Raw genomic sequence first — 72089 nt, 5'->3', positions numbered from 1 at the left:
GACTCCAGCTATCGGCCTCTGGCCGAGAGAAACCCTGCCTCCTTTTGCAGCTGGATTTATCTAGGTTCTTTTGGGACTCCTGTGCTGTAAGCTGGGGATCCCAGCTTAGGGTTTAGACCCCACACTTTTCAGTGGGAATCACTCAGCCACTGAAATATTCCCTCAGCCCTTCAACTGCCATATGTGAGAGCCCAGCTAGCCCTCCCACATCTCCTTTGCACTCTGTACCAGTCACATTGTGGTGAAGTTCTTTCTTCTGTCCATCCATGGTTATAAGGCTTCTTTCCTGCTATTGTTCAGTTGTTTATTCCAGATGCTTTCTCTGCAATTTAATTATAATTCCAGATGATCCTGGGAGGAGGTTGGTGTAGCTTCTACTTACTACTCTACCATCTTGAATCCTGATGTTTCATGTATGTGTACACAACAGTACCCAGGATTAAGGTTGCTACACTGCACAACTCCAGGAGGCAACTATTTACAGTTTTCTATTATTTGTGCCCCAAGGACTCCCATTTCCAAAAAGATACAGCATTATTGTTGCCCTTTGGGACTGTCCTTGATGTCCCATTTATTAATTGGATTATTTAGAAAGGTCATATACAAAAATCCTATAGCCAACATTATACTGAATGTACAAAAACTAAAAGCATTTCCCTTAAGATCAGGAAAAAGACAATGATGTTCACTTTCACTACATTTATTGAATATAGTATTGGAGGTCCTAGCCACAGTGAGGAGACAAAAGGAAGGAATAAAAGCCATTCAAACTTGAAAAGAAGAAGTAAAAGTATCATTATTCTCAACAGATGTGATTGTACAGAAAAAACCTTATAGGTTCCACTAAAAAACAACTAGATCTAATAGATGTTTTCGCAAAGTAGTGGGATATGAAGTTAATACTCAGAAATTGATGGCATTTTTAAAATTAATTTCTTTCTTTTTTTTTAATTGTTCAAATATATTTGTCTCCATTTACCCTCCACCATTTTTCCCTGCTCCACTCACCCTCACCTCCCCCCTTCAATCCTTCCTCAACTTGGCTTCGTCCATGTGTCCTTCACACCTGTTTCTTTTCTAACCCTTCCTCTTCCCCTCCCTGCTTCCCCCCTCCTTCCCTCTCTCCCATCCCCATCAGTTTCTTCTTTCTGGTCATATTTTCTTATACATCAATAATGAATGAACTATCAGAAAAAAGAAATTAATAAAAAAAATACCATTTACTATTATAACAAATAAAGATGCCTAAGCATAAATTTAATGAAGGAGGTAATAGACCTGTGCTTGGAAAACTATAAGATACTGAAGTAAGAAACTGAGGAAGCTACAAGTAAGTGGAAGAATATATATGTTCACAGATTTGAGGAATTAACATCATTAAGATGACCATTCTACCCCAAACAATCTATAGATTCAATGCACTTCCAATTAAAATACTAATGGCATATTTCACAGATCCAGAATATATATTCCAAACAAATTACATGGAAACAAAAAAAGACCCCAAATAGCCCCAGGTATCTTGAAAAAGAACAAAGTTGTAGGGATCACAATACCTGAATCAACTATAATATAAGGCCACTGTAATCAAAAAAGCCTGGCACTGGCATAAGAACAGGCATATAGATCAATGGAACAGAAGAGAGAGACCAGAAATAAACCCACACTTTCATGGTCAATTAATATTTGACCAAGGGGGCAAGATCATAGATGGAGAAAAGACAATCTCTTCAACAAATGGTGTTGGGAAAACTGGACTAGTACTTGCAAAAAATAAAACTAGACCACCAACTTACACCAAATACCAGAAAAAAAAGTAAAAATGGATAAAAGATTTATTTATTTTTATTGTTCAAATACAATTGTCTCCATTTTGCCCACACTACTCTCCCCTCCCAGCCCATCTTCACCTTCCACCCTTGATAAAATATTTAAATATGTTATTATATCATAAAAATCCTAGAGGGAAATATAGGCAGTAAAGTTTCAGATATCTCCTGTGGCAGAATTTTTGCCAATATATCTCCTAGGGCATGGGAAACAAAGGAATAAATAAAATGATGGGACATCAAATTAAAAACTTCTGCACAATTAAAGAAACTATCATCAAAATGAAAAAGAAACCCACTGTATGGGAGAACATATTTACCAATGATATATTGGACAAGGTTTTAAATTCCAAATATATATAAAGAAGTCATATGATTTGATATCATCTTTAGTCAATATTTTGGTAGCTTCAGGCTAGACTGGATTTTTGCTTTGATTCTTTTTCTTAATTTCAGAATCTTGAAGAGGCTGGGAATGAAATACTAAGTCATTTAACTTAACATTCCTTTCTCTATATTATTTATTTCCTTTCACATCTTAATATAGTCAGAAAATAAAAGTCAGGTGGTACCTCAAATACTTTGCATGAAATTATCATCATTGTAAATCTCCTTAGCAGCCATCAGGCTTCCACCTACAGTCTCTTGAAAATGCTTCCTGTGTTTTCCTGCTGTTCTGCTCTGAAGTCATTACCAAACTTTTAAAATTTTGTTGTAGCAGCACCACAACTGCAAGTAACAAAATCTTTAAGTTATCTGATGCTGAATTAAAAAAATCACCCTTAACTTAATGGTTTATATTAACAATAATTTATCTCTCTCAATTCCTGTGGCTCACGGGGTCAAGAGCAGTTCAGCTCAGTGGCTCTTGCTCAGGGTCTTAAATGAAGATGCAGTTTGACAGTTACTAGGGTTGGGGTCATCTCATAAGCTACTATACTCACTTGTCTGCTACCTGGAATAGAGATATTTAAACTTTAAATATGGTTGTAACAGCAGGGATTCTCTCTATCTCTACCTAGTCTCTTCATATGACATCTCCAGCTGGGTAGGATAGCTGGAATTTGTATATTTTCTCTAAATGCTTATAAGATGCATTTTCTGAAAGAAAGAGAGAGTCAGGCAGAAAACATACTGTCATTTATGATCCAGAATCTAAAGTTATCTAACATCTCTACCATCATATTCTATTTATCAAGGCAGTAACAGAGGTCATATTGGGGAGAATATAGACCTCCCAGGTCACTGGAGAAGTATCTATAGTAAACTATAAAGAAGAACATGTAGCATAAGAAGTATATTGGAGCAGCTTTTTTGGGAAAATACAATCTACTACATGCACTGGATTCCTTTAAATGGCATTTGAATGTTGAACTAACTGCATTCTTAGGATAAACTGCACTCATTTATGATGCATTTCCTTTTAACACAGTAGTACTGAATTTGATTTGCTAGCAGTCTGTAAAGTTTATTTTAATAAAATGAGAAATATTGGTTTATAATGTTATGTTCATGTAATGCCATTGTTAATTTTTTGAATTATGTTTATAAAATACCCTAATTGTTTGGAATGTTTTACTTTTACTCTATATTCTGAAAGAGCTTGTGTAAGATTAGTATTATTTTTTTTAATTTAAAATGCATTTTTTGTTTTTTTTTAATTTTATTTTAATTTATTTTTTCAAATACATTTGTCTCTGCCAACTCCCCACCACTTTCCCTTGCCCCCTTCCTCTTTCCCTCCCTCAGATCTTCCCCTTTGGTTTTGTCCATGAGTCCTCGCTATATGTTCCTTGACTTTCCCTTTCCCTTCCTTGTCCCTGCCCCCCTCCCTCCTTCCCTCTTGTCTCTGTTGATTTCTTTTCCTTTCAGTATTGCTGGTCTTATTTTCCTTGATTAGTATTATTTTTTCTTAAATGTTTGAGAAAAATTAACTACAAAGACATTGGACCTAGAATTTTCTTTGTCAGAGGCTTTCAATTAACAATTCATTTTATTTATTCAGTTATTTTAATATTTTGTTTCCTTCTTATGTCATTTTTGATCATTTATATCTTGAAGAGATTCATCCATTTCAATTCTATCATTTATTGGCAAAATTGGTATGTTTATAATATTCTCTTATTCTCTTAATTCCCATAGATACTATAGTAATATCCTCCTTTTTACTACCAAAACTGTGATGTGTTGCAGCCTCTCTAGTCTGGGCAGGTCCACTCAGGGCTCAGGTAGATGGAAGAAGATGCATGGAGCCTTGGGGATGCTTGACATGCCTTTATTCAGGAGAGGCACACAGACCACAAGCCTGTGTGGAGGGAGTCACACAGGCCACAAGCCCATGTCCAAGTCAGAGCCCCAACTCCCCACCTCGTCCAAAGCTCCTCCCCCTTAAATACTAGCCCTAAACAAAGTAGGCTACGTGCCAGAAAGTGAAGTAACTACCACGAGCTGCACATGTGAGCCTATTCAATGTTACAGGGCAGTTTATAACACCTGGGCTCAAGACCATGAGACCCGGGCTCCAGGCTGTGGGAACACTGCTTTATCAGACGCCTTCAAGGTTGTGAGGAGCTACTCCCTCTGGTTATCCACTCATCTGGGTCAGGGAGCCAGACTGCCTCCACCTACCCTACAGATGATTAATATTTTTCCTGGCCAATTTAGAAGATTATGATTTTTATCAAATTTTTGATAGAACTAATTTTTTTCTCTATAGCTTGTCAATTTTCTATTTCATCAATTTCAACTTTATTGTTTCATTCCTTCTAATTGCTTTAACGTACATTTTTCTTTTTTTTTCCTTAAAATGGAAATTTAGATCATTGAGACCCATCCTCTTGTCTAAAATAAGCATTTAAATCTGCACATGTCATTATAAATGTCACTGCAACTGAAACCTGCATTTTGATATATTGTGTTTTTTTTATTTTTTATTGTTGTTCAAGTAGAGTTATCTCTATTTTCCACCCACAACTCCCCCCACCCCATCCTTGATTCTACACTCTTTGGGTTTGTCCATGTGTCCTTTATACATGTTCCTGGATGACACTTCCCCTATTATCCTTCCCCCCATCCCCTCTAATTACCGTCAGTTTGTTCTTTATTTCGATGTCTCTGGTTATATTTGGCTTGTTTGTTTTGTTGATTAGGTTCTACTTGCAGGTGAGATCATATGGTATTTTTCTTTCACTGCCTGGCTTATTTCACTTAGCATAATGGTCTTCAGGTCCATCCATGTTGTCACCAAGGGTAGGAGATCCTTCTTCCTTTCTTCTGTGTAGTATTCCATTGTATAGATGTACCATAGTTTTTTGATCCACTCATTTACTGATGGGCACTTAGGTTGCTTCCATCACTTGGCTATTGTAAATTGTGCTGCTGTGAACATTGGGGTGCATAGGTTCTTTTGAATTGGTGTTTCAAGATTCTTGATTCTTAGGGTATAATCCCAGCAATGGAATTGCAGGGTCAAAAGGCAGTTCCAGTTTTATTTTTCTGAGGAAATTCCATACTGTTTTCCACAGTGGCTGCACCAGTCTGCCTTCCCACCAACAGTGTATTAGTTCCCTTTTCTCTACACTCTGGCCAGCATTTGTTGTTTGTCGATTTGTTTATGATGGCCATTCTGAGTGGTGTGAAGTGGTATGTCATTGTGGCTTTAATTTGCATCTCTCTGATGGCTAGTGATACTTAACATCCTTTCATATGTCTCTGGCCATTTTTTAAAATTAAATTTAAATAAATTTCTTGTGATTTTTGTCTTTGACCTTGAGGTTTTTTAAAAATTTGATTTTAAATATCCCCATACTTGAGGCATTCTACAAATATCTTTCTGTTTTTGATTTAGAATTTCAATATTGTTAAAAGTAAAATCTGTATCAACTCATAATATTAAATGAATAAGACATTTTGTTCCATTCATGTTCCATTTGTTGACTATTCCCTATGTATTTGAAAAGTATGTATACCCTGCTGCTTCAATGAAGTGTTGTACAAGTGTCAATTAGATCAAGTTTATTAATAGCGTTGAACACATCTTCTATATTCTTCTTATTTTTTCTTTTGGTTTACTTTTTAAATTAATAATTAATAGAAGAGTTAATATCTTTAACTATAATTATAGATTGTCTATTTATTCTTTTACTCCCTCAGTTTTTGTTTCATGCAGTTTTATTTTCTAAGATGCACACATATGTCTCCTTACATAATTGACCCTTTTTTCACTATGAAATGTCCTTCTTTATCTTGAGTAATAAATACTCCATTATTTGAAATATGTAGTCTGTTGCCACTCCAGCTTTTTTGTGATTAATATTTGCATGGTATACCTTGACTCATCATTTTGTTCTTAACCTAGTTGTCCCCTTATATTTAAAATGAAGCTCTTGCTAAAACCATATAGTGCAGTCCTGGCAGATGTAGCTTAGTTTGTTGAAGAATCTCTCATAAATCAAAAGGTCATGATTTGATTACTGGTCAGAGCACATGCTTAGGTTTTGGGCCTAGTCCCTTCTTGGGGCACATACAAGAGGCAACTGATCAATGTTTTCCTCTCACATGGATGTTTCTTTTCTTCTTTCTCCCTCCCTTCCCATCTCTCTAAAAATTAATAAACATGTCCTTAGGTGAGAATTTTCAAAAAACATATAGTGAAGTTTTGTTTTCTTTTTCAAGTCTGACAATCTCTACCTTAAATTGGAGTGTTTAATTAACTTATATTTAAAATAATTATTGATAAAGTGGTTTTATTTTTATTCTATTTTCATTTTTTCACTATTTGTCCTACCTATCTTTCCTCTTTTTTTCTGTGCGTGTGTTTGTTGAATTACTTTTTCCCTCTCCTTCTTTCATTGCTTTCTTTTGGATAAACAATGTTCCTTGTGTTGTCTTTGTGTTAGTTTTATCTTATCTTAACTAGTGTCTTATTACCTTTATACTTTTTTAATTTTGGGGATTGCTCTATGGTTTGAAAACACAATTAACTTACTAAGTTTACATTCAAATTAATTTATATATATGATTTCACATGCAAGGTGATAAATCTGTCACAACATGCTTTTACTATGTCTCTTCCTTTACACTGTTGTCATTACAAAATTTACTTCATCTGTTATAAACCCCAGAATACTTTGTTATTATTTTGTTTTAAATATTCATGTTTTTTAAATAAATGTTTAAAAGAGAAATGTTTTTTAATGTTTACCTACATATATCTCCCTTTCATTATTTTCATTTCTATGTGCAATCCAAATTTCCATCTGGCATTAGTCTCCTTCAGCATGAAGAACCACATTTGATCATTCTTTCATTGCAGGTCTGTAGTGATGATTCCCTCTAGCTTTTGTATATTTTTAAATGTCTTTATTTCAACTTCATTTTGAAGAATGTTCACTGGGTATAGAAATCTAGTATTACATTATTTTTTTTTATTTTAAAGATGTCATTCTAATGTGTCTTAGCTTGCACTGTTTCTGATAAGAAATGTAATCCTTTTGTTTTTCCCCTTACTTCTGATTTATTTATTTTTTATTGCTGCTTTTTAATTTTTTTGTCACTGGTTTTCAGCAATATGATTATGATTGTTCTATAAGTGGCTTGTGTATTTATGTATATGTGTATGTTTAACCTTCTTGAAATTTACTAAGCATTTCTGATCTGTGAGTTGTCATAATTTGGGTCAACTATTTTTTTTCTCAAAATATGTTTTCTGGCGCAATTCAGCTTTTTTTTCCCCTTCTGGGACTCTAATGGTGTGTGTCTGTGTGTGTGTGTGTGTGTGTGTGTGTACACTCTCATTTGTCCCACATGTCATGGAGCCTTTCATTTAATTTTCAGCATTTTTATTCCATGTGCTTTACTTTGGGTATTTCCTACTGCTGTAGCTTAAGATTTTCTAGAACTTTTTTCTAGAGTATCTAATCTACTGAAAAGCATATTTAATGATCATTTTATTTCAGATATTTAATTTTTAAGCTCTATAATTTCCATTCAATGTTTTCTACAAATTCTATTTCTTTGTAGGGCTTCTTCTTCTGATTCTTCATAGTGCCCATCATTTTCTTTTTTTTTGCTAATTACAACATTTCTGTCACCTAGAGTCTGTTTTAATGACTCTGCAAAAAATATATACCTATGATTCTAGGTCACTTTTTGTTTTTCTTTTTATATGTCTATTAATTAAAATTATTATCTATATTGTGAATGTTACTTTATTAAAAGCCAAAATATTTTTTTCACATGAGTATGGGTTTTATCCTGGCCAACAGTTAAGTTGCTAATAATTCTGCTTCATTTTTCAGTAATTTTAAAGGTTTGTTAGGGTGCATATAACTAGTTCTTGTACAGATAGAATAGTTTAACTTATAAATTGATATCTGAAGTCTCATAGATGCCTGTTTTTTCCAACAAGGTCTCTTTGTACTGCATATTATTTGTCCAAGAACTAAAGTAGATGGCTACTTGTATTTCCATGTAATCTTCTCAGCATAGTTCCCTTCTATGCTTTTTCTTTTCCTGAAAATCTCAGCTCCTCAGCACCACTGAACCCTCATCTGTTCCTAGTCTCCTGACTGATATTTTACTTCTCTGTTTGAATACCAAATCTCTGTATTGTTTCTCGAAAGTACCTAGAAAGGAAAAGCTGGAGCAATCAAGGAGCTTACTTCATGTGCTTTTTTTTTCTTTTCCTCTGAAAGACCACAGTCTTGCACTGCCTGTGCTTTGTTTTAATAGTTGTTTATGGTGGCAGGTTTATTCTGATATGAATTACTCTGTCATGGCAAAAAACAGCAGTTGTTCTTGTTAAGATTTTATGTTGCATTGTAGTTTTTCTTGTATATGCCTCAGCTTGAAAGCAGAGCTATACATTGTTCACCTTTGTTGTTTTAAGCATTGAACACATCCTGTAAACTATTTGTTATATCAGTCATTTAATGTGGTTAAATATTTAATCATTAAATACTTTGAATAAATGATTGAAATAATGAAATAAATCGTGGCAGGAATTTTAGTAACAATTTAAAGCCCTTAAAATTCATTGTACACATTCAATTTTTTCATTCACTGGTTGTTTTATATTCTGCAACAATCATAATACCTACATTACTAATACTCTCTTCTTCACCCTGGTAATTCAACCTTCCATTATAATTAAAGAGCATGTAAAAAACTAAGAAACATGGAGAAAACAATCACCAACAATGATTTGGTAGTATGGGTATTTATTAGGAGCCAATTGGAACATTCTTTTTTATATTTTGTGTTACTTTTTTTATTCTTGTTCAAGTAGAGTTGTATCCATTTTCCCCCCACCACTTTCCCCTGCCCCACCCACCACCATCTCCCACCCTCAATCCTACCCCTTTTGGTATTGTCCGTGGGTCCTTTATTTTTAGTTTATTATTCTTTATAGTTTCTAAAGTCCAACTTGAGTCACTGTTCATGGTCATACAGGCCAGACCAACATTACTGATGACTGGGGCATGTCCGTGGTCATGGAAACCCTGATGGAAAAAGGTCAACACAATGGAACACACATGTTAATGCAATGAATGACCTATTAAAAGTCTATTGCATATAAACATAAATATTTTCCCCTGAATCTAGTAAATCTTTATTTTCTCTTTTTAAGATTCTTGATCTTATCAATAGATTAAAAAGCTATAAGAAAATGTTGTAGTTTCATATACCTAATATCTAAAAAGTGATTGGGCTGTCAGTAAGCAATTTTTAATTTCACTCTATGGAATTATTTAGACATTTCTCCTGCCTCCTGTTATTCTCCCTCATCTGCTTGTACACTTTGATAATTTTTCATACTTGTGTAACTCTTTAGGTATCTTCCCTCATCTCCAAACAATACCACAAAATCTTGCCCATCATGCTCATTTCACATGTTCCCTAACTTATCTGGGACCACCCTATTGTGCATTTAGTCAGTTTTCATTAACTTCCTTGTACATTACACACAGCAATTATCTTTTATGCTTGTATTGTCTCCTGAATCCCAAAGTCACATTTTCTACTACCTGCTAAAATATAGCCATTATCATAGTGGATGTTGTACTATAGGTATTGCAAGTCTTGTTTCTCAAAATATTTTTTCTTATCTTGACATCCTTCATAATAACAAAGTGTATAAGTGGACCAGTGCACCTTGCAATCATTTTCATTTCAAGTCCTTTCCATAAAGCACTTCACTCAAAACTTGCACCCTATTTAGAGTTCTATGATCTACATCAATCTGGAATTATGCATTCTGCCATCTGTCTCCTTTAAAATCCTTCTCATTGCAGCATAATGCTAATCCTGAAAACAGATAAAAACACAACAAAGAAATAAAAATACAGGCTGATATTGCTGATGAACACAGATGCTAAAATCCTCAACAAAATATTGATATACCACATCTAGCAGTATATTAAAAAGATCATATACCATTTTCAAGTGGGACTCATCCCAGGGATGCAAGGTTGATACAATATTCACAAATAAAAAAATGCAATATATCACATAAACAAAAGGAAATACAAAAATTACATGATTGCATCAAAAGATGAGGAAAAAGCATTTGATAAGGAGCAGCACCCATTTATGATAGAAATACTCGGCAAAGTGGGAGTAAATGGGGTGTACCTAAACATAATAAAGGCCATATGTGAAAAACATACAGCCAACATCATACTCAACTGGCAAAAACTTAAAGTTTTCCCACTAAAATCAGGAACAAGACAAGGCTGTCTGCTTTCACCACTTCTATTCAACATAGTATTGGAAGTCTTAACCATAGCAATCAGACAAAAAAAAAAAAAAGAAATAAAAAGCATCCTAATTGGAAAGGAGGAAGAAAACTGTCATTCTTTACAGATGACAAAATGGTGTACATAGAGAAACCCCCATAGACTCCACCAAAAACTACTCAAACTAATAAGTGAACTTGGCAAAACAGAGGGATACAAAGACAATATTCAGAAATTGAAGGTATTTTTGTACACCAACAATGAAATATCAGAATCAGAAATTAGGGGGAAAATGTCATTTGCTATAGCAACCAGAAAAATAAAGTACCTAGGAATAAACTTAAACAAGGAGGTAAAAGGCCTGTACTTAGAAAACTGCACAACACTGAAGACAGACATTAAGGTAGACAGAAATAAATGGAAGCATATAGAGTGCTCATGGATTGGAAGAATCAACATCATTAAAACTACCAAACTACCCAAATCAATTTAAGTAAAAAAAAATATGAAACCATAAATGACACCAAATAGCCACACCAATTTTGAGAAAGAAGAACAAAGTAGGAGGGATCACAATACCTGACATCAAACTATATTACAAAGCCACTGTAATCAGAATAGTCTGGTACTGACATAAGCACACACACATGGATCAATGGAATAGAATAGAGTCCTGAAATAAACCCTTTCCTCTGTGGTCAACTAATATTCAGTAAAGTATGCAGAAGCATAAAATGGAGTAAAAATATCTTCTTCAACAAATGGTGTTGGGGAAGCTGGACAGCTACCTGCCAAAAATGAAACCAGAACACCAACTTACACCATACAAAAAAAAATAAACTCGAGATGAATAAAAGACTTAAATATAGGTTGCAACACCATAAAAGCCCTAGAGGAGAACATAGGCAGGAAACTCAGATATTCCATGGAGCAATATTTTCACTGATATATCCCCTAGAGCAAGGGGCATAAAGGAAATAATAAACAAATGGAATTCATCAAAATAAGAAGCTTCTGTATGGCTAAATAAACCATCAGCATAATGAAAAGGGAACCTTTATAACTGTATGGGAAAACATATTTGCCAATGAAACCTCAGACAAGGGTTTGATATCCAAAATATATAAAAAACTCACATGACTCCACTCTGGGAAGTCAAACAAGCCAATTAAAAATATGCAAAGGACCTCAACAGACACTTCTCCAAAGAGAACATACAGAGGGCCCAGAGACATGTGAAATGATGCTGAACATCACTAGCCATCAGAGAAATGCAAATTAAAACCACAATGAGATACCAGTTCACACAGGTTCGAATAGCCATCATAAACAAATCAACAAACTATAAGTGCTGATGAGATTGTGGAGAAAAAAGAAGCCTATTACACTGTTGGTGGGAATGCAGACTGGTGCAGCCACTGTGGAAAGAGTATGGAATTTCTTCAAAAAGCTAAAAGTAGAACTGCCTTTTCACCCAGTGATTCCACTGCAGGGACTATACCCTAAGAATCCTGAAAGACCTTTTCAAAGGATCTATGCACCCCAATGTTCAGAACAGCAGTATTTATAACAGCCAAGTGCTGGAAGCAACCTAAGTGCCAGTCAATAAGTGAGGGGATCAAAAAGCTATGGTATATTTACACAGTGGAATACTACACTGCAGAAAGAAAGAGCTCCTACCCTTCATGACAGCATGGATAAACCTGGAGAACATTATGCTAAGTGAAATAAGCCAGGGGGTATTAGAAAAATGCCATATGATTTCACCTATAAGTAGAAACTGATCAACAAAACAAACAATCTAGAAAAATATAACCAGCAACACTGAAAGAAAAAAAAACTGACAGTAATGAGAGGGGAAAAAGCGATGTAGGAAAGGGAGTAAAAACAGAGAAGGGTCCAATGACGAAATATGTATAAAGGACCATGGACAAAGCCAAAGTGGGGAAGATTGAGGGTGGGAGGTAGGGGTGAGTGGGGCAGGGGAAAGTGATGGTGTCAAAATGGAGACAAATATATTTGAGCAATAAAAAAGTAAAAATAAAAAAATCTGCAACAAAATATTGGCAATTCATATCCAGCAATACACTAAAAAGATCATACACCATAATAAGTGGAATTCATCCTAGGGATACAAGGTTGATACAATAATTGCAAACAAATAAATGCAATACATCACATGAACAAAATGAAGGACAGAAATCCTATGATGATATTAATAGATGCTGAGAAAACATTTGATAAAGTACAGCACCCATGTACAATAGAAACATTCAGCAAAGTGGGAGTAGAGGGAGCATACCTCTACATAATAAGGCCATATACGAGAAACCTACATCCCAAATCATAGTCAACAGACAAAAACTAAACGTTTTCCCCCTAAGATCAGGAATAAGACAAGGTTATCTACTTTCAACACTTCTATTCAAGAGAGTATTGGAAGTTCTAGTCACAGTGATCAAACACAAAAAAGAAATTAAAGGCATCCAAATTGGAAAGGAGGAAGCAAAACTGTCATTGTTCACAAATGACATGATGGTGTACATAGAAAACCATATAGATTGGCCCCAAAAACATACTTGAAATAATAAATAAATTTGGCCAAACCAGGGTGTACAATGTCAATATTCAGAAATTGAAGGCATTTTTGTACATCATCATTGAAATATTAGAAACAGAACCTAGAGAAAAGAAATAAGAAAACATTTAGTACAACAACTAGAAAAATAAAGTACCTAGGAATAAATCAAACCAAGGATGTAAAAGATGTATACTCAGAAAACTATAGATCACTGAAGAAAGAAATTAAAGAAGACACAAATAAATGGAAGCATATACCATGTTCATAGATAGGAAGAATTAACATAATTAAAACATCCCTACTACCCAAAGCAAACTATAGATGCAACGCAATCCTTATCAAAAATACTGATCACATATTTCACAGATATAGAATATTTAAAAAATTTATATGGAACCATAAATGATCCTGAATACCCTCAGCTATTTAGTGAAAGGAGAACAAAGTAGGAGAGATCACCATACCTGATATTAAATTATATAACAAGGTCATTGTAATCAAAACAACCTGGTACTGGCATAAGAATAGACACATGCATCAAAGGAACAGAATAGAGAGCCAAGGAATAAACCCATGTATATATGATCAAATAGTATTTGAAAAAAGGGGCAGGAGCATAAAATGGAGTAAAAATATCCTCTTCATTAAATGGTGCTGAAACTCTGGACAGATACACGCAAAAAAAATGAAACTAAGCATCCAACTTATACCATACATCAAAATAAACTCAAGATGGATAACAAACTTAAATATAAGTTGTGACACTATAATAGGCTTAGAGGAAAAAGGCAGTAAAATGCCAAATATCTCATGCAGCAATATCCTTGCTGATAAATTTTCTAGGGCAAGGGATATAAATGAAAGAATATACGAATGGGACTCCATCCAATTTAAAAAGCTTCTGCACAGCTAAAGAAAACAGTAAAATGAAAAAAAAACCAACTGTATGGGAAAACATAATTGCCAATGATAACTCAAACAAGGGTGTGATCTCTAAAATATATAAAGAACTCACTAATTCTAAAGAACCTATGCACCCCAATGTTCACAGGAGCGATATTTATAAGAGCCAAGTGCTGGAAACAACCTGAGTGCCCATCAGTAAATGAGTGGATCAAAAAACTGTGATATAATTACACAATAGAATACTTAGCAGCAGAAAAAAATAAGGAACTCCTACCCTTTGTGACAGAATGGATAGAACTGGAGAGTATTATGCTAAGTGAAATAAGCCAGGTAGTAAGAGATAAATATCATTTGATCTCACCTGTAAGCGGAAACTAATTCACAAAACAAAACATTAACAAAATAGAATCAGGGACATGGAAATAAGGAACACACTGACAGTGATCAGAGGGGTAGGGGGAGAAGAATAATGGGGGAAAGAAGGAGAATGGTCTAGTCAAGGAACTTTTATAAAATACCCATGGTAATGGACAATAGAGTGGGGGATTAACTACGGGGGCAGAGCAGAAACAATTATCACTGAACAACAATTATAAAAACAAAAAAAACATAATTTGGAATGGCCTGAAACTTGAAAATGTACTTTTAAGGAACATGTATAAAGGACCCATGGACAAAGCCAAAGTGGGGAAGGATTGAAGGTGGGAAGTAGGGGGGCAGGCAGTGGAAAATGGTGGCAGAAAAATGGAGACAAATGTATTTGAACAATTAAAAAAGAAGGAAAAGAAAACAGAATAATGAGAGTAAATCTATAACTGCAAAAAAAAATGTTCTTTCAAGTGCATGTCACTCCAAAGGTAAAAAAAAAAAAAAGGCAAACAATAGATATAAAAGGAAAAAAACAAAAGCATTTGGGGTAGACTAAAATCAGTTTTGTCTTTCCAGGGAATGGGATAATAAGTCTGAAAAGAAAAAAAATATGTTGGGCTTTGCATAAGAGTGTAAACAAATTATACTTCTTTAAGAGTAGTGACAAATTAAATTTATTTAAGGAAGAACCTCACCAAACTATGCATGTGAAATTTAAGAAGGAAAACCTTGTTTGACATATCCCTGTTCGATATGTCAAAAAAAACTGCTCAGTGGAATTTAATACATGTTTTGTGAAATATTTTAATTAGCTAATGTTGATTTAAACAAAGTTGGGCAAATTTCCTTACTACAGAAATCCATAAAGCCTTTACTTTTCCAATAGACCCTGTAAATCTCCAACTAGGGCAAAAAGTCTATGCACTATTTTTTATATCTATTTGATCATGAAACAAAGGAACTAGTTTGTATGATATTATTCTAGGTATTAATTGGTACATTAAGATTACAAAAATCTTCCACATCATTTTGTGTAACTGGTTCAGTAGGCAGTGAAAATTTAATAATAGAATCATACATTAAACCTAATTAAGTAAGAAGTAGCAGCTTTGCAGCAACTGTTGTGGGGATGAGGAACAATAGGAGGAAATTCCTCTGCTGAGGCAGGCACAGTAGGGCCCAGATGACAAGCAGAACTTGGAGGCATGTGCAGTGAGAGTGGTAATAAGGGGAGGAGTCTAGCCTGGGAAAATCTAGGGAAAGATGGATTAGGATAAGGTCACAAAACCCAGAGAATCCAAGAAAGGGATTGGATAGAGGGGGCCCAGCACCAGTCTATGAAAGATTAGCAAAGAGATTGATTAATTTGAAAGAAAACCTACCCTTTCCCAAACCCAAAGAAATATAGGGAAAGCTTAACAAAAGTCTGAGGTTCCTATGTTCCCAAGTTCTCTCCCTTTAACAGCTACACAGGCCCAAGAGCAGCACCAATCTTGGCCCCAGATCATGGAGCTTTGGTGGTGTACATATACATGGGGAAATGAGACATGGCGGAGTTCTATATCTCTGGGTACTGCCCTCCTGGGCTTGTCGGTGACAAGTGTGGGTCTGAGGCTCCAAAGACTGGACTTCCTCTGCAGTGAGTTGGAGCTAAGCCACCAGGCTATGGAAGAGACATCATCTAAGCCTTTCTTTTGTTTTCACTCTAATATACCTTGCTCCAATCCCCCTCTTCCTATGTGTGTATCCCTGAAATGCTTTTCCTGTGATAACCATGAAAGAATCCTATTTCCACCAGCAACATAACCACTTATTTTCAGTATGAAGGCCAGTTGGTCCTATGAATTTCACTAAGCATTCAGATATAAAACTATCCAATGATCACTTGGTTATCTTCCAAATCAGCCCTTTCTATCCTTACACAGTTCTAATTTTAAAGTCTTTCTGTATGTTATCTTTATTAATCACAGTTCCAGTTCTTAATCTATTTTTTTTAGAAAAACATTTTGGTACATTATTAAAATTCACATCACTTCCTTCAAACTTTAGTTGGATACTTGCTGAAAAAACTGTCTTGAGCAGCACTTTTTGGCAAAATGAGTAAGTTGTTATCTACTTGCCCAATTTTATAGTCTGAAGAGTAGGTTTATCTGGGCCTTTGCCATAAATATAAAGTTGAAACTTCCCCTTTGCAATGCTATCATTACCTATTTAGACACAACCAGAAAGTTTTTCTCTAATGGCTGCTGAAAAACAAGCCATTCTAATTCCAAAATTTAAGAGGTTATGATGAGTACTCTGACCTTGCAAAATTTTTACTTCTCAAATAGATTCTGTTACACGGCATCAGACTGCAGTAAAGGCAAAATAGGTCATGACGTAACTCATTTGTGAGGGGGATTTTCGGAAACATTTAGAGACCTATGGCTTTGTATTTCATTTTTCTGTCCCCCCAGAAGTTTTAGAGATAATCTGATTTCACTTATTTTTGCTTAGAAAGATAAGATATTTACTCTATGTACTTGAAGTTTTCTTTCTCTTTAAGGATCTTTCTTTGACACATGGAAAATAGAAAAACTGTGATGGAACTAATGATTATCAAAAAGAGAAAAAATATGTAACCTCAGAAAAGTAGGTAAACATTAACTTCAGAAAATAGGGTACATTTTGATTATACTAATTTGAATTATTACATAATTTTTAATAAATTTCACAATTACTATTTAGTACTTGAATAAGTGTTTTGTCATGTGGTGATCATAATTTGTAACCAAAAGATTTATTTTGTAACCAAGGGATTATATACAGACATGGAAAAAAGTAGGTTTACAGTTGTTTACATGAAAAATAATATAATAAATAAGAATATAAGAATAAACTGTTTTGTGAACTCACAACTGTAAAACTATTTTTGCCAATCTCTGCATACAGTTTATTTTAAGACTACCAGAGTGAAGGTAAATCAAAACTTTCTGGCAATTATTTATCTTGAATTATCCATCAGAGTAAAAACACTTAACAGCAATTTTGTTCAGAATATTTTGTAGTTCAGATTACATGATTTTATATATTGTGCATATAATTTGTATATTACTATAGGTAATAGATATCTACTAATATACAGACTGAGAGAAAACAGGTGATTTCCCTTCTATGTGAATGAGGGAAAATAAAAGAAAAGAAAATCCAAACCTATTTACATATATGCACTAAACACTAGAACGATTTCAATAGTGAGTCTTTTGAAAAAGTTATTAATAGAGTACCATGTAAGAAAGTACTATTGGTGAATTTGTTTACTTGAATCTTAGCTATGTTTAGTTATTATCAAACACCATTGCTTTTCTGAAAAGTGGAAACTTTACAGTCATCATGAAAATAGTAATATGATAAATAATTATTGTAACGATAGAAAAATTTGGAAATGCAATGTACAATTTCATATTTAATCAAAGTCAGAGTACTTTTTTGGCCTGCTTTGCTAATGCTTTCTGCAACCATAAAATTTGGCTGCCACAGGGCAATACAATACTAGTGAGAAAACACTGGGATTATTTTGACTTTTTAAAATATTTTATCGTTCTATTACAGTTGTTCCAACTTTTCGCCCTTTGCCCTCCTCTAACCACAGTTAGTCCCCACACTGTTTTCCAAGTCCATGAGCCATTGATACATGTTCTTTGACTAGTTCCATCCCCTTCTTTCCACAGTTATCCCCTTTCCCCCCTCCTTTCTGGTCACTGTCAGACTGCTTTATGTTTCCATGCCTTTGGTTCTATTGTGCTCATAGCAAGTATCACGATACCTGATATCAAACTATACTACAAGGTCCCTGCAATCAAAACATTCTGATACTGGCACAAAAATAGGCACATAGATCAATCAACAAAATAGAGAGTCCAGAAATAAGCCCCTGCCTCTATGGTCAGTTACTATTTGACAAAGAGGGCAGGACCATAAAACAGATTAAAAATAGCCTGTTCAATAAATGGGGAGATCTGGACAGGTACATGCAAAAAGAAAAATAATACTGAAACTAGACTACCGACTTACACTATACACCAGAATAAACTCAAGATGAATAAAAGACTTAAATGTAAGTGACACTATAAAAGTCCTAGAGAAAAACATAGGCAGCAAAATTTCAGATATTGCATGCAGCAATATTTTTACCAATATATCTCCTAGGGCAAGGGAGATAAAGGAAAAAATAGACAAATGAGAATACATCAAAGTAAAAAGCTTCTGCATGACTGAAGAAAACATCACCAAAAATGAAAAGGGATCCAGCTGTATGGGAAAACACTTTTGCCAATGATATGTCAGATGACCTTTTTTAAAGAAGAAAAGACCAATGCATGTAAAACAGTGAATGTTTACTCCCATAACAAGTGAAGAACTGTAATTATTTTGGGTTAGAACTGTGGCCTGTAGACAGGAATAAGTCATTTGTGTTAATGTCCTCAGATACTGAAAAGCCTCACCTAGCAAATGTCCTGAGGGCCTAGTGGTGCTGGTAAGACTGCTGCGGCTGGCAAGAATGTCTCTGTTCTTGGCACTGTTCACACTGACTCAAGTCCCAGGGTGGAGCTGATTCTCAGTCCATGTTCATGGAGATGGGACCTGAAGGCATCATGATACATGTCAAAACAAAGTAAAACAAATGTCCAGCTTTTCTTCTTGATGTACAATTGCCCCCATATTCATTATTAAAGCCTAGAATGTAGAATCTTAATGAGAGAACGGAAGTCTAGACTTCTTGCAAGAACTCTCTCCCTAGTAACTCTTTCCTTCTCCCTTTTCTTGCCTCTCTCTTGGCCAACAGAGTAACAGTATATTTCTATGAGAGAGACTGAAAAGTACTTGACTTTTGTATGAGGTTTGCCCTGTCTGGTGTGGCTCAGTGGACTGAGTGCCAGCATGTGAACCAAAGGGTTGCTGGTTCAAATCCCAGTCTAGGGCAAGTGCCAGAGTTGCAGGCCAGGTCCCCAGTAGGGAGTGTGTGAGAGGCAACCACACACTGATGTTTCTCTCACTCTCTCCCTCCCACCCCCTTTTTAAAAATAAATAAGGAAAGTCTTTAAATATTTTACCTAAAATACTTGGTTTTTCCTCCTGCTTTCCTTAGATTTTTTTTTCTAATAAAATAGTGAACAAAACATATTCTTGGTACAAAGTCATTGTTTTCTTGAACCTAAAGCCTTAAAAATACACATGCTATAAATTTATTGACAGTATGGAAATTTGTAGATGAATGACCAGCTTGATTAAAAAATTTTATTTCAAGATGTATTTTCTCATAAAAAATTAATATAACCACATTTATCCTTAATTGACTTGTAAAACCATGCTCCTCTTTTGAGTTAAAAATACCCATTCAAGAGACAATTTTCTTTGTGTACCCTATCTTCTGCTAATGTTTTCTGCTTACCATGCTGTCGGTTTATAACGATCGATATTTAGGTTACATTAACAATGTGGCGGATACAAAAATTCAATTTATTGAACTTAGATTTTTAAAATTTCATGCATTTATTTGTGTTTTCAGAAACAACTTGATTTTATTTTTTTCTTCAGTAAATAAGGGATCTTTTAGAGCAATAGTTACTTTTGTTTTCATAGAAAAAAATCCTATGTGGTTTCTTTTTTCCAAGAGTCAAATTAAAGGTTACCCCCCTCATAATTTGAGATTGGTTATTTGGCTCTATGTAATAATTAACTTTGTTCTGATGATTTAACTTATGTCTTGGTATATCTAGCAGCAATTATGGCTATAGTGTTGTCATTTGCATAAACTGCATACACATCAAAAGAAGTTAATGTATAATAGTGCATTGCTAGACTATGTGTAAGTTTGAGTTTTTAATTCCCTACAACACAATAAGCTTTAATTGACATTACATCAGTAGTGTTCTAAGTAGAAGTGTGTGGATCTAATTATGTGCATGCTTAATAAGCTAAGATTTTAACATGTCATACATATAATCCTAAATAACTGACTTGAGGTTTCTGAGCCTGGGATATTTTGGACAAGTATACAGTGATATTCTCAGAGCTCAGACAACTGGGCTGAGAGGGAAGGCATATCTTCGTGTTGTCTCCAGTCCTCAGGGACACAGGAGACTACTTTTCCAGTTCATGTTCATTTTCCTCTTAAATTTTTGTACAATATACTTCAGTATTTTTTCATTTATTTTCTTTCCAAACTGAGCTGGCACTGTGGGAATTGCATGTAGTACCCCTTTTCTATGGTAACAACCCTTGCCCTTTTTTAATTTAGCTATGCCCCTTGTCAATGTTTCCTTCTACCTCCAATGAAACCTGTATAAAATCAGTAATTTATAAAGCTAGAAAAGAATTAGAGGGCTACTTTAGGAAAAATGAACTACCAATATTTGCTAAGCAACTACCATGTGTTCAGAACTGCTGAAATCTTTACACAAATTCCCTGTGTGACCTCCCTTCCCAAGAGTGTTTAGACTTCGGAAGTCTAATGCTAGGCAGAAACATTAACTGCAGTCTCACCCAATCTCCTGTATTATGCAAGAGGCCCAGGGAAGTCAAATAATTTACCCAGTCTCCCTCACCTGGGGTTGGATGGGGGCAGGGAGTGAAACAAAAAAATAAATGAATAAAATTATCATCATAACAATAAAAACAGCCTGCTCCAATGATACAGAAAGTACTTTTGTAATTACAGACACATTTTAGCTCAATATAAGCCAAATTCTATTTTTACTTTCAGTAGACAATAGAGTTGATCCCCCATAAAAGTCTACGCATGACATCTTTTAAATATACACATAGAATGCTATCAAAGTCATGCCCCCTGTTAATCCTTCCAAAACATACACAGCCAAAGTTTGCTTAGTATTAGCATTCATGGCGCTGTGGACCAGGAGTATGTTTTGCAGTAATCTAGATTTTACTCTTTTCAGTACTCTGGACGAGGCTGCTATGAGGCAGTGTGGGACATGAACAGAAAGTCAGGTGAAAAGACAGACCTTTATTTCAGGGCCCTGTAACCTCTATTCAGTAAGCCAGAGGAAGTAGCATAAATTAGTGGGAAGAAATATTGAATTGCTTGAAAAAAATATGTGAAAAACTGTAACAGAAGCACTGGGTTCCATTGCTATGGGTTCTATTTCCTGCTGCCTATGAGAAGCATCACTCCCAATACCAGATTCTTATGAAAAGGAAAGGAATTATTTATACAAAAGTTATACAGGTTCAGAATAATGGTAGAATTCTGGCATTAAATTCCACTCACTTTAGAAACAAAAAGTACCTACAAACACTCAGTCCTCCTTCCCCTTGCCAAACCAAGCCAGGCCGAGGCTATACTGTCTCTCAGCAAAAGGGATAGAAGTCTGTAGCTTAGCCGGGAAGATTCCCATCTGTATTGTGGCTTCCTTTAGTTGTCCATGTTTGACTAGCTAGGCTGTGGCTCTTAATCCAAACCACATCCTCATGGTGGGCCAGAGAGTCATTCTGCATTCTTTCAAACCATGTGGCTAAGACTCCACACTGCTGCTACATGGTCAGAAGGCTTCTCCTTCCCCAGCCACATGGTCATGACTGACAGAGAGAAAGAGCTTCTCATGGCTCTTCTACTCTCCTTCCCACATGATCCAGGCTCCAGCATGGCTGAGAGAGACAGATGCTGCCCCTGAACCTGTGTTTAAATCACAGCACATATCTTCCTCCATAACCCTATTTCTGACTCTCCCACATCGTGTTACACCTGCCAGCACTCTGGTCTCCTGTGTTTCTCTGCTGCCATTGTTAGTCTGGGCAAACGTTGCCCAGTAACATAGAGCTAACTACTTTCCTACTCTTGTGCAGATGCAAGAAGCCCCTTTGGCTACATCACATCATGGGTTAGAGTTGTATCCATCTCCTTGGTTCTGAGCAGAAGCAGCCACTTAACATTACTAAAACATTAACCAAGTTCTTTAGACATGCAAAGTAACTCTCAATGGCCCTGCTCAGCTTTCCTCATCCCCCAAGCAATAGCTGTGGAGGGCTTTGGGATTTTGGGGGGAGACCTCTAGCTCAGCACCCTGTTAACAAAACTATTGGTCAAGACTCAGTGGTAAGCAACACACAGACCCTGACACTATTTTGAAACAGATGATTCAAGAGTTCTGGTGCAAGAATAAGGAGAAGAACATCTCAAATTTCTTTTGAGCACTTCTGTTGTCATATCAATGAAAACAAGAATGTGGGCAAGGTATCTTCAGCACACTTTATACCATAGACACGTAGGAACACACTATATTTCTTGGTATTCTTTTTTGTTTAATAAATTCCCTTCCACTGGAAATTATTTATAATTCTGTTGTTTTAAAAAATATGCTTCTATTTTTATCTATTGTATACCAATTCAATGCAACTTGTCTAGGAGAACTCCTCCAACAATTTAAGTTATCTTTGATTACAGTTTTCTTTTTCTTCCTCTTGATCTAGCCTGTATAAATCATTTTGACTCTTAAACATATACAATCTTTACAGGAATATCTTTTCCTTTTGTCTCTGTCTCTTTCAAATCCATCAACATTTAAATATCACTTCTCTTATAACACATTCATTTTTCTTAAACTAGTGATTTGTGATCTGTGTTCATATTTACCTTTATAACTAGTTTGTAATATACCTGGGAGATACAACATCCTTGGAACCACAACTATCAAGCCTTTGCGTTTCTGTACCCAAAGACTCAATGCAGTGCCTTGATGTAATATACTTCCAGTATACATTGCAGAGAAGATGAGGTCTTGGTTAATTAAGATTTAATGAGCCTAATGAGCCTAACTCATATTTCCAATGAGATCATAAACTGAATGAGCAAGAGCTATGCATTTGACTCCCTCTGATACTTGACAAATGGTAGATGTTTAAAATAATTATAAATGAGTTGAAATAAGACAAGAGATCATCACAGTGAGAAATCCTTGTTCAGCATCCTGCTATGATTACCAGCCACTAATATTGACTGGGTATATGCTACTTGTTAGGCACTCTCTCACATAATTTTCATCAGTTATATCATTTTATTGTTTTTCCTATCCTACGATGTTGGTGTAATTATTATTCCCATTTAGAGACAATAAAATGGAAGCAGAAAAAGATAAGTCATTTTCCAAGTTCACCTTTCTCAAAACTTATAGAGCTGATATTTGCAGCTCTGATTCTAAGCAATTAACAATAAGTATTGTACAAAATTTATGTCTTATGGAACTCAATAATAAATATTTATATTTTATTAAGTTATAATTTACAGATATTAAAATTTACTCTTCTTAAGGTTAAGTTCTATGAGTTTTGACTAATACTGTTAGTCATGTAACCATCAACAAAATGAAAATGTAAATAATTCTATCATTTAAAAAATTTCCTCATGCTGTTTTTAAAGCAACCATTTTTCTCACCCCCAAGCTCTGGAAATCACCTGTTTTTTAGCCTTATGAGTTTGTTTTTGTTTTTTTTTAATGGAATTATATATAGGTAGCACTTGAGTCTAGCTTCCTTTACTTAGAATACTTTTGAGATTCATCTCTGCTCCTTTTTGGTGCCAACTAATATTCCATTGTATAAACAAATGTTTCACCGTTCATCCATTCACCAGCTGAAGGACAACTAGGCGGTTTCAAGCTTATAGTGATTATGAATAAAGCCACTATAAATATGTGCATGGTAGATATGTAAAATAATTATAAGCAAGTTAAAATAAGAGATCATCACAGTGGGAAATCCTTGTTCAGCATTCTTTGCATTTGCTATGGGTTCTATGGGTTTGTTGTGTGAATTTAAGTTTTTGTTTTACTTATAATGCTAGAAGTGATAATTAATTATTAATTTTTTATTAATAATTATATTTTTTCCAGAAAATTGGTTTCTTTTATTTTTTGTAAAGGAAAACCACTGAAATACATAGCAGAAACAAATATAGTATACAATAGGTAAAACTGTATTATTTTATTTCTTTAATTTTATTTTAATTTATTTTTTCAAATACATTTGTCTCTGCCAACCCCCCATCACTTTCCCTTGCCCCCTCCCTCCTTCCCTCCCTCAGCTCTTCCCCTTTGGTTTTGTCCATGAGTCCTTGCTATATGTTCCTTGACTTTCCCCTTCCTTTCCTTGTCCCCGCCCGCCTTCCCTCCTTTCCTCTTGTCTCTGTTGATTTCTTTTCCTTTCAGTGTTGCTTGTCTCATTTTCTTTACATCTTTGTATTGTTGGTTAGGTTCTGCTTATAGGTGAGATCATATGGTATTTGTCTTTTGCCCCCTGGTTTATTTCGCTTAGCATAATGCTCTCCAGTTCCATCCATGCTGTTGCGAAGTTTAGTAGTTTTTTTTTCTTTCTGCTGCGTAGTATTCCATTGTGTATATGTACCACTACTTTTTGATCCAATCATCTACTGATGGGCATTTAGGTTGCGTCCAACACTTGGCTATTGTAAAACTATAACAGGTAGTCTCTGAGGAAACCTGAGGCAAAACCCAGCAAGTATACAAATAACTTGAAGATGACACAACATAAAGTATAACATGTAACATAAAACACACATAGAACATAATTAGAGCTAGTTGTATACAGAAAGCAAAATTGGGTATCTCAAATACAGGAGAGCTAAATAAGGAGAAAGTGTCCTAAAGAAACAGACAATCAGTAAACCAATGCTACAGTGACATTAGGCAGAATGGATTCTATTTAGATTGGAAGCCAGAGGACCCCTTTCTTTACTATAGTCTCTGAAATGAATATCAATTGAGACTAGATGTCCAAAGTTTGCCAACAAAATAGCAAATGGATGGAGAGAAAAAGAGCGGGCAAAAAAGGAAAGACTAAGAAGGAAAGAGAACACACACAATCTTGGTTTCCTCTGAGGAGACATTATCAAAAGGATTCCATTTTCATAGTCCCATATCATTTAGACAGAGATAAATTCCTGAATCCCCTTATTTTATACATGAGGAACATGTGCTTCTAGATGAAGAACAAGAAGTCCTATACCAAAGGCAAAACTCCAGTTTAACAGCACAGTTATCATTCTGTGACAGTTGATACAAATAGAGTCATTTTAAAATGAAGTCAGAGTAGCCATTCCAGAGGAACTACCTTGCACATCTTGCTCCTTGAAACTTTGGATTATTTGAACTGGACCGGACCTTTAGACTGATACAAATCAACATCATTTTCCAAAGAGTTGTTTGTAAAGCCAGCAGGAAAGAAGACATCCTGACCACAGAGAAAGATGATTATGGACTCCCTCTTTTTCTGAGGATAGAATCAATAACTGGCCATATAGAGATAACGAGTAACACAGCTTGTTAGCACTAATAGGAATTTCTTCTGTTTTTGTGTATATATAATTATATATATAATTTTTTTGTTGTTTGAGTACAGTTGTCTACATTTTCCCCCCACCACTCACCTCCTCCCTGCCCCACCCACCTCCCACCCTCAACCCTAACCCTCTTGGATTTGTCTATGTGTCCTTTATACATGTTCCTTGATGACCCATCCTCTTCTTTCCCATATTATGCCCCTCACCTCTCCCCTCTGGTTACTGTCAGTTTGTTCTTTATTTCAATGTCTCTGGTTATATTTTGCCTGGTTGTTTGTTTTGTTGATTAGGTTCCACTTATACGTGAGTTCATATGGTATTTGTCTTTCACATTAACATTAATACTAAAATGGCCAAAATGAGTATCTTTTGATGTTTCCAAATTAACCTTTTTTTGTGCTCAATTAGGAAAAACACAGCTGCTTACAAGATTAAGCAGAATGAATAGAATATATATTTAGTTGCTCTCTAGAAACATTAATAAGAGGATTTAGATAAGTAGATCAACATATGATGTTGTTTAGGTGTCAACCCAATTCTTTGAGGTATTAAAAATAGCTGTTCTCGTTTTGAAATGAGAAGGGTTATTTGAAATTTGATTTGTCAAGAACAGTCATAAATTATAAATGTCACCAGGGCAAAATTTGGATTTCAATTGTTCTTTTATAAAGTACTGATTTCTACAATGGCTAAAATGTCTCTGTATTTATGTGTGTCTGTACATCTGTATGGTGTAAATGTAAGATAATTTCTACCTCCAGATGATATTGCTAAAACTAATTTAAAGGCAGTGCTTACAAGAATGGCTACTCTAAAATTCTCAGAAAAATAGAAACTAACTCATGCTTTTCAAGTTTATGTGATCTAAGATTAATCACTGGTAAATAAAAGCTAGCTTAAGTTTCTGGATTTAAGTAAAACAGACATGTCTATATTTTGCCTGGGTTTTAGAAATATAAGTCCAGGTTTATAATTGACTTTATGTCTGTAAAAAGTTTCTAGATGTTATAAAACATACAAGCTTAATAATGCTAATTGATTACTTCTTATTTCATTAAATATTGAGGTTTTGAAGGTTAAAATATCAATATATGTAGGAATGCTTTGCCTTGTTTCAGAAGAGCCCCTGAAAACTTAAAAAAATCTAAAATTCCATGTGAAGCATTTTAAAATAAGTGATAAAAGCTTCTAGTGTATATTATATGGCTAAACAATGGTTATAAAGTAAACAGATAAGGTTATGGAAAACCCAGGACAGCCACTTGGTTTTACCCTGTGCCCTGACATTCCATTATTGGTTTTTGCATTCCCTCAAGCATCATGGTGCATTTAAGCTGGACTTAGGTAAAAGATATGATCTAACATTTTAAGTATATTTTATTGATTATGGAATTACAGTTGTCCCACATTTCACCCCTTCTACATCCTCTACCTAGTACCTTGCTACTCTACAGCAATCAGCCCCGCCCCTCATTAGTTCATGTCCATGGGTCATGTGTATAAGTTCTTTGGCTTCTCCATTTCCTACACTATTCTTAACACCCTCCTGTCTATTTTGTTCCTACCAATTATGCTTCTTCATCCCTGCACTATTTCCCTCATTCTCACCTCTTCCCTCCTCTAGCTGATAACCTTGAAAATGATTTCCGTACCTATGATTATATTTCTGTTCTGGTTGTTTCTTTAATTTTTTTATTCAGTTGTTGAGAGGTGTCAATCTGCTGCATGTAAATCTTTTTGAAGTTTTAAAATGGAATGTTTATTTAGAATGGGTTTTTACTTATTTTTACAAGATTTTTTTTATTTTTCAAATGCATTTATTTCCATTTCCTGCCACCACTTTCCCCTGCCCCACACACCCCCACCTCGCACCCTCAGTCTTTCCCCAGTTTCGTTTTGTCCATGAGTTCTTTATACATGTTCCTTTCCCCGTTTTTTCCCATTCTACACCACCCCTTGGCTTACTGTCAGTTTATTATTTATTTCAATGTTGCTAGTTATATTTTGCTTGCTTATTTGTTTTCTTGTTTAGATTCTACTGATAGGTGAGATCATATGGTATTTCTCTTTCACCAACTGGTTTACTTCGTTTAGCATAACACTCTCCAGTTCTATCCATGCTATAGCGAAGGGTAGCAGCTTTTTCTTTCTTTTCCATTGTGAAAATGTACCATATTTTTTGATCCACTCATTTACTGCTGGGCACTTAGGTTTCTTCCAAAACTTGGCTGTTGTAAATTGTGTTGCTATGAACATCGGAGTGCATAGGTTCTTTTGAATTGGAGTTTTGGGATTCTTAGGATATAATCCTAGAAGTGGAATTGATGGGTCAAAAGGCAGTTACATTTTTCGTTTTTTGAGGATTTTCAAAACTGTTCTCCACAGTGACTGCACCAGTCTGCATTCCAACCAACAGTGTACTAGGGTTTCCTTTTATCCACACCCTCACTAGCACTTGTTGTTTGTTGATTTGTTTATGATGGCAATTCAGACCAAGGTGATTTGGTACTTCATTGTGGTTTTAATTTGCATTTCTCTGATGGCTAGTTATGTTGAGCATCCTATCATATGTCTCTGGGCCTAGTATATGCCCTCCTTGGAGAAGTGCCTGTTCAGGTCCTTTGCCCATTTCTTAACTGGATTGTTTGTCTTCCTGGAGTTGAATCCTGTCAGTCCTTTATATATGCTAGAGATCAAACTCATTTCCACGGTATCATTGGCAAAAATATTTCCCTGTACAGTTGGTTCCCTTTATATTTTGTTGATGTTTTCTTTAGCTATGCAGAAGCTTCTTATTTTAGTGGTTTATTCTTTTCTCTATGTTCCTTGCTCTAGGGGACATATCACTGAAAATGTTCCTGCATGGAATATCAGAGATTTTCTGCCTCTATTCTTCTCTAGGACTTTTATGGTGCTATAACTTATATTTAAGTGTTTTATCCATCTTGAGTTTATTTTTGTGAATGGTGTAAGTTGGTGGTCAAATTTCATTTTTTTTTTTTTTGCATGTAGCTGTCCAGATCACCCAACATCATTTTCTGAAGAGGCAATTTTTACTTCATCTTATGCTCCTGCTCCCTTTGATGAATACTACTTGACCGTAGAGACATGGGTTTACCTCTGGGCTCTGTATTGTGCTCCATTGATTTATGTGTCTGTTCTTATGCCAGTACCAGACTGTTTTGATTACAGTGGTCTTGTAGTATAGTTTGATATCAGGTATCGCAGTCCCTCCTACTTTGTTCTTCATTCTGAAAATTGCTGCATCTCTTCGGGGTCCTTTATAGTTCCATTTAAATTTTTGAAATGTTTGTTCTATATCTGTGAAATATGTCATTCTATTTAATAGGGATCACGTTGCATCTATAAATTGCCTTGGGTATGAACATTTTGGACATTTGGACAGTATCGACATTTTGACCATGTTAATTCTTCCAATCATCGAACATGGTATATGTTTCCACTTATTTGTATCTTTCCTAATTTATTTCTTCAGTGTTGTATCATTTTCTGAGTGCAGGTCTTTTATCTCTTTGGTTAAGTTTATTCCTAGGTATTTTATCTTGCTGCTAGAGAAATTGGTATGTTTTCTCTGGTTTCTGATTCTGATATTTCACTGATATTCTCAAAAAATGCCTTCAATTTCTGAATAGTGACTTTGTATCCTGCTGTTTTGCTAAATTTAATTCTTAGATAGAATATTTCTTTGGTGGAGCCTATAGGGTTTTCTTTGTATACTGTCATGTCATCTGCAAACAATTAAAGCTTTACTTCCACCTTTCCAATTTGGATGCTTGTTATTTCTTTTTCTTGTTTGACCTCTGTAGCTAGGACTTCCAATGCTATGTTGAATAGAAGTGATGAAAGTGGATAACCTTGCCTTGTTCCCAATCTTAGTGAGAAAGTTTTCAGTTTTTCCCCATTGAGTATGATTTTGGCTGCAGGGTTGTTTATATATATATATATATATATATATATATATATATATATATATATATATATATGGTCTTTCTTATATTGAGATATGGCCCCTTTAGTCCCATTTTGCTGAGTGTTTCTCTCATAAATGGATTCTATATCTTATCAAATGATTTTTCCACATCTATACATATGGTCATGTCATTTTTGTGTTTCCTTTTATGTGATACATTAATTGATTTGTGACTATTGTATCATCCTTACAATGCAGAGATGAATCACATTTGATCATAGTAGATGGTCTTTTTAATGGATTGCTGGATGTTGTTTACCGATATTTTTTGAGGATTTTAGCATCTTTGTTCGCCAGCAATATTGACCTGTAGTTTTCTTTCTTAGTTGGGCTTTTATCTGGTTTTATGATTAGGATAATGCCGGCCTCACAAAAAGAGTTTGTAAGTCCCCCCTCTTGTTGAATGTTTTGGAATAATATGAGTTAGCTCTTCCTTAAATTTTTTTACAATTCTTCCATGAAACTGTTAGGTCCAGGGCTTTTTTGTGCCAGGAGTTTTTTTTATTACTTCTTCTATTTCACCACATGTTACCAGTCTGTTCAAGCTTTCTGCTTCTTCTTCATTCAATATTGGAAGCTTATATTTCTACAGAAAATTTTCCATTTCACCCAGGTTGTCAAATTTTTTGGCATATAGTTGTTCATAATAATTTCTTTCAATCCTTTGTATTTCTGTTTCATCAGTTGTAACTTTTCCTCTTATTTCTGATATCATTTACTTGGGATGACTCTTTTTTTTTCTTGATAAGAGTGATAAAAGGCTTATCAGTTGTGGTTGTACATTCATAGAACCAGTTCCTGGATTGATTGATCCTTTGAATTGTTCTTTTATTCTCCATGTCATTCAGTTCTGCTCTGATCTCGATTATTTCTTCCTTCTACTTGCTCTGGACTCTGTTGTTGTTTCTCCAGTTCTCTTAGATGTAAAATTAGGTTGTTTCTTTGAAATGTTTCTATCTTTTTTAGATGGACCGTATTGGTTTTAACTTCCCTCTCACGGCTGCCTTCACAGTGTCCCATATATTTCGAACAGTTGTGTGTTCATTTTCATTTGTTTTCAGAAACTTTTTGATTTCTTCTTTGATCACATTTTGACCCATTCTATATTTCCTAGCAGGAAATTCAGTCTCCATGAATTGGAATGCTTTAAGTATTGTTCATGATGTTAATTTCTAGTTTCAGGCCCTTCTGGTCTGAAAAAATGCTTGGTAAAATTTCAAATTTCTTGAATTTGTTGAGGCTTCTTTTGTGTACTATCATGTGGTCTATCTTTGAAAATGTTCCATGTGCCTTTGAAAGAATAATTTTCTTTGATATATATATATATATCAAAGATATATAAAATATAAAAAATAAAAAAAATCTCAGTTCAGTCCATTTGATCTAGTGTGTCATTCACTCCACAATATCTTTGTTGATATTTTGTTTCAAAGATATATCTATTGTTGACAGTGGGGTGTTAAAATCCTCTACTATAAGTGTGTTGCTCTCTATAACTTTCTTGAAATCCCCCAAAATTTTCCTTACATATTTCCATGCTGCTATGTTGGATGCCTATAGGTTTATAATGTTTGTGTCTTGATGGATTCTTCCTTTCAATGTCATGAAGTGTCCTTCTCAGTCTCTTTTTATGCCCTTTGTTTTGAAGTCTATTTTGTCTGATATAAGGATTGCTACCCAAGCTTTTTTTTTTTTCTGCCATTTGCTTGGAATATATTTTTTCAAACCATTTACTTTCATTATGTGTAGGTCTTTTGTTCTGAGGTGGGTCTCTTGTAGACAGCATATTTCTGGGTCATGTTTCCTTCTCCATTCCACTACCCTATGTCTTTTGATTGGAACATTTTATCCATTTATTTCCCTCTCTGTGGATTCCTCTTTTCTTTTTGATTAGGGGTTGTTTCTTTGTGTTGCCAGTATCTGTGAGACTGTTCTTGTTTGCTTCCGCTTCTTAAATTGATCTGTTTCAACTTACCGATATGGTGTGAACTTCTATGGTAGGAGATCTGTGAGGTTCAGTGGTGCAATGTCCTTTATCTCCTGAACTTAATGCTTTTGGGATGTGGTTTATGTTGGCTCTCTGGAAGTCGTTAGGTTTTGATTGTTGTTCGGTCATTCTTTGGTGGGTCCTACTTCAAATGCTTGATTGATGGTCACTCTGCCCACCACATCTTGTGTGTTGTGCAGGTGCTGCCAGAACAAAACCCCAAAGCCCAGGAAACAAACACACATCCAGAAAAATAACTCCCCCCCCTGCAACCCCACTATCAAAAGCAAATGAACCAGTAACTAATAAGGCTTTAAGGAGATTAAAACTATTTTATAAGAAAGGAGAGAAATAAACTATAGTATAAAATCTAGTGACTTAATATGCACAAACTTGATGGAAAATAAATTAATGTTAAAATTCTATGTAGTAAAGAAAATATCACAAATCACGGAGAAAACCACAGTGGATTTGGTCTCAGTAGCCTCTAGCGTTTACCACTGTTTCTTCTTTTTGGGACTGCCTCTGGTTATGTCATATGGTGACCCTGTCTAGTCTTATCATTCTGTTGGAAAGTTCAAAGGATCTGCTTTGTGTGGCTGACTTTTTCAGTTGTTTAGCTAGTCATTTTGCACTCTGCAGTCAAGTTTAAGCACCATAGGGTAGGGCAGAAACCCTCCTGGGGTCTGGGCTATTGTTTCTCCTCAGGCTGCTGCTGCATGGAGGGGACTGGTCTTCCTGAGCAGGATGGCCACTGCCGTATGGGGGATGACTCAGCACCAGGATCCCAGCAGGTACTCTCCCAGTTCTTTTGAAAGTGTCCATCTCCAGCCTCTCCTTAAGTGTCTCTAGTTCACTCTGTCCCTGTCTGTGCCAGGCATCTATTATCTGTGGCTCCCACTTTCCTCTCAGTAGTCAGGCTTAAGCACCACAGGGCCAGGGCAGTATCCCTCCAGAGGGAGGGGTTATTTTTTCTTCTCATGCTGTTGCTGCTCAGGGGAGTGATCTGCCTGAGCAAGATGGCTGCTTCATTATGGGGGATGACTCTGTACTTGGATCCCAGCAGCTACTCTCTCAGTTCTCTCCCAGTCTCTCCTCAGGCATCTCTAGCCCACTCTTCCCCTGCCTTTTCCAGAGCCCAGGGTAAGTGGCTGCAAATGAAAATTTATGCATTGGCCCTTTAAATGGCTTTTTGTATCTCTTGCCATTCATCTCTGGCAGAGAGCCACCCTGCTGCTTTTTTGCAGCTGGCTGTTATCTGTGTATTTTTTGGGTTCTGGTGCTGCAGGCTGGGGATCCTTGCTTATGGTTTTAGACCCCACTCTTCTCAGGGGGATTGAACTGGCCACTTAAATATCCTTCTGGTGCTGCTACCTGTGGGTGTCCAGCCAGCCTTCTCAAGTCTCCATATCACTCGTTACCAGTCAGGTTGTGCTGAAGCTGATTCTTCTGTCTGAGGTTATAAGGCTTCTCTCTCAGTATTGTTCAGTTTTTTGTTCTGGGTGATTTCTCCACAATTTAGTTGTAATTAGAGATTGTTCCTAGGAGGAGGTCAGTATGCATTCCATTCACTCCTCTGCCATCTTGCCCTCTAGAATGGATTTTTATTTAGAATTAAGAATATTCTGGATGGGTTTTGGTAGAGGGGAGTAGAGATGACAAAGAAGGATAGAATTAGTGAACTTCAGGACACCTTTGTCAAATTCACCCCAATGCGGTCTGCCTTGGGTCAGGGTTGCTGGCTGCAGGAAGGACTTGCAGTTCATTTCTTCCAGAGAGAGCAAAGTAGCCGGGACAGGAAGTCCTCAAATTTGTTGCTTTCTTAATGTTCATGGTTTTGATTTTCTTCTCTTTCTTAAATAAGTCCCTTTAACATTTCTTGTAATAATGGCTTAGTAATGATGAAGTCTTTTAGCTTTACCTTGTCTGGGAAACACTTTATCTGCCCTTTGATTCTTAATGATAGTTTTGCTAGATAGAGTAATCTTGGTTATAGGTCCTTGCTTTTCATTACCTTGAATACTTCTTGCCAGTCCCTTCTAGCTTGCAAATTTTCTTTTGTGAAATCAACTCAGAGTCTTATGTGAACTCCTTTGCTGGTAATTCTCTGTTTTTCTCTTGTTGCTTTTAAGATACTCTTTTTATCTTTAACTTTTGGCATTTTAATTATGATGCATCTTGCTCTCTGTGCTTCCTGGACATGTTTGTCTATTTTCTTCACCAATTTAGGGAAGGTTTTTTCATGTTTTTTAAATCAAGTTTTCAATTTCCTGCTCTTCGTTTTCTCCTTCTGGCACCCCTATGATTTGGATGTTGGTACATTTAAAGTTGTCCCTAACATTCCTAAGCCTCTCCTCATTTTTTTAAATTATTATTTTTTTCTTTCTGCTCCGGTTGAATGTTTATTTCTTCATTATATTCAAATTTCTGATTTGAATCTCAGCTTCCTTCCTTTTACTGTTGGTTCTCTGTGGATTTTCTTTATTTCTCTTAGTGTAACCTTCATTTCTTCCTTTAATGTTTTTGCCATACTCAATAAGTGTGAGCATCCTAATCACAAGTGTGTTGAACTCTGCATGTGTTAGGCTGACTATCTCCATTTCATTTCAGTCTTTTTCTGGGGTTTTGTTCTGTTCATTTGGGCCATATTTCTTTGTTTCCCCAATTGTGGAGCCTCCCTGTGTTTGTTTCTGTGAATTAGGTATAGCTGTTTTACTCTCTTTCTCTAAATTGTGTTGGGCAGAGCCTTAGATAATCACAAAAGTGTGGCAACTTGCTTCCAGCTTTCTGGCTCTGTGTGTGGGGAGGTCTTTGAGAGGGGATGATGCCATTGCCTGACTTCTGGATATTTTCCTGGTACTCACCCTATTTTCAAACTTTTAACCCACTTCCATATGCAACAGGCACCTTTCCAGCTGCTGCTTTGGTGATAAAACTCAAAAGGGTGTGTTTGCATATATTCTGATTACGTGCAGGCCCTTTAAGCAGTGAAAATCTGTCAGTTTATTCCACTGCCCCAACCTCTGTTTTTTACAGCCATAGGTAATGGGGATTTATCTTCTCAGTGCTAGAACCCTGAGTTTTGCAGTCTGGCCTGGGGCTGGGATCACTCATTCCCAAGGTATCCCTCTCAATTTTTATCCACCATACATGAATGTGGGACCATCTGTTCCTCCAGCACCACTGCTGCCACTCCATACCACACCACCTCTCTGCACCGCACTGCCATTTGGCCCACCTTTGCAACTTTACCTCTCCTATCTGTCTGGACTAATGTAGCTTCTTTAAATCCTTGGTTGTTGGACTTCCATACAGTTAAATTTTCTGCTGGTTCTGGGTGTTATTTGTTTTGAGATCTGGTTGTAATTTTTTCTATGGTGGTTTGAAGAGGTAAAGCATGCCTACCTAACCTCCATCTTGACTGAAAATATGACCTGACATTTTTAAAGGAGACATCTTACACAATTGCAGAGGTCTGATAAAGTCACTTCAAGAAAACACCAAGTAAGTAAAAACTTTTCACAAACTTTCCCAGTAGACAAAGACATTAAAGACCATTTATTGCCAAGTGGAAATTTTGTTTATTGGAAAGGTCATAAAATAAAAGACACTCTCTTACCTCATTGAAAGAGGTTTTATCAGTGTCCCAATCATGAATGGACATCTGCTCCCTCTACAGACATCAAAGACTCCAAGAAGGCTAGAAGCTTCTGACATCAGAAGTAGACAGTTATCCCAAGACATCGACAAATGTATATATTGATATTAAACTCAGAAACCAATTGACTGATTATCTTTACATGTTTGCTAATAATTTTAGTCATAATAATAATTATTCTTTGGGTTTTTCTATATAGTCTAACTGTTTATAACTACTAAATATGTATGAAATAACTTAATATTCATTTTTTAAAAAGATTTTATTGAAGAGAATACAGATGGTGGAGGAGTGAGTGGAAGTCACATTGACCTCCTCCCAGGACCAACTAAGAATACAACTAAATTGTGGAAAAATCACCTGGAATGGACAACTGAACAGTACCAAGAGAGGAGCCTTTTAACCTTGGACAGACAGAAGAATCAGCTTTAGCACAAACTAACTGGTAAGGAGTGCTGTAGACACTCCTGAAGGTGGGTGGGGCACCCACAGGTGCCAGCACCAGAAGGATATTGAAATGGCCAGTTGGATTCCCCTGAGAAGAGTGGGGTCTAAACCATAAGTGGGGATCCCCAGTCTACAATACCTGAGCCCAAAAAGTACACAGATAACAATCAGCTGTGAAAAGCGGTAGGATGCTCTCTGCCAGAGACAGGCAGATGGAGACACAAAGAGCCATTTAAAGGGCCAACACATAACTTTTTGTTTGCAGCCACTTACCCTGGGCTCCAGCAAAGACAGGGGCAGAGTGGACTGGAGACATCTGAGGAGATACTGGGAAAGGAGGCTTTGGGGAGAGAACTGAGAGAGTATCCAGCAGGATCCTGGTGTGGACTCATCCCCTATGCAGCAGCAACAATCCTACTCAGGCAGACTACTCCCCTGAGTGGCAACAGCGTGAGAAGACCCCATAGCCCCGTCCCCAGGAGTCTCTGCCTAGGCCTGGTAGTGCTAAAACCTGATGGCTGAGTACAGAGTGGCAGCCACAAATAGTAGATCCCTGGCTAAAAAGGGTGCAGAGTGGTCAAGAGACACCTGAGGAGAGACTGGAGACGGAGGCTTTCAGGAGAGAGTGAAGACATTGGCTGGCAGGGTCCCAGTGCTGACTCCTCCCCCATATGGCAGCAACCTTCTGCTTCAAGCAGACCACACCCTTGAGTGGCAGCAGCATGAGAGAACCAATAACCCTGCCCCTAAAAGGGACCCTGCCCCACCCTGTGGTGTCTCTAAGCTGGTCTGCTGAGAGCAGAGAGACTAGATTAATAGCTGAAGGAGACAGCCACAGACAGTAGACTCCTGGAAGTCTGGGACAGACTGCTAAGGTCAGACAGGGTTAACATGTGACATCATCAGAGGAAGATCCGGAAAGAAAAAGAAAACAGCAGTGTCCTACCATAGAAGTTCACACCACAAAGTTGTGAAGTCAAGAGAGATCAATTTAAGAAGCAGAAGCAAAAAAGAAGAATCTCACAAATAACGGGAAGAAAAATAAACACTCCCCCTAACATAGGGGAAAGGAGGAATCCCCACAGAGAGAACTAACTGAAATAGAGGCAAGTAAAGTATCAGATATTGAGTTCAAGACAGTGGTTCTAAGAAAGCTCAGTGAGCTCAGAGAGAATTACAAAAAACTACAGGGAAACTCTGTGGACCTTACTGCAAACTATGCTACCATGAAACAGGACACAGAAACTATCAATAAGAGACCAGAGGAAATGAAGAATACAATTTCTGAATTGAAGAACACAGTAAAAGGAATCAAAAGCAGGCTAGATGAAGCAGAGGATCAAATCAGCAAGCTGGAGGACGAGGTAGAAAAAAGCTCCCAGAAAGAGCAAGAAAAAGAAAAAAAAAGACTAAAAAAATAATGAAGAGGCATGGAGGGAAATGCAGGACAACCTAAAATGTAATAATATCCATATAATAGGGATACCAGAAGGAGAAGAGGAGTAAGGGATAGAGGACCTGTTTGAAAAAGTAATGATGGAAAACTTCCTTAATTGGAGGAGAGAAAAAGTCACACAAGTCCGGGAAGCACAGAGGGTCCCATTCAGGAGGAACACAATGAGGCCCACTCCAAGACACATCATCATTAACATGGCAAATATCAAAGACACAGAATCCTAAAGGGAGGAAGAGGGAATAATATATAAGGGAGCCCTGATATGGCTAGGAGTTGACTTCTCAGTAGAAACACTAAAAACCAGAAGGGAATGGCAAAAAATATCCCAAGTCATGAAAAGCAAAGGAGTGCAACCAAGACTGCTCTACCAGCAAGGCTTTTCATTATACTGGAAGGTAAAATAAAGAGTTTCCCAGATGAAAAAAAGGCTAAAAGAATACACCTCTACCAAACCAGCACTGCAAAATATGCTAAAGGAACTACTTTAAGAAGATGAAGAAGAAAAAGAGTCTATCAATTCCCAGTTCCTTTCACAGTCACCAATACTTGAGATTACCAATATTTTTAATACTTATTAATCTGATTGTGGCAATGATGTGTTATTATAATTGTTACTTTATCATTTGTTGATACTAAACCTTTTTTGTATGTTTCTTGCCTATTTCATTTTTTTTGAAATTCTTTATCCATTTTTTGATTAAATGTTTGTAGAATCTTTTCCCTAAAAACAAAATAAAACAAAAAAAATATTAACCCATTTACAGATGTGTTGCAAATACTTTCCTATTCTATTACTTGTCCTTTAACTTTTTTTATATGAATATTACTGTATAGTATTAAATATTTAGTCATATTGTCAATATTTTTCTTATAGCTTCTGGTTTTGAATATTTCACTTCAGGGTAAGAAAAGTAGTACTTTGTATTTTTTCCTAAAACTCCTTAGATTTTACATATTGAGTTTTAACTCACCTGAATATTTGTTGTATAATTTGTGAAATAGGGCTCTATTATTTGTTTTATTTTAAGTAATAATGATCCATGCACCTTATTTGTTGAATAAACCTTATTTTATCCATTGATTTGAAATACCAATTTAATTATATATTACATTGTTAGAAAGATATATACATTTGTTTCTAGAATGCTCATTTTATTTTACTGATCTACTTGATTATGTCTGTGCATATGTCATGATTGCTGATACTTTATAATGGATTTAAATTTTTTAATATTTTATAATGGATTTTGACATTTAAAAAATAAATAAATGAAACAATCTGCATTTTAAAAAATAAAGAAGGAACTCCAACCTTTTGTGACAATATGGATGGAACTGGAGTTATTAAGCTAAGTGAAATAAGCCAGTTGATGAAAGACAAATACCATATGATCTCACCTATAAGTGGAATCTAAGAGCTGAGGGAAGGAAGGAGGGAGGGGGCAAGGGAAAGTGGTTGGGGGTAGGCAGAGACAAATGTATTTGAAAAAATAAATTAAAAAAAGTGAAAAAGGAAGAACAGAAAACTCTTTATTTCTGTATCAGCAAACAGACATTCTGATTTTGACTTCTAAATAAAAAATGTCAATGTCAAAAAAAAAAGTGGAATCTATTCAACAAAATAAACTAACGAAAAAAATAAACCACAGGCAAGGAAACATGGAGCAGAACAAAAGTGACCAGAAGGGATGGGGAAGGAGGACAACGGTGGAAAGGAGAAGGAACTAAACAAAGAATATGTATGAATGACCCATGTACATGGACAACAGAGTGGGAATTGACTGTGAGAGACAGGGGTGGTGTGGGATGGGCAGAGGAGGGAAAAGTGGAAAAATTGAGACAACTGTAATAGAATAAACATGATTTTAAAATAAAATTAATTTAAAAAATAATTTTTAAATTAATTTTATTTATTTATTTTTAGAGAGATGGGAAGGGAGGGAGAAAAAGAGGAAGAGAAACATCAATATGCAATTGTCTCTCATGCATCCCCCAGTGGGGACCTGGCCTGCAATGCAGGCATGTGCCCTGACTGAGAATAGAACTGGCAATGTTTTGGTTCACAGGGTGGCACTCAGTCCACTGAGCCACACCAGCCAGGGCTGTTAATGCTTTTTTATGGCTCCTGTAAATGTTATACTACATGTGAATTACCAGAAAATGAGACTGGATCGTGGCAAGTTCAGTGAAGAAATATAACCCAGTTTTTGTTTTTGTTTTTGTTTTGTTTTTGTTTTTTTGGTAAATAAAGTCAGAGTGTAACTGGAAAAGTGGGTTCAGCTTCCAGTTGCAACAAAAGCCAAACCTGTGAGGCAGATGCTGGTACAAAAAGAAAGACACTTATATTCAGGTTCCATGACCTGGGGGAAGAGTGGTCTCCTGTAACAGAGACCATCTCCTCTTTCTTCTCATGTACATGGTTCTTCTAGGGTTAGAGAAGGGAGGGCTTTCTTTTTCCCTATACAATTATCTTGCTATCTTTTGGCATGCTAGGGCCCTATCCATTAACCTTTCTAGCCTTCTATAAACTCATTGTAATATCCGCACCCTGCACCATCTTGGTCAATTGGGGAGACTCCCTAGTGCTGTCTATGATATTAAAGTCAGTGGGTAGAATGGTGTTGCAGGAGCCATCCTCAGAAAGCCTGGAGATGTTGCAGCTCTCAGTCTGCCTCCTGATGCTGATCATGCACCTATACATCCAGGGGAGCCAGCTGAAGTCTATGAGGCACCCCTGAATTCTGGTGTGTTGACATTCTCTGCAAAGACCCCATGTGGCTAGCTCCTTTGACTGACTGCTTATGGTAACAATTTCCCCTTCCATAACTCTGGAGCTTTGTAATATTATAAGAATAAATGTATGGAGGTCTTATCTTCTTTAATTTCTTCCTGTTGTCAAGGGCCATAGTCCTTCATATCCCTGGTCCAGAGATTCTTCCAATCTACTAAAGAAAGAAGGGGGTCAAGAATGTAAGGAAGCGTTTATGGAAGGGAGGATTGTTGTCTTTGAAGGCAGCATATGTGGTGTCTCAAGGATGGCACTGCTTAACAAGTGAAGCTGGTAGACTGGTTCTTGTTTCAAGATGCTGTGTTGCAGATGGGCTTCCAAAATAAGATCTATTGTGTAGGCAATAGATCTTATTGAGAGGTATGCCTACAAGTGCAGCGGAAAATGTAGTAATTTCAGAGACTGGAGAGACTAAAAGATCTCTATGACCTAAACTTGAATGGGGCTTTGGGTGGCACAATCAAAACTGGGAAAAATTTGCTAAGAAAGACACTGTTTGGGAAATGAGGAATAGAATGAAAAGTAACCCTGTCACTTAGCTTTGACAGTCAGAGTTATTGTACTCTTTGACAAGAGGAATTTTAAATCTCTTTCAGAAGTTCAGGTCCAGCTTTCATTGCAGTGTCAGTGGCATCAGCAAGATCTGAGTCCTTCTTAAGCAGTGCCCACTTTAACTGTGTGTGGTGGATCCAAGGCCTGATTCCTGCGAGCTTTAGGGAAGATTGTGTTGTCAGCAGGATGCCATAAGAACTGGTCCATTGCTTGGCTAACTGCTGTTTAGGATTTTGAATCTTCCATGTCTTTAGTAAGATTCAGTTTCCCAGATGGAATGGGTGTAAGGGTTATTCGGACACATAGACAATGAGAAAATTTTGTGAAGTTGTTAATGTTTTTCCAAAATGTTTTGCATACTGTGTGATTTTGTATCCATATTTTAAATGTAAAAAGGATGTTTCTAAGACACAAACTTGGAAATGTCTCCCAAAAAGTATTTCAAAAGGGCTTAATTTAAATCCACTTCAGGGTGCTACCCTAATCCAGAGCAAGACAATAGAGAGTGCCTGGTTCCATTTCACATGGGACCATATTTGTGTTTGCTGCCATATTTTCACCAGGGTCTTCTTTATTTGTGTGGTTCATTTTCTCACACTTCCCCATAGAGTGGGGTCTCCAAGATGCACATCGTTATAATTGAATTTGTAGTGCCTATCCTATCTTCCAGGATATTTCTGAACTGAAAGATGTTCCATTCTCATTTTGAATGCTGTAAGGAAGTCCAAATCTGGGGATTGTTTCTTCAAGTAGAAATTTTGCTACCCCACTTGCCTTCTCAGTTCTAGTGGGGTATACCTCTACCTATCTAGAAAAGGTGTCTACAAAAACTAATAAAATTTTAAAATTTACTATGGCTTTAAGTGTCTGTGTAAAATAAACTTGCCAGTCCTCAAATGGGCATACCCCCCTCCCCCCCGCATATTGTACTCTCTTTCTGGCTGGGACATGTTCTGTCTTAAGATTGTTTCTGGTGCATATTTTATAGGTTTAGATAATCTACTGATTGGCCCCATGTAAATGAGGGCCCTTCAAATGTGGTCTAATGAGGTCAACTAAATGCATCTCTTCCATAATGGGTCCCTTCATGTAAATGTTTGAGGACAGGATATACTAGAGCTTCAGGTTGATCTTCCATATGGAATTAGGGTCAGTGTTATAGAATCCCCATTCATGGGCCTGTTCCTCATCTCATTCTGTGTAATGGGGTTTCAATTCTGACAAGTCCAGGTGCAAAATTAAAGCCCCAAGATAAGCCTGGGCGGCTTATCTTGTTGCTTAATCAGCAATTTGGTTTCCCTAGCTTGGTAGGGAATCATTCTTCTGGCAGTGCATTAAGGCAATCTGGTTTGGTAGATTCACATGTTTGATGTCCTTATTCCTCAAGGTTAAGAGCCCTCTTTCCATATTGCCATGGGCATGGACTACCATGAAAGCATATTTAGAGTCAGTGTAGATTTTAACCATCTTGCCCTAGGATAATTCTATGGTTCTGGTGAGGGCTATCAGTTCAGTCTTTTGTGCTGAGTTTCCTATTACAAAGGCCTGGGCTTTTCTAACTTTGTCTATGGTGACTACCACATACCTGGCTTATCATTAACCGTTCTACACAAAGCTATTCTCTATATATAATTCCAGTGAAGTTCTGTTACTGGTTGGTCCAATAAATCCAGTCTGCTGAAATAAACTTTGTAGTGGTTTCCAAGCAATCATGTTGAAAGTCTGAGCATTTCTCTGAGTCTGGTAGTAGGGTGGCCAAGTTTAAGATAGTGGTGGTTTGTAAGGTAACTTTTGGGTATCTAATAAAATGGTCTGATAGACTCTCATGCACACTACCATCAACCAACACTCTCCATTCTAACATATCTCAGTGATGGTTTCTGTACTTTTTATTTTTCTTTTTGAGTTCTCAGCAGTCCATTTTTCAATGGTCCTCCTCCTCACAATAGGCACACTGATTTCCCCTATATTTTCAGGCCCCATCTCTCCTTATAACTTCCCCTAACTGTCCCTAAGAAAATGGTGACCTGCTTTAATTTTCTTATTTCCCAGGCATGGTTAACTTTAAGGGTTGTGTCTAGCAGCTAGGAGGAATTAATTTCCAATGTCCCTTCTAAACATTGGAACGTTCTTCTGATATTGAGGAACTTTGAGCAATAAAAGTCATATTTACCATCCGGATATGTTCTGATGCCTTAGGGTCAGCATCCAGGTACTTTTGATAGGCTTGATTGATCCCTTCTAAAAATCCAGAAGGATCTTTGCTTAATTTCTGTTGAACAGTCTATATCATATTCAGTTTCTTTTGTTTAGGCACAACTTTCTGAAAACCTTCCAATATGTACACTTTGTGATGTTCTAGAAAGGCTACTTCCCTGCCACTCAGGTCCCAGTTGGGCCCTGTCAAGAAAATTGCTTAGGCTGGGTTGGGAATCTCATTGAGATCCTCTTGATAAATGCAATGAATCTCTTCATTAGCCTTATATATAACTAGCCACCTTTCATCTGCCATGAGAAGGATATTAAGGGGAGCCTAGACATCTGTCCAGTTAGACTTGTGAGTGGCAGAAATGAAAGTGATAAAATCTGACATATTCTGAGGATCATCCCAATATAAGAGGTTAGACCACTTCCAATTCAGTAAGTCTGAAGGAAAAAATGGAGTATGGGCCCAATAGTGGACAGTGAGTTGGCCTCCCCAGTTTATTTTACCGATAGGGTATTGCCTCAAAGGGAATATTCCCACTCCACACAGGGATGATCCCTGGCCAAATTGAGTGCCCTGCCAGGTCTTCAAGGGGGAGATCATTCCTTTATAATACAGGGGTGGTGGTGTTGTTGCTCCTCTGGGACATATTTCATGGGTATCTACCAGCGTTGATGTTGGTGGTGGAAGCCTGCTGCTAATCTGGAGTTCCCCAGGCTCAGAACATTAAAGAAAATCATCTCTTCATTTTTCTTTTCTTCCTGTGTCTTACTCTGGGAAAGGTTTTGAAGGCTATTCCCTTTTCTGTATTTTCAGTCCCCATCTCCCAACTTTATTTTGCCAAATCCTTATTATATAGAGATATAAATGCCTGGAAATAAAGGATTTGTTCCATTTCCCTGACCATTGGCAAAACAATTCCAACTGTATGTCAGTGTAGTAATTCAGGGAATGATTTAGGGGTCATTTCCCCCCATGGTTTAAAGTTATAGGCCACTTTTACAATAGAAAAATAATTTCGTTTTAGTCATTGGATTAGAGTTCCATTGGATTCTGTGAAACTACCAATCTCATATATTTAAGACGTAATTAAAGGCAGATTAATCCTGTGGGATTCCATAATTTTAAAAAATTGTTAATTCAAATACATAGTGACATTTCTATAAAAAGATGTTTTTAATAAATGAACTTACTGATTCTTGCATATACCACTCCATCCTATTCTCCACTGTTAGGAAGTAAAATACATAGATCAACATTATTCAGTAGTAAACAGGAAAATAATGTAGTAAATATTTCTGCTTAAAAGTTAATACAATCTACAAACTTAGTAAAACCAAAAGGTAGTCAGGCTATTTTAGGAAGATCTATGGGTGTGAGTTAACATAGATAATTCTTCAACCTACAATTCGTAATTAACAATACTGTCATTTCTAATACTACTGATAATGTAGCTATTATAACTGCTATTATTATTACCACTGATAATATCATCACTACCAATGATACCTTGACATTGCACAACCATTTATAATTTATTTTTTAAAATCTTGAGTTTTCTTATTTACTATCATGTTGTTTTTAACTAATATACAACTAATATCAGAGAGTAAGATTTGGCATAGTCCTAAATTCAAGTGTTTTAATTTTCCAGTTGTGAATACAAAGTATTTCTGTGCTATAAGTAGAATCCTACCTCAGCCACGAATATTTGGTCTCCATTTTGGTTAAGATATAAAAATAACAAAAGCCCTTAGCAGCTGGCATACCTTTTGTACAAGGACTGTAACTGTGTACATTGACTTGTCCTGGTGGTGAATATTAACTTGTCCTGGAAGTTCACCACCAACATAGAACTAATGCAATTAAGCCAATGTGATTTAACATCCAGTTGTACATTCCATAGACAATTCTTGATCTTTCTGTGTTCCAAATTTTCAGTCTATGATTTGCCCTCACTTAATTCATTCAAAACCAGCAGTGCCCTGTCTTTTGTCAATGTCGTCCTCCAATTTTTCAATCTATGATTTGTCCTTACTTAATTAATACAAAACCGATAGTTCTCTGTCACTTGTCAATGTCAAAGAACTTTCTGTTAAAATTGGAGTTGTCATCTTAACTTACTCATGCAGATTCAGTGATAAATTAAAATTTGAGAAGAGAGCAGCAAGGGAGGTAAGAGCTGAACCCACTTGCAGTTGTACCCAATGGGAACACCCAGTTGATCTTCCAATGAACAGAGTGAACAGCCAATAGAATCCCAACTGACATGAAGTTTAGAAACCAAAAATTGCAGAAGACATTTAAAAATGGAGAGTAAGGAGGTTCTGTAGGTTGATGGGAAGGTCCCTGGACCCTGCTCTGGGGACTGCAGCTGCCACAGGAGCTTTGAAGGAGAGCTGGATCAGTGATTATAACTTGGTGGCTCCCTTTCCTCTCAGAGCAGGGGAGTCACAGACTTGTGTCAGGAGAGACATGGATACTTGAAGTTTATGGAGGCGTAAAGATGCAGTTGGAGACACACAGCAGATGATGTACCCCAGCTGGGACTGTGGTCACTGGCTGGGACAGTATCAGAGAAAATGAGAAGCTGGGTGACACCTGGAACTGAGAAAAGAGATGGGCCACAACTGGCCATGACCAAGATAGTCTCGGGACTGGTCAGAGAGTTAGGCTGTGTGAAAAGCTAGGTGCTTATTAGGAATGACGGGCTACAACCCAGGGGAATTTGCTCAAAAAACATCTCTCAGCCACTATGCAAGGACCTCTCATGTGCAGAAGCTGGGCCAGCAAAGAGGGAGGAGGAGGGGCACAATTTGCTCCAAATCAGGGTGCCCCATGGATTGATCAAAAGGTGGCAGGCAGCAGGAGCTCAGAAAGATAGCAGCCCCTAGAAAGAATTAAATTAATAGGGGAACTAAACTGCTCTAAAGGGCCTTTGCATGCCCACAGTGCCCAAGTTAGCAGAGAAGAGAAGGGGTATGAGGGGTATTTGCTCCCACTCTCACTGCACCTCACAGACTAATCAAAGGGTTACACAATGAGGTGGATTATAGGCACCGGCTTATTGCATATAGACAGTGTGGGCTACATGACACTGAGGGCATGGGCTGGAGACTGGGAATCTGTGAAAGTTGTAGCCCAGACCAGACCCCCAACCTTGCAAAACCATAGGAAAGGAAAAAAAATGGAGCCCAGCACCCCTCTACATGAAGCATCTGAGAAGACTAGCAAAATCCACTTGAAGGGCAAAGTCAGCAGGAGGCTTTTTTTTTTTCCCCCCAAGAGTAAAACAGTATGACCTGGAGCTGTGAGAGGACCAAAGATAGATCCAGAGAGAAATCAGAAAGCTAATGCCAACAACTGAGAAAAATTTCACTTTGCTATATATACTTCAGAACTTCCATTTCATTGTTTTGTTATTTTACTTTTCATTTTTTATTTCTCTTCTTTCTATTTAGTGTTTTTTTTATTTGTTTGATATCATCATTTGATTGGTTTTCTTTGTTCTCCCTTTCATACTGTATTTTAATTTTTCTTCTTTCACTTTACCCATATTCCAACAACATACAAGCCTTATTTAGTTTTTTATTTTTTATTCTTTTTATTCAGATTACATATTTCTTGTCATATTATTGTCATTCCAAACCCCCACAGCACCCTTCCCTGGTCTTGGTCCATTTAATTTCTTCCTGAGCTTTATTACTTTTGGTGCTAACTTTATTCTCTTGCACACTTTCTAACTCTAACTTGGTCTATCTAACTTTCTATCCCTAACTCTCACTATATCTCAGCATCTAGTCTTGCATAAGTTCTCTGCTTTCTGGGGTCAACTCACACTTTTTTTCTCTTCTAATAAGAGTCTAATCTATTTTTCAGCATTTATAAAACATGGCTAGTTAGATGAAATATCACGGTTATTGCTGTACTTCTCCAAATGATCTCCTATCTGTTCTCTGTTGATACTTTAATTTTGATAGAATACTCTCCCATTGCACATGATCACATTGAGCCTTCCCCCGCCACTGATCACATCCAGTAAGCCCCCTGGAGGAGAGAACCCAACAACAAAGGAGCCACCAACAGGTAAAGCCCAAGAGATCCCACACAAATGGAAGAAAGGGAAACCCTAGAGCATCCAGACAAGGAGATCAAAGAGACCACACCACTGACTCCCACAGAACTCCTATGATAGAATTTCACACTACAAGGACAGCTGGCAAAGCAGAGCATCAAGAATTGCAGAAATAAACAAAAGTCACCTAAAATTGGGAGACAAAGAAAGAACCTGCAATTGAAAGGAATGGAAGAGTCCCAGGTAAAGGAGTTAAATGAAATGGAGGCAAGCAAATGACCAGATATAGAATTCAAAAGAATGGTTGTAAGGATCATCAAGGAATTCACAGACAACTACAAGGAACTGCATGAGAACTACAACAATAGGAAAAAGGAAATAGAAACTATAGACGAGAACCAAGAAGAAGTGAAGAATACAATTTCTGAAAGAAATAAAATACACTATAAGGAATTACAGGCAGGTTGGATAGAGCAGGGGACCAAATTAGTGCTCTGGAAGAAAAGGTGGAAAGAAATATCCAGGTAGAGCAGCTGCATGAGAAAAGGACCCAAATATATGAGGGTAGCTTAAGAGAAATGGAAGACAACAGCAGATGCAACAACATTCAAATCATAGACTACCAGAAGTGGAAGAAAAGGAGCAAGGAGTAGAAACCCTGTTTGAAAAAATGATAGAAAAATTTCGCGACATAGAGAGGGAAACAACATGCAAGTTCAGGAAGCACATAAAGTCTCAATCAAGATGAACCCAAAGAGGACTTCTGCAAGACACATCAAAATTAAAATGCCAAGTTTTAAACAAAAAGAGAGAATCTTAAAATAAGCAAGGGGAAAAAAAAGAAGTAACATACAAGGGAGCTCCAACGAGGCTAGCAGCTGATTTCTCAACAGAAACACTACAAGCCAGAAGGGAATGGCAAAAAATATTCCAAATAATGAAAAGCAAAGGCCTGCAACCAAGACTGCTCTAACAAGCAAGGCTTTCAATTAGAGATGGAAAGAGAAATAAGGAGTTTCCCAGACAAAAGAAGGCTGAAAGAATACACCTCCACCAAACTAGCACTGAAAGATATGCTAAATGGATAAATGGACTGCTATAAGAAGAGGAAGAAAAAGAGTGAGGGGAACACAGGTACACAGGAAGAAAAATGAATAAGAACCTATTGATAATAACCTTAAATGTTAATAGATTAAATGTTCCAAACAAAAGACATAGGGTAGCTGAATAGATAAGAAAACTTGGTGCACAAATATGCTGGTTAAGAGACCAACCTCAGAGCAAAACACCTACACACACTGAAAGTGAAGGGTTGGAAAAAACATTCCAAGCAATGCGAAGGGAAAAAAAAGCTGGTGTAGCAATACTTATATCAGACAAAATAGACCTTAAAACAAAGGCCATAAACGGACACCCTGAAGGACACTTTATAATACTCAAGGGAAGAATCCATCAAGAAGACATAAACATTGTAAACATATATGCACCCAACATAGGAGCACCCAAAGATATAAGGAAAATCTTGGAGGACTTCAAAAAGATATAGACAGCAACACACATCTACTAGGGGATTTTAACCCCACACTGTCAATAATGGATAGATTTTTCCAAACAAAATATCAACAAGGATATTGTGGCATTGAACAATGCACTAGATCAAATGGACTATACACACACACACACACACACACACACACACACACACACATAACCTTTCATCCCAAAGAAGCAAAATACACATTATTTTCAAATGCACATGGAATCTTTTCAAATAGAGATCAAATGATAGGACATAAAACAAGCCTCAACAAATTCAAGAAAATTGAAATCATATTAATCATTTTCTCAGACTGCAAGGACTTGAAACTAGAAGCCAACCTCAAGAAAAAAAAGTCAAAAACACTCAATACCATGGAGACTGAATTGCTGCTATTAAACAATGAATGGGTTAATAATGAGATCAAGGGAGAAGTCAACAATTTTCTGGAAACAAATGTAAATGATCACTCAACAGTACAAACTTTATGGGACAGAGTGAAGGCCATCCTGAGAGGAAAGTTCATAGCAATACAGGCTTACCTTGAAAAGATAGAGACACTTCAAATAAACAACTTAACCCTCCAGCTTCAAGAACTGGAGGAACAACATCAAACAAGTCCCATAGAGAGTACAAGGAAGGCAATAACTATATCAGAGCAGAATTAAATGACAAAGAGACTAAAATAAGAATTCAAAGGATCAATAAATCCAGAAGTTTGTTCTTTGAAAAAATAAACAAAATTGACAAGCCATTAAGCAGACTCATAAAAGAAAAAGAGAGAAGACCCAAATAAATAAAATCAGAAATGAGAGTGGAAATTATAGCTGATATCACAGAAATACAAAGGATTGTAAGAAATTACTATGTACAACTATATGCCAAGAAATTTGAAAACCTGGGTTAAATGGGAAAATTTCTAGAAACATATAATCTTCCAAAACTGAATAAAGAAACAGCAGAAAATGTGACCACAGACCAATAACAGCTAGTGAAATCAAAGGAGTAATCAAACAACCCCCAGCACACAAAAGCCCTGGACAGGACAGTTACAGAGGAAAATTTCACTAAATATCTAAAGGAGAGCTAGCCCCATCCTTCTCAGATAATTCCAAAAAATCTGAGAAGAGGAGATTCCCAAATTTTGTATGAGGCCAACATCATCCTAATCCCAAAACCAGATAAAAGCACAGCAACAAAAGAAAACTACAGGCCAATATTTCTGGTGAACAGAAAAGCTAAAATCATCAATAATATGTTGACAAAAAGCATCCATCAATACATTGAAGCCATCACCCACCATGATTAACTGGGATCTACCCAGGGATGCAAGCATGGTACAGTATTCTCAAATCAATGAACATAATACATCACTTAAACACAAAGAAAGACAAAGGTCACATGATCATATCATTAGATGCAAAAAAGCATTTGATAAAGTACAGCACCCATTTATGATAAGAGCACTCAGCAAAGTCAGATTGGAGGGAGCATACCTCAAAATAATGAAGGCCATATATGAGAAACCCACAGCCAGCCTAATACTCAATAGGCAAAAACTAAACGTTTCTCACTAAGATCGGGAACAAGACAAGGTTGTCCACTTTCACCACTTCTATTATAAGTCCTAGTCACAGAGATCAGACAAGAAAAAGAAATAAAAGGCATCCAAACTGGAAAGGAGGAAGTAAAACTGTTATTGTTTGCAGATGATAGGACAGCGTAGACAGAAAACGCAATAGATTCTACCAAAAAAATAATCAATGTAATATGTCAATTTGGCAAAACAGTAGTATAAAAAGTAATGTTCAGAAATTGATGGCATTTTTGTTCAGAAACAATGAAATATCAGAAACAGAAATCAGGAAAAAAACCCTCTTTGCTAGAGCAACAAGAAAAATAAAGTACCTAGGAATAAACTTAACCGAGGAGGTTAAAGGCCTGTATTAAGAAAGCTACACAACACAGAAGAAACAAATTAAGGAAGACACAAATTAATGGAAGCATATACCATGTTCATGCATTTGACAAATTCACATCACCATACTCCCAAAGGCAACTTATAGATTCAGCGCAAACCCTATTAAAATACCAGTGACATGTTTCACAGATATAGAACAAACATTCCAAAAATGTATATGGAACTATAAACAGCTCCAAATAGCCACGGAAATTTTCAGAAAGAAGAACAAAGTAAGAGGGTAAACAATTTATGATATCACACTATTTTACAAGGCCATTGTAATAAAAACTGTCTGGTACTGGCATAAGAACAGACATAGATCAATGGAACAGAATAGAGAGCCCCACAATAAAACCCTGTTTATATGGTCAATTAATATTCAATAAAGGGGGAAGAAGCATTAAATGGAGTAAAAATAGTCTCTGAAAGAAATGGTGTTGGGAATCTGGACAGCTACATGCAAAGAAATGAAACTTAACCACCAACTTATACCACACACAAAAACAAACTCAAGATGGATAAAAGACTAATATAACTCGCGACACCATAAGAATCCAAGAGGATAACATAAGCAGGAAAATCTCAGATATTCCATGCTGCAATATTTTTTGCCAAAATCTCTCCTAGAGCAAGGGACATAGGAAAGAACAAATGAGACCTCATCAAAATAAAAAGCTTCTGCACTGCTGAAGAAAACATCAGTAAAATGAAAAGCATACCAAACATATGGGAACATATATTTGCAAATGATACCTCAGACAAGTGTTTGATCTCCAAAATATATAAAGAAATCACATGGCTCCACTCCAGGAAGACAAACAATACAAATTAAAAATAGGCAAAGGACATGAACAGACACTTCTCCAAGGAGGACATACACAGGGCCCAGGGACATATAAAAGGATGCTCAGCATCACTAGCATAAGAGGGACGCAAATTAAAACCACAATGACATACCACTTCACACCACTCATAATGACCATCATAAACAAATCAACAAACAACAAGTGCTGGTGAGGTTGTGGAGAAAAGGGAACCCTAGTACATTGTTGGTGGGGATGCAGTCTTGTTCAGCCAACATGGAAAACAGTATAGAATTTCCTCAGAATGCTAAAAATAGATCTCCCTTTGACCCACCAATTCCACTGCTGGGATTATACCCTAAGTATCCTGAAATGCCTATTCAAAAGAATCTATACACCTCAATGTTCATAGCAGCGCAATTTACAATGGTCAAATGTTCGTAGCAACCTAAGTGCCCATCAGTAAATAAGTGGATCAAAAAACAATGGTATATTTACACAATGAAATAACTATGCCTCAGAAAGAAAGAAGAGGCTCCTACCTCTTGCAGCATCTTGGATGGAACTTAATAGAATTATTCTAAGTGAAATTAGCCTGGTGATGAAAGACAAATACCATATAATTTCACATATAATTGGAACCTAATAAATGAAAGAAACAAGTGAACAAAATAGAACCAGGAATACTGAAATAAAGTACAAACTGACTGACGAGAAGGATAGGGGAAAGGTGATAACAGGGGAAAGAAGGGGTAGGTTGAAGTCAAGGAACATGTATAAAGGACCCATGGACAAAATTATTGGGAGCGCAGGGGGAGGATTGAATATGGGCGTGGGTGGGGCAGTGAAGGGTAATGGGGTAAATAATAGGAACAACTGTAATTGAACAACAATAAAAAAAAGAGAGGGTAAATAGGACATTTTATGTAATCATCAAGTAACAAAATAGTTTTTTTAAATTAAAAAAAGAAACAAGATTTTATATAATGAAAGGGAATTGAATTTTTCTAACATTTTTTCTTACTCTACTGATATAATTCTGTGATTTTTATTCTTTATTCTTTTGATGTGATGTATAACATTGATTTTTATATATAAGCAATGATTGCAAACCAAGAATAAATCCCATTTTTCATATTGTAAGATCCTTTTAATGTGCTGTTAATGTATTTGGTGTTCCAGTACTTTGCTGAGGATGTTTGTATATATGTTCATAAAGGATATAGGCCTGTTATATTCTTTTCTTGTGGTGCCTTTGCCTGGCTTTTGTATCAAGGTAATTCTGGGTTCACAAAATAAATATTTAAATATTTTCTCTGTTTCAATATTTTTGGATAAGCTTGAGAAGAGTTGATGTTAATTATTCTTTAAATATTTTGCAGAATTCACTAGGGAAGACATCTAGACCTAGTCTTTTTTTTGTTGAAAGGTTTTGGTTTACTGACTCAATCTCCATATTAGAGGTCTGTTTAGACTTTCTAATTTTTTATTATTTAACTTTAGTATGTTGTCTATTTCTAGCATTTTATCAATCTCCTTTGGATTACCAATTTGATTTGAAATGAAAGAAAAAACTATTACAACTTTTGCTAGCAAAAAAAAAAAATTATGAGACTACCATGAATATCTTGTATTTATGTGTGTCTTCTCTCTTATTTCTAGTTCTTTAATTTATTTTAATATTTGCTTTACATTAACAAATATATTCATGCATTATTATGTTAAATGCATATGTTTTTATAATTGTTATCTTCCTGGTGCGTTGACTTTTTTATCTTTATGTAACATTTTTATCTGTCTCTTGTCGCAGTTTTTGACTTTAAGTGTATCTTGTTTCATAAATATAGCCACCCTGTTTATTTTTGGTTATTGTATGCATGAAATATATTTCTCCCTCCCTTCAATTTTAGTCTATTAGCATCCCTTATTCTAAAATGAATTTCCTTTAGAAAGCATATAGTTGTCATGTTTTCTTTTCTTTCATTCATTGACTCTATGACTTTGACTGTACAATTAAAACATTCATGTTGAAGTGATTTTTGATGGGAAAGGTGTATTATTGCCATTTTGTTTGTTATTTTCTGTTAATCTTATAGTTTTTCTGTCTTGTCTTTTCTTCCGATGTTTTCTTTTGTGTACTGTTGACTCTTTAAATGTGTTTTGATTCCTTTCTGGTTTTCTTTAATGTAAATTTTTAGGTATTTGTGTGTGTGTGCACACACATGCATGGTTTCCTTGGACTTACATAAAATATCTTATAAATCGAAATTAAATTGTTAATTGTATGCAAAACCTCTCTACAGTAATTTAATCCTCATTTTTCCCACTTACCTTATTGTCACAATTTACATTTGTTTATACTGTTTAAAGTTATTTGCACTTAGGGTTATTTTTAATATTTTTGCATTTTCACTTTTATTGAATTTAAACAAATATACCTATTACCATTACAATATTTTTTTCTGCATTTGTCTATACATTTACCTGTACCAATGAATTTCATATGTTCTTATGCTCTCATGTTGTTTTTCGTCATCCTTTGGTTTCAGTTTAAGAATTCCCTTAGCAGCTTTTGTAAGGCAGTCCAATCTAGTGATAATCATGTTCATTGGCATTTGTTTTCCAGGAAAATCTTTATCTCATCTTTGTTTTTGAAGTACAGTTTTGTCAGGTACAGTATTTTTGGTTAGCGATTTTTATTTTTTCTTTCAGAAATTTGAATATATTATCCCAATTATTTCTGTCCTGCATCACTTATGCTGAAAAATCCACTCATTTTCTTAAGTAGTTTCCCTTGCATATGACCAGTCACTTTTCTCATTCTGCGTTAAAAATTCCTTCTTTAGTTTAAACTTTTAACAATTTGATCATATGTCTCAATAGTATGGATTTTGCAATTTATTTTATTTAGGGATTTGGGGTTTCTTGGGTCAAGATATTTGTGTTTTTCTACAGATTTGGGAAGTTCCCAGCCATTATTTATTTGAATAGTCTTGCTTATTTCTGTCTTCTCTCTGTGGGACCTCAGTTATGTGTATCTCGATCTGCTTCTTGGTGTCACAGAAGCCTCTTAAGCTTTGTTCCCTTTTATTCATTCTTTTTACATTTTTTTCCTTTGAATTATTTTCAGATGCCATGTTTTCATATTTTATGACTCTTTTTTCTTCTTAATCAAGTCTGCTATTGAACCCTCCAGTGAATTTTTTATTTCAGTTATTGCATTCTTTAACTCCCTAACTTCTGTTTGGTATTTCTCTGTATTTTCTAATACTTTGTTGAATTTCTCACTTTTTTCATGCACTGTTCTCTGAACTTCATTGAGAATCTTTTGGCAGCTATTTTAATTCTATGTGAGGTAAAAAATATACATTTATTTCATTAAGATCTACTTCTGGAGATTTATTTTGTTCCTTTGTTTTGAAACATGGTTAGCTATTTTTTATTTTCCTTGTCTCTCTGTGTCTGTATATTAGTCCTTGTCTTTAGGAAAGAACTTATACAGAAAATAACCCCACCAATCTTCACAAATAGGGATTCTGGAGGCCTATTTCACTATTTCCCTCACCAGGTAGATGTGGTTTATTTCAGAACACTCTGCAGTGAGCCAGGAAGTTGAGCTATGGCATAACTTTTTCTAACTTATTTTGCTTCGCATGATTTTCTTAAGGTCTATCCATGTTTTTGCAAATGGCAGTATTCCATCGTTTTTATGGCTGAGTAGTATTCTACTGCATATATGCACATCTTCTCTATTCAATTATCTATTAAAGGGAACTTTGGTTGTTTCTATGCCTTGGTCACCAAGAATTATGCTGCAATGAAAAAATGTGGAAAGCCATTTTTTAAAAATATCAGCCAATTTACCAGGTTCCTTCTTACTGATATATAATGCCATAGCTTGGTTAGTGTCTTCTCTGTTTGTAATTGCAGTTTATCTCCATAAATTCTCTAAGGCCAGCCTGAATAGTGAGAGAGTGTTACAGTAAATTTTTGTGATGCATGATGTTGATGATATGAATCTTGTATCTCTTAGTCACGCACACAAATTTTTTTTTTTGGTGGGAAAATGGAGACATATATTTGAACAATAAAACATTAAAAAATACAAAAATAAAATGCATATGTTGGAAAAATAAAATAAAATATTGTTAATTACCTTAATTAATATAGTAATGCAAAGTTATAGAAATAAATAGTCTTAGGAAGGAAAAACCAAAACTTCAAATTCTCATAATACCATATGGTCTCACTTATAAGCAGAACCTAACCAACAATACAAAGATGCAAGAAAAATAAGATGAGCAACACTGAAAGGAAAAGAAACCAACAGAGGGAAGAGGGAAGGAGGGAGGGGTGGGTGGGGGGGGAAGGAAGGGAAGGGGAAAGTCAAGGAACATATAGCAAGGACTCATGGACAAAACCAAAGGGGAAGGATTGAGGGAGGGAGAGGTGGGAGGGGGCAAGGGAATGTGGTGGGGGGGAGGGCAGAGACAAATGTGTTTGAAAAAAAAAATTAATTTAAAAAAAAAGAAGATACCTCCAAAAAAAAGAAAACATTAAAAAATTATATACATATATTTTTTTTCTTTTTTAATTTTATATTGTTAAATTATAGACGTCCTCATTTTTCCCCCATACTCTCCCCTGCCCTATCTACCCCCACCTCCCACATTCAATCCTCCCCTGACATTGTCTTTGTCCAGGGGTCTTTTATACATGTTCCTTGACTGTCCCCTTCCCCCTTTTTCCTGTTATCTCCCTCCCCGACCTAGGCACTGTCAGTTTTTTTCTTTATTTCCATGTCTCTGGTTCTATTTTGCTCTCTTGTTTGTTTTGTTGATTAGTTTCTACAAATGTTTTGTATTTAAACATTCTCTTCATGTCCTAACTCTTTCTCCTAGGGCTATATTTTACTTTGTTTATACAAATGGTTTCTAATTCTAGTAGCATTAAGATTGCACAGTTTATTACTTAAAGTTCTCAGTATTACAAAAGCTAAATAATTTTTAAAGCATGAAACCAACATATTTGTCAGCAGTGAGATGACCACCTCAAATCCTTAAATTATCAGCATCTATGTTGTTAAAATGCATTTTTGGAATGAAGACAATATGGAGCTGTTCAAGCCTCTATGTATTATGGTATTGTTAAAAAGATAAAAATGAAAATTAGACATTTCTGAAGGCTTTCTTGAATATAGCTGGAAAGCTTGGCAGTATTTTATATTTATAGGAATTTAATACTCGGTGCAAAAACAGCAAGCCCTGCATTTTTCCTATATCTTCTTAAGTAAGAAGCTCTGTGCTATTTCAATTAAGTTTTTAGTGACCATAGTTTGAAAAGAATTAATGTTCAAAATAGCTCTTATGAGATACATGGAATTGTCCTTTTATTTTCCCTTTCGATTATAATATTTAAGAAAGCTGTCTTAAAATTAATGCAAAATGCATCAGATACAACAAGATGAAATCCAGTTGTACTTCACACTGCATGTGAAATTTAAGGAAGTAATCATGAATTCATTATGGTAATAAAAGGGCAATTAGATATATATTCTTAAATGGGGCAAAGGATTGAGTGTGGGCAAGATATATTGCACAACTCAAGGAACAAAAAATTTTAACACTTCTGGATGGAAGTACAAGGGAGTGGACTTAAAAAAGCTGGAATTACCTTCTGGAGCGTGGGTCCCTTGTAGTACAGGCTTCCCTCATTAGGTGAGTGTCCTAGGAACCTATTTGTATCAGCGTATCAACTGGCATTATTGTGAGAGGCTGCACTCAGCATCAGTGAATTTTTTGGAAGTCTCTTTCAACATGTTTGCCCATTTCGTGATGGGTGATTTATGAGCACACCGCACTGAATGTTCAGCAGTTTTTGACTAAATACATCATGAGCCCTTTGGTCCATCCTCCCAGTTCACAGAATCTTGCCCCAAGTGACATTTTTGTTTACCAGATGAAAAAAGTTCTCAAAGGAAAATATTTTGCCAATGTGGAAGTGGTGAAATACAATGGCAGAACTAAAAGGCAAGAAAATTGAGGAGTTCAAAAATTGTTTTGAGCAGTGAAAAAAATATCAATAAATGTATTGCATCAAATGGAAAGTACATTGAAGGCAACTGAAGCTTAAACATGTGAGAATAAATACAAAATTTTTATAAGTAAGTTCTATTTTTAGGGGTTCCCCAAAATAACTTTAACATTAAAAATGAACATATTCTGAACTAGTGTAAAACAAGAAACAACCAAATACAAATAGTTTACTTTTGAACAATTCCAGGTAGTATTTTTTTCCTATGATACATCATAAGCATATTTTATTGTGTATTCGCCGCCCCAAGTCAAGTTTCCTTCTGTGAAACTTTTATCCCTCTTATACCCTCTTCTATCTCTCCCCACCTCCATTTCCCTCTGGTAATCATCATACTGTTGTTTATGTCTATATGATTTTTTCTTCTTAATCCTTTCATCTTTAATTTCAGGTAGTTTTAGTATAATTTTGCCTGGCAAAAGAAATAGGATTATTGATTTCCAAGATCTCTTTGAAACCTCTCACTTGATTACACTGATTTTTCTCTTTCTGAGGAACAACATACTCTTGTATTTTGAAGGTCATGAATTTAACATGTACCTTCCATCTATGCATTTGGATGTTTTCATTTTCTGATGTGGCTCAATTGTGCAGATGATAATGCACCTATAGAGCTGACATACTGCTTTTTATTTTTTTTCTCTAGTCCATATAGTTAAATAGAATGTTTGAAAAAATAATGAGCTTTATAAAGCCAGAGTAAAGGTATTATGGAAAGAACAAGCACGTCTTGTGTAAACTAAACAGTGTTGTGTTTCTACAACAATCCTAATTGATAGGTTTGTGCCACTGATGTTTATTTTTAAACAAAATTTTGAAAAACTGATTAAAATATTATTATTTAAGTATTGTGAAATAAGTATTATTCAGAAAGATTGCCAGGGTACAATTTTCCTCAATTAATTTTTGTTAAACAGAGCTCAAGTAAAACAAATGTTTTCTTTCTCAAAAAGATAAGGACTTTCTTCAAAGTGGGGAAAAACAAAGTAAAAGGACAAAAAGCTCCTTTTCAGACACTCTTTACCAGAGATAGCTATCTCTCTTTCCTTGAGCCTGCCAGGCAAAATTAACTGTTGTTTCTCTAAGTCTCTATTCTCAGGACTGGAGGGATTACTGAAAAAAATCCCCTATGCAGGTGTTTTAGGAACTTACACAATTAGGACACACAGACTCCTGTACCCTAGGATGCCTGTACCCTAAACCCAGAGATAACAGCAGAAGGAACTGAAGCCTACACAATCAGCCAGAAACTTCCTATTTTACAGCTAATCGCCATGACTCCCCAACTGCAACCCCCATGTCTTTCATAACCCATTGAAAGCTCACAGCCTTAGTCTTTCAGTGCTGGTGTATCTCTCCAAACCTAACTCCTTTCTTTTTTTTGTGAGTTCTTTCACAGCCCATGGCCACACTAACATTTTAGTGGCCCATACAAGGAATTTCTCAATTTCTCACTCTCCTCTGCCTCCTGAGACTTTTGACTAGGGGAGCAGTGAGCAGCAGAAACTCGTTCCAGGCTTACCCCCTCACTCTGTTTCTTCAAGGTTTGGAGAGAGAATTCTAATCCTTTTCTCTCTCTCCAGACTCTGTGGACAGCTTCCTTCTTACCCACTCACATGGCTAGTGATTAGTAAGGCTTTCTGAATCTCAGAATGAAAGCATTTGCTTTGATGAGTGTGTTGCAGCCTTCCTAGACTGGACAGGTCCACCTGGGGCTCAGGTAGACAGAAAAAGATTCGTAGAGCCGTGGGGTTGCTTGACATGCCTGTATTCGGGAGAGTCACACAGGCCACAAGCCTCTGTCCAAGTTGGTGCCCTGACTCCCACCCTCATCCAAAGCTCCTATCCCTTAAGTACTAGCCCAAAACAAAGCAGGCTGTAGGCCAGAAAGTGAAGTAACCTAGCATGAGCTGTGTATGCAAGCCTACTCAAGGCTACAGGAGAGTTTATTGCACCTGGGCTCAAGGCCGTGAGACCCAGGCTCAAGGCTGTGAGAACACTGCTTCATCAGACTCCTTGAAGGTTGTGAGAAGCTGCTCCTTCCAGCTACCCATGCATCTGGGTGAGGGAGCCAGACTGCCTCCACTTACCCTATAATGAAAGTTATAGCTTGGCCTCCTCACTCCTGTCTTATTGTCATAAACTCCAGTACCAGAGTCTATCATTTTCCCAGGGTTTTGGCCATGAGGGAAGCTTCCCAATCATCTTCCTGCTGAGTTCAGTCTGCTGTTGGGCTCAGGGATACCTGGCTCTGAGACTGATTTTCATTGCCAGTTTGCCCTTACATTCAGGGACACTTGACTCTGGTGGCAGATCTATAAGTTGTTTGAGTCAGGGACACCCTTCTCAAACCTTCTCCTCCCTCTGTTTGTTCCTATCTTTGAAATAACCTTCTCTTTTCTTTTTCATAGCTCCCATGATAGGCAATACTCAAGAGAATGCCCCCATAGGATGCCCCGTTGGGATGTCTCCTTAAGAACCTAAAGGCTTTGGGACTTACTGCCCTCAAGTCCAAGTGGTCGATTTTCTATTGCAAATAGCCTGGCCCCAGTACCAGGTGGTGATTAGGATGTATGGCCCATGAACGGATCTCTTAACTATAATACCATCCTCCAAACTGACCTCTACTGCTGCCATCTTGGCAAATGGTCTAAGGTCCCTTATGTTCAAGCTTTCTTTGATTTCTCTCGGAATCCTAACTAACCTCTGTTTCTCTTGTTGTATGTGTCTTTTAACTACTACTTCCCTCCCACCTCCTTCTTGCCAGGACATCTATGATATTGCCCTCTCACCATTGGCACCCCTCCCAGACTGTAAAACTAAAATAAATAAAAATAAATAAATAAAAAAGAAAGAAAGAAAAAAGAAAGAGATAAATCTTTTAATAAACACTCTAAATTCTCCTGGAGACCTGGGAGATTCTGAGTTCTGGGGACAATGGGGCATTTAACAAGCGGCAGGGTGCCTGCCTCTTCAATGTAGGAAGAAAATGGCACTTTTAAACTCCAGCCTCTTAAACCTGCCAGCTTCCTCTGCGCTTGACAGATCAGGTAGGGTCCACCCTAAGGGCAGAACAGCCTGCTTCCCAGCTCAGTCCCTTGCCACCTCCCAGGGCATAGCTACCGCTGTTTAAGTCCTCCACTATGGAAAGGTCAGCACCCGTCATTACTGGAAGTGAAACTCATTATCACACAAACCTTAACATGTTACTTCCTAAGAGAAGTAGCAAGTAGGAAGCCTGTAGAGAAATTATCTGGGTACATATTCCCTTTTCTATGTCTGACCTGACTCTTTGAAAAGGAAAAACTTGATCAGTTTTCAGAAAATCCTAGCAATTTCACAGAGAGGTTTAATTAGTTAGTACTGACTTACAACTTAACAGAGTAATTTACAAATTGTTTTTTTCCACTGCTACACTGTAAATAAAAAGCAGCACATAACAGGGGCTGCTAATAAATAGTTGACCCCTGTGTTCAACATTGCATATATTGACAAGGGGGAGATACAATCCCAAGTCAGGACCCTAGCTAGGTCTATCAAACTGGGACAGGCTAAGGTCAAGAGGGAAAGGATAAAAAATCCTGCTTTTTCAGGGGCAATTAACTAAAGCTTTACAAAAGTACACAAACATTAACCCTGAATCTGCCAAGGGCTGAGCACTTCTGGGAATACATTTTATCCAATAGGTGACCCCAGACATCAGAAAAAAAGTTATAAAATCTAGCCTTGGGACCCTAGACCCCAACTGAGCATTGGGTAAAGATAGCTTTCAGGGTTTTTAACAATAAAACGGCAGAGAAAAAACAAAAAGCCACACAATGGAAACAAAAAGCTCACTTGTCAACCATAGTGTTACCAAATAATGGACATGTTGGGTCCATTATTACTGATGCTATTACCTAAAGAACGCCCATCCCCTTCCCTGGGGTCCCTCAGCGGTAGGTCCTTTGTCTGCCACCCTTGACATTATGGCTTTCAATGGCAGAGTTTGGTGAAAAGAAAAGGAACTATTTATTCAAAAGTTATGCAGGTTTTGATTAATGGCTAAATGTCACACTTACATCTCAAAATCCCTTTAAAACACCCACCATTTAAAACACCCAACAATACACACAGTCCTGCCTTCCTCCTCCTTTGCCCAGTCAGGCTAGTCAGAGGTACTGTCCTTCAGAAGAAATAAGACCAGAGGTTTGGGGCTCTGCTAGGCAGGCCTCTCACAGTTCCCAGCACCATCAGCTGTGGCGCCGCAATCTCCAGTTCTTAATCCAAAACCATGTGGCTCCTTCTCATAGTCCAATAGCAAGTGTTCTTTCTCCCCTTTTCTTCCTATGTGGTCCTCACATTGTTCCCCAGAGTCTGTGACCTTGTGTCTCTCCCACAGGCCCAGTATCCCCTCTCTCAGTTACATTCTGTGTTAAAAGTTTTTCAGACCTTCCTGGTTAGCCTTGTTGAGATACAAAATAACTGTCTTTGCCAATGAGGTCTAAAGCTATCCTGTTATTGACATGCAAAATAAACTCTAAGTGGCCCTGCTCCACTTCTGGTGCCAAGCTGGGCTGTTACTGATAACAAAGTAACTCTCAATGGCCCTGTTCCATGTATCCCATCCCCCATGGCAGCCCATCTTGGGGCAGAGAAAATATCTTATATTTTATTAGACACCCCAAGTTCTGGACCCTGTTACAAATCCCCTTTGGGGGAGCCCTGGCTATGCCCTGTTACATTAGCTTTAAGCCTTGTACCACTTCAGGGTCACCCAGCCCCTGGACTGCAACACATGAAAAAGGGGCAGGGCTATTCCTGAAGGGAAGAAGGGCACTCAAAAAGGGAGTGCCCACAGCAGATTGTGATAAAATACGTCCAGGACCATGCCCTGTGAAGGAGGGAAAGCTATTAGAAAAGTAAGTATTCTAGTCTCCAAAAGGAAACCTAGTGCCTTCAAGAATTAATGTAATGGGGTCCAGAACTTGGGGTATGTGGGAATGTAGGATATCCCCCGTAGAACCTGGCTGGAGGATGGGAGACAGGGAACAAGGCCATTGAGAGTTATTTGCATGAAACCAGCTTCATACCTGATATGCAAAAGTGGCAATAATAGCAGGCTAGTTAGGAAGATGGGCATGATTTTGACACATGATTACTGCACCTGCTTGAGTTTGGAGATGTTTCGCTCTACACCACAGGGCCATGCCTGCCCAGAATAACTACAGCGTCCAAGAAAGGCAGAGAATATGGGATTACTGGTGGGTGTAGCCGATTGTGGGAAGAGTCCAAAATGGGGTCCCATAGGGAGTTCCAGGTTGGGATTTAAACTAAAAGTGGGCCACCATGAAGTACATATGGGAGGAAGCATTGCGAGACCATGTGGGAAGAAAAGGGGTGAAAGGACTCTCACTGGGGCCATGAGGAGGAGTCACGTGTTTTTGGTATAATAACTGGAAATTGCAGGGACACAGCTGATGGTGTTGGGAACTACGGGAGGCCTGTCCAGCCAAGCACAGGTTACTGGGAGGAACTGGGAGTCTAGCTGAGCTACAGACTTCTATTTCTTTTACTGAGATATGGTACCCCTGATTGTCCTGACTGGGCAAATGGGGGGTGGGGAAGGCAGGACTGTGGGTGTTGGTGGGTATATTAAAGGGACTTTGGGATTTTGACGGTGACATTCCCCCATTACTCTAAACCTTTAGAACTTTTGAATAAATAGTTCCTTTCCTTTTCACCAAACTTTCATTGAAAACCATAATTCGAAGGGCAGTGGATAAAGAACTATAGTATAGAAAGACCCAGGCGGGAGAGGGCTTGTTTCAGTAATGGTATATGGGTCCCCCAATGCATTCATTCTGTAACATTAACAGTGTCCAAGTCCTCCCACTGTCCCCACTGATCATTTGATCATCATACCAGAGGAACCTCAGATGATCCTTCATATGTCAGGTAAGCCCATTACATTTTGTAAGTCATGAGGGGTCCTTGCTCTACTCTGACTCACTCATTAGGGCCTCTTTCTTCCAAAACCTGTTTAATCATTGGGTTAAATGGGCAACTTCAGTGCCACTGTCTTGCAAGTGTTCAAGCCAGGGCAGGTTAATGCGGGATTCGGGCAGCTGGAAGAAAATACACGGAGTGGTTGGGATATCTGACATACCTTTATTCCGTGGTGGGGCAATCTGCACCTGCAGGTGGAAAGTTCCAACTCCCTTGTGTACTAAGTGAACACAAAGCCAGCGGGGTGCCAATACTGAGCATCTAGTTTTATAACAGATCTTGATTCTGCACATGCGGGCCCTTATTCAATATTATATGAACACTACTAAGTCATGCTCACCTGGGTGTCTAGTAAAGGGAGCCTGACTGACTTCATTATCCCTACAGCCACAATTTCAATCAACCCCTCAGCTTCTGTCTCAGGAATTTCACTTTTACCCATGCCTTTCTCATATTTCAAGGGTGTCCCATTCCCTTATTAAGGAGAGACATATTATTTAATCTAAAAACTACTATAACCCCGAGAGTCACCTTACTCCTCCTCCCCTTATAATGCCAATACAACACAGAAACATACTCTGGAGAGGATTGGCAAATTGACTTCACTCAACTGACACCAAAAGTTGGATTTAAATATTTACTAATATTTATAGATACTATCACTGAGTGGATTGAAACCTTTCTTACCACCGCAGAAAAAAAGCTACTGAGGTAGCCAAATATTTACTAAAATAAAATTAACTTAAATTTTGGGGGGACTTCCTTTACAAATGATACTCAAGAACAACTCTTGTTTTTTGGGCCATCCAATTCCATCCTCTTCCTCTTAATGATCCTTACTTGGTCCCTCAAGCAGGGACAACTCTATGCCTCTAACCAGCAAGAACCAACACTGAGCCAGGCTATTAAGAATAAATCCATGTTAAAATGAGAGGGGAGAATGAAATGACAAAAAGACCCCATTTAGGTCCTGTTAATCAAAGCTAGCGATCCCTTTTTCTTTGACTCTGTCAGGTAAAATTAACTGTTCAATGTATGATAGTTCCTGTTGCTGTACATCACTAATAATAGATTGTCATTGTTCCACATTTTGAACATTCTATTAGATGTGCAATGATAGCTCATTATTGATGCCATAAGATATGGAGTATCTTTTCATGTTAACATTTCATATCTTCTCATTGAAATGTCTTGATTGTTGGTTCATTTTTTTATTGTGTTGTTCGCTTTTGTATTTTGAATTATAATCGTTATTTGGATATTTTGTGTAACTTGTATCTTGACGATATAGTCTTTCTAATCCATGAACATAGAATGTCTATCCAATAAACAGTCTTCTGATTGTATTAGCATTTTATAGTTTTCCTCATATAGATTTCATACATATTTTTTCAGATTTGTACCTAAAATTTTAATTTTGGGGGTGTTAATATAAATGATATTGTATTTTTAATTTCAAATTCTGCTTGTTCATTGTTGATATATAAGAGAGAAATTGATGTTTGTATATTAATTTTGTATCCAGCAACTTTATTTGCTTATTAATTATTTTATGGGTAATTGCAAGTTGGTAGGTTAAGGCCTTCAGCTGACTGGAAATCTTGATAAAAGAGACCTAGTAGTAATCCTTCAAGTTAGAAGAAGCTTGTGTGATGAATTACAATAATTGATTTTCAAATGTTGAACCAGCTTTGTATATATGAGATATATCTTATTTGACAGCAGTATATAATTCTTTGTATACGTTGTTGAATATCAGACACTAATATTTTGTTGAGAATTTTTATATTTTTATATGATTATTGGCCTGTAATTTTTTTGCAATCTATTTGTCTGGTTTTAGTACTAAGGTAATGCTCATCTTATAGAATGATTTAGGAAGTATTCTCTTTGCTTCTATCCTTTGAAAAAGATTGTAGAGAATTGGTATAATTTATTTCTTGTTTGTTTGGTAGAATTCGTCAGTATCCATCTAGGCCTGGTGCAAAATTCCCCCCTGGAATTTCCATCTGTCTGTTTACATTGCTCATCTGTTCTTGAATATTAACTACTTAATCCATAAGAATGTTTAGAATATTATTATATTGTCTTAATTTCCTGGTCTGGTAGTTCAAAAATCACTATGAGAGACCTGGACATGTAAAGTCACTGTGGAGGAAAAAGGCAGCAAGTGACACACAGCTGGTGTTGTAGCCAGACAGGAGTGGTGATTGCCAGCTGGGACAGTGCCAGAGAACTTGGGGGAAACTGTTGACACTTGGAACTGCGAGAACAGGTGGACCATGACTGGCCATGACCCACATAGACTCTGGACTTGCCAAAGAGTTGAAATGTGTGGAAAGCTGGGTGGTGCCTTGGAGCATCAGTGGCACCCAAAAAGAAAACAAACAGGGAGGAATGTGAGCATGATTTGCTACCACTCAGAGCACCTCATGGATTGATCAAAGGTGGGCAGCAGAGGCTCAGAGCATCACTGGTACACAAGGAGATTCTATTCAAAAGGGGAGCTGAAGCACACCACATAGAGACCTCGTGCATACAGTGATCAGACCAAGAAGAGGGAGTGTGGGCACGATTGGCTCCCATTCAGTGCACCTCACAGACTAATCAAAGTGGGCAAAGCTAGGTGGCATATTGGCACCGGCTAGATGCATATGAGCAGAATGCAGAGTGCAGTGTGTGAGCTGCACAGTGTCCTGAGGCTGTGGGCTGGAAACAGGAAACATGTGATTATTGTAGCTCAGACTCAACCCTGATCCTTGCAGAACCACAAGAAAGGAAAGAAAAAAAAAAAAGTGCCCAGCATGCCTATGCCTGCAGGATTCCAGAAGATCTGCAAAACTTGTTGGGCAGATTTAAAATCAGCAGGCGGCTTTTTTTTTTCCTCCAAGACTAAGACACTGAGACCCAGAGATGAGAGGAAACCAGAGACAGGTCCAGAATGAAGCCAGAAGTCACACATCAACAGCTGAGACGAATTTCAGTTTGCTCTTCATCAGAACTTGCATGCTTTTTAAAAAATTTCTCTTGCTTCTTTCCATTTAGTATTTTTTTTGTTTGTTTTTATTGTGTTTTTTATCCTCCCTTTCATATTGCATTTTAATTTTTCTTCTTTCATTTTGTTCATATTCCAAATAACAAACTACTCTTGGTTGTTTACTTCTATTCTTTTTATTCACCTTATATATTTCTTATCATACCATTGTTAATCTAAATCCCACTCAATACCCTTCCCTGGTCTTAATCCATTTTGCCATCTCCCGGAGCTTTATTACTGTTGTTGCAAAATTTATTTTCTCTCACACTATACCAAGTTTCTATCCATCACTGTCACTATGTCTCCTCCATCTAACCTCGCATAAGCGTTCTGTCTAAAATCAGCTCACATTCTTTTCCTCCTCTAACAGGAGTCTTATTTATTTTCCACCTTTTATAAACAAGGGCTGGTTGGGTGAAATACCATAGTTTGCTTCCAACACTTGGCTATTGTAAATTGTGCTGCTATGAACATTGGGGTGCATAGGTTCTTTTGTATTGGCGTTTTGGTGTTCTCAGGGTATAGTCCCAGCAGGGGAATCCCTGGATCAAAAGGCAGTTCCATTTTCAGCTTTCTGAGGAAATTCCACACTGCTTTCCATAGTGGCTACACCAGTCTGCATTCCCACCAACAGTGGACTAGAGTTCCCTTTTCTCCACAGCCTCGCCAGCACCTGTTGTTTGTGGATCTGTTTATGATGGCCATTCTGGAAGCAACCTAAATGCCCATCAGTAGATGACTGGATCAAAAAATTATGGTACATATACACAATGGAATACTACGCAGCAGAAAGAAAAAAAGAAGTACTAAACTTTGCGACAGCATGGATGGAACTGGAGAGCATCATGCTAAGCGAAATAAGCCAGGGGGCGAAAGACAAATACCATATGATCTCACCTATAAGCGGAACCTAACCAACAATGCAAAGAAGCAAGGAAAATATGACCAGCAACACTGAAAGGAAAAGAAATCAACAGAGACAAGAGGGAAGGGGGGGGGGCAGGGAAAGGGAAGGGAAGGGGAAAGTCAAGGAACATATAGCAAGGACTCATGGACCAAACCAAAGGGGAAGAGCTGAGGGAGGGAAGGTGGGAGGGGGCAAGGGAAAGAGGTGGGAGGGAAGGCAGAGACAAATGTATTTAAAAAGTAAATAATTAAAAAAAAATACCATAGTTATTGCTGTACTTCTTCAAAGGAGCTCCTATGTACTATGTGTGCTTTAAATCCCATAGAATACTCTCCTATTGTCTTATTCCATTTTGCCTTCCCCCACTCATGATCAGTTGAATGAGGAATTTTCTTTGTTTTCTCTCTATTTTTACCCTCTCTGAACCTGTGCATACTCCTTGCTCTTATTAGTTTGCTTCTCCCGTCCTCTCAAAATCATTTTTTTAATGGCAGATACCTCATACTCATTTTTTGCTTTTGTACAATATTCTTATTAACATTCCACCTTTATTAACCCTTGTTAAGCTATCATTGCTATCGACACTGCTATGATTTATCTGTAATTTTCCTCCCATTGGTCCAGTATCTTTTTAATTTTACTTCAAGTCTCATTGTATAATCTTCTCTTTTCTTATCCCATTGTTCCTATTGCCCTTTTATGTTTTACTTACATTTTAAATTTTATTCTCTCCTTTTCTTCACCTTGATTCTATCCCAACTTTTATCAGTTCTCCTCTCTCCTATCCCACAATAACATTTTCCCCTCTTTTATCCTTTGTCATATCATATAATATCCACAAAAATCTTCTCTTTTATTAACATTAGTTCATTAACAGTTGAGACTGCTGATGTGGTGGGGGGTTCTATTTGCTAGCATAGGTTTGGTTGTCTGGTAATATTACTTTGTTAACCAATATCTGTACAACAGCATACAAGACAAGGTGGGAGATGTAACTACCAGGAAGCTCGCTGCAGCACAGAACCCAGCAGCAAAGAAGCTACCAACAGGTAGAGCCCAAGTAACAAGAGAGACCACACAAACAAAAGAAAGGTCAACCCTAGAGCATTCAGACTTTGATATCAAAGAGACTGCACCACTGAATCCCACAGAACCACTACTATACAAGTTTTCCCCAGGAAGATAGCTGGCAAAGCAGAGCATCTGGGATCACAGAAACAAACAAAAAGAGTCACCTCAAATGGGGAGACAAAAAAAATACCAATCAAAAAGAATGGAAGATTCCTCAGTAAAAGAGCAAAATTAAATGGAGGAAAGCAAACTATCAGATATAGAATTCAAAACAAAGGTTATAAGGATGCTCAAGGAACTCACTGACAACTGCAAGGAACTGAATGGTAACAAAAATACAATGAAAAAAGAAATAAAATCTATAAACAAGAACCAGGAAAAAAGAAAGATACAATAACTGGAAAAACAAAACAAAACAAAACAAAACAAAACTAGAAGGAATTACAAGCAGACTGCATGAAGCAGAGGACCAAATTACTGAGCTGAAAAACAAGGTAGAATGAAGCATCCAGGTAGAACTACAGCGTGTGCGCGCGCGCGTGCACACACACAGATGAGTATAGCTTCAAGGAACTCCAGACAACATGAAACATAAGAACACGTGAATCATAGGAATACTAGAAGGACAAGAAATGGAGCAAGGGATAGAAACCCTGTTTGAAAAAATAATGACAGAAAACTTCCTTAACCTGGAGAAGGAAAAAGCCACACAAGTTCAGGGAGCACATAGTATCCCAATCAAGATGAAGCCAAAGAGGTCTACTCCAAGGCACAACACAATTAAAATTTCAAGTTTAAAAACAAAGAGAGAATCTTAAAGGAGGCTAGGGAGAATCAAGAAACAATAAACAAGGGAGCTACAACAAGGCTAGAAGCTGATTTCTCAACAGAAACACTGCAAACCAGAAGGGAATGACAATAAATAGTCCAAGTAACGAAAAGCAAAGGCCTGCAACCAAGACTACTCTACCTAGCAAGGCTCTCAATTAAAATGGAAGGTGAAATAAGAAATTTCCCAGACAAAAAAAAAAAAAAAGGCTAAAAGAATACACCTCCACGAAAACAGCATGGCAAGATGGGATAAAGGGAATGCTTTAAGAAGAAGAAAAAAAAAGTGACAGAGAGGAACACAGGTACAAAGGAGAAAAATGAATAAGTACCTATCTATAATAACCTGAAATGTAAATGGATTAAATGTTTCAAACAAAAGACATAGGGTAGCTGAACAGATAAGAAAACATGACCCGTACATATGCTGCCTATAACAGACCAACCTCAGAACAAAAGAACTACACAAACTGAAAATTAAAGGTTGGAAAAAATATTCCAGGCAAATAGACATGAAAAAAAAAAAAAAAAAAGCTGGTGTAGCAATACTTATATCAGAAAAAAAATAGGCTTTAAAACAAAGACCATTAAAAGAGACACAAAAGGACACTTCATAATACTCAAGGGAAGAATCCATCAAGAAGACAAAACATTGTAAACATATATGCACCCAACATAGGAGCACCCAAATACATAAGGAAAATCTTGCAGGACTTCAAGAAAGAGATAGACAGCAACACACTTATAGGAGGCTATTTTAACACCTCATTGTCAACAATGAAGAAATCTTCCAAGTGAAATATCAGCAATGATATTGTGGCATTCAACAACACCCTAGATCAAATGGACTTAACTGATAAGGTTGGACTTAACTGGTAGAACCGTTCATCACATAGAAGCAAAACATGCATTCTTTACAAATGCACATGGGACATTTTCAAAGATAGACCACATGATAGGACACAAAATAAGTCTCAAAAATTCAATAAAATTGAAATCATATCAAGTTTTTTTTTTCAGTTTCTTTCAGTCCACAAAGGTCTGAAACTGATCTTAAGGAAAAAACTAAAAACATAAAAATTCATGGAGACTGAATAGCATGCTATTAAATAATGAATGAGTTAATAATGCGATCAAAGACAAAATCAAAAAGTTTCTCAAAACAAATGAAAATTAATGCACATTCCAAAACATATAGAAATAGTGATGGTTTTCTTGAGAGGGAAGTTCACAGAAATGCAGGCTTACCTTAAAAAGATAGAAACATTTCAAATAAACAACCTAACACAACATCTACAAGAACTGGAAAAACAAGAAAAGCCCAGAGTGAGTAGAAGGAGGGAGATAAGCAATATGAGATCAGAGTTAAATGACACAGATACTAAAAGTACAGTTTAAAGAATCAACTAATCCAGGAGCTGATAATTTGTACAAATAAACAAAATTGAGAGGCCTTTAATCAGGGTCATCAAGAAAAAAAGAAAGAAGACCCAAAAAAGTCAGATATGAAAAAGGGGAGAATATAACTGATACCACAGAAATACGAAGTATTGTAAGCAATTACTATGAACAACTATATGCCAAGAAATTTCAAAATTGGGTGAAATAGACAAATTCATAGAAACAAATCATATTCAAAAACTGAATTAAGAAGCAGCAGAAAGCCTGAACTGAACAATAACAGTTAGTGAAATTGAAACAGTAATCAAAAAACTTCTGGCACACAGAAGACCTAGACCAGACAGTTTGACAACATAATTTTACCAAACATTTAAGAAGGCAGTAACCCCTATACTTCTCAAAGTATTCCAAAAAATCCAGGAAGAGGGAATACTCCCAAACTCTTTTTATGAGGCCAGCATCATCCTAATCCCAAAACCAGATAAAGACACAACAAAAGAAGAAAACTACATACCAGTACTGTTGATGAATATTGACACTAAAATCCTCAACAAAATATTGGCAAACTGCATCCAGCAATACATTAAACAGATCATACACCACAGTCAATAGGATGCATTCTAGGGATGCAAAGATGTTACAATATTCTAAAATGAATAAACATAATGTCACATACACAAAAAAAATCAAAAAATCACACGACCATATCAATAGATGTGGAAAAAGCATTTGATAGGGCACAGCACCCATTTATAATAAAAAAAAACACTCAGCAAAGTGGCAGTAGAGAGAACATACCTCAATTTAATAATGGTGATAGATGAGAAATCTACAGCCTACATCTTATCTGGAAAAATATAAAAACTTTCCCATTAAAATAAGGAACAAGACAAGGATGTCTGCTTTCACCACTTCTATTCAACATAGAATTGGAAGTTCTAGCCATAGTGGTCAGACAAGCAAAAGAAAGAAAAGACAACCAAACTGGAAAGGAGGAAGTATAAATGTCATTGTTTGCAGATAGCATGATAATGTACATGGAAAAACCATAGACACCACCAAACAACGATTTGATCTAACAAGTGAATTTGGCAAAACAGCGGGATACAAAGTCAAAATTCAGAAATCAGGGCATTTTTTTCTACATACACAATGAAAAAGCACAAACAGAATTCAGGAAAATTCCCATGTGCTATACCAGCAAGAAAGAATAAAAGAGAAAAGGGAAGGAAGGAAGGAAGGAAGGAAGGAAGGAAGGAAGGAAGGAAGGAAGGAAGGAAGGAAGGAAGGAAGGAAGGAAGGAAGGAAGGAAGGAAGGAAGGGAGAAAGAAAGGAAGAAAGAAAGAAAGAAATGAACCTAGGAATAAACCTAATGCAGGAAAAAGAACTACACTCAGAAATCTACACATACTGAAGAAAGAAAATAAGAAAGAAACAAATAAACGAAAGCAGATAACATGTTCATGAATGGCAAGAATTAACATTATAAAAATGTCCATACTACCCAAAGCAATGTATAGGTTCC

Source organism: Pteronotus mesoamericanus, unplaced genomic scaffold (assembly GCF_021234165.1).
Source record: "Pteronotus mesoamericanus isolate MK-2021 breed Mesoamerican mustached bat unplaced genomic scaffold, CSHL_Meso_final scaffold_36, whole genome shotgun sequence".
Taxonomy (NCBI): Eukaryota; Metazoa; Chordata; class Mammalia; order Chiroptera; family Mormoopidae; genus Pteronotus; species Pteronotus mesoamericanus.
This window is presented reverse-complemented; position numbering follows the sequence as displayed.